Here is a 72089-nt window from a genome sequence, read left to right as displayed (position 1 = left end):
ACAATTTTTTCGAAATATGTTGGTAAAATTAGATCATCTTAAAACAGGAAATAATATCTCATAATCCCTTAGATTTCGAATTTTCAGTTATGATTATCACAATAAACAGCTGTTAACAGGAAGCTTCGAGATCATCAGATTACGACTCGAGACCATCAGTCTCGACTCGAGACCATAAGGTCTCGACTCGAAATCATCAGGTCCTTAAACCTTCACAACTCGAGACCAACAGATCTCGACTCGAGACCATAAGGTCTCGACTCGAAATCATAAGGGCTCAAAGGTCTACAACTCGAGACAAAGGTCTCGACTCGAGACCATAACGTCATAACTCGAGACCATAAGGTTGCGACTCGAGACCATAACGTCATAACTCGAGACCATAAGGTTGCGACTCGAGACCGTGGTTGCGACTCGAGACCTCATCATGACTCGAGATCTCATAAGATATAGTAGTCGAGACCATGGTTCCGACTCGTGACAACAAGGTTGCGACTCGAGACCTCATAACTGACTCGAGATCTCATAACTCAGTTCGATTTGCGCTAACGGGTAGTTTGCTATTAAATAATTGGTTTTGTAGTTATTTAGTTAATTAATCAGAATCAGATAATGTTTTGCAAAACCAAAATAGCTTAACTTGAATGAGCTTCTGATGTATCATTTCTGGCCAAAGCTGACTTGATACATCTACTTATCATTCAAGTATTACGAAAGCTATGTTAAGTGTGCATCATAATCATGAATGTTTTAATATCTGGCCAAATCTGATTTAATTCTTTCATAGATGGCATACTTTACAAGTGCATAACTAAAGTGATTGTTTCAATTTCTGCCCAAAGCTGATTTGTTACAACCACTTTGCACATATGCTTAAATTATTACACTTCTGGCCAAAGCTGTTTTGTCTTCGTTTAAGTAGAATTTTTAACTAAGTCTATTATTTTGATGTTAGTAATAGACAATATCACAACTTCATAATGTAAAATGGTCATTATTTATGCCTGCCTTAGTTTAACGTGCCCTTAGATCACATTAGGACTTCTTCCTTAGTATCATAACTTGCTCATCTTATTTCCACTATCAGCACCAAATCAGGGGATTCCATCTTTGACTGGTGATAACTTTGCTGCATGGAAGGATGCTCTCATGCTTACGCTTGGGCTGCTGGATTTTGATTATGCTCTAAGGGAGAATAAGCCAGCGGACCTTACCACTCAGAGTACTGCTGCTGAGCAGATACTTCATGAAAAATGGACTAGGTGTAACCGCATGTGTCTCATGTTTATGAAGCAGTCCATAAGCAATGCTATCAGGGGAGCTATTCCTGATTCTGAAGATGCTAAAACCTACTTGGCTTCTGTGGAGGCGCAGTTCAAGGGGACGTCTAAAGCACACGCTAGTACCCTTATTCTCAAGTTGGTGACAACTAAGTATGATGGGAGGAGCGGCATTCGCGAGCACATCATGATGATGAATGACATGGCCAATAAGCTGAAGGGGCTGGAAATGGAAATCTGTGATGGTTTCCTTGATCATTTCATCATTACTTCGCTTCCTTCGTCCTTTGAAGCATTCAAGATCAATTACAACACTCAGAAGGACAAATGGACAATGTGTGTACAGGAGGAAGAGCGTATGAGGATGGATCGCCATACTGATGTTGCAAACTTCACTACCTCCAATTCTAAGAAAAGGAAGAACAATTATCAGAGGAAGGATGCTTCAAAAGTCCAAAGGCCTAATCCTAATACAAGTGCACCTTCCAGCTCTAAGAACTCCTTAGGCAGTATCCGCTGCAAGTTCTGTAAAAAGACAGGACACATGCAGAAGGAATGCCCTGACTTTAAGGAGTGGCTGGCTAAGAAAGGTAACGATTATTTTATGATACTTGAGTCCTATAATTTAAGTGTTCCTGCTAATTCTTGGTGGTTTGATTCTGGTTCTATGGTTCATGTTACCAATTCTACTCAGGGATTCCTTTCAATCCGGAAGCTGGAAAGAAACCAAAGAACGCTTAAGGTTGGGGATGATCGAGAATTAGAAGTGAAGGCCATTGGAACATTACAATTAGTTATGAAAACTGGTTTATGTATTAAACTTTATGATACCTTATATGTTCCTGAGGTAACTCGGAACCTTGTATCAGGACCAAAGTTAGACATGGACGGTTTTATTGTTTCCCATGGTCATCGCAAACTCTCTATCCTCTATGATTCTGTTCTTTATGGTACTGGTGTTCTGGATGGTGGTCTCTATAGATTAGAACTAGATGATGGCTTTTCCAAATCTTTGTTGTCATATAACATTAATGAATCACTCACAAAGATGGAAGAGAAACGAGACTTAGAGACTTCATCCATGTTGTGGCATCAGCGTTTAGGCCACATTTCAAAAGAACGATTAAATCGTCTCGTAAAGGATGAAGTCTTACCTCCTCTCGATTTCTCTGATTTTGGAACATGTGTCAAATGTCTTAAAGGTAAAATGACATTAGCGAATAAGAAAGGTGCCACTAGGAGTTCTAATTTATTAGAACTCATTCACACTGACATTAGTGGTCCCTACCAAATCGCTGGCATAACAGGACATACTTCATTTATCACTTTCATTGACGATTATTCTCGTTACATGTACTTGTATCTTATTAAGGAGAAATCTGAATCTCTTACAACTTTTAAAGATTATAAGGCTGAAGTTGAAAAGCAATTAGATCGTCAGATTAAAGTTGTGAGATCAGATAGAGGCGGTGAGTATTATGGAAGACATACTGATGTGGGTCAAGCTCCTGGTCCATTTTATGAGTTTTATAAGGGCCAGGGGATTGTGAACCAATACACCATGCCTGGTACACCTCAGCAGAACGGTGTCGCTGAAAGAAGAAACCGTACCCTTATGAACATCGTGCGCAGTATGTTAGCCAACACTAATTTACCATTATTCCTCTGGACTGAAGCGTTAAAAGCAGCTGTTCATATACTCAATAGAGTTCCTTCTAAGTCTGTCCTTAAAACTCCTTATGAACTTTGGTCAGGAAGGAAACCGAGTCTAAAATATATGAAAGTATGGGGCTGCATTGCTGAAGCAAAACTTTACAATCCTTTCCTAAGGAAACTTGACCCTAAAACAGTTACCTGTTTCTTTATCGGGTATCCTGAGAACTCAAAGGGTTATCGTTTCTATTGTCCTTCCCATGTCACCCGCATTGTTGAAACCAAGCGTGCCGCGTTCCTGGAGGATTTCAAGGTCAGTGGGAGTAGTACCAACCCTTACGAAGAATTGCAAGAAGTACAAGACGCGGGGGGGGGGGGGGGATTCGTCGCTTACCATTACTCCGATTACTCCTCTTGTACCCAATGCAACTACTGCACCTGAAGCTACTGCACCAACTCCAAATTAACCTCTACAATCAGAACCCATTATACCTCATGACGAAGGCACATCAAACGCTCATAACCAAGACAATGCTTTACCCGATAATCCACTCAGGAGGTCATCTAGGCAAAAAAGGCCTACTAATTGGGATGATTATGTTACCTACCTGACTGAAATGGATCCCGGAAAGCTCAATGATCCTATCTCTTACAATGAAGCCATTAGCAGTGATCAGTCTTCTGAATGGAATAAAGCAATGATTGACGAGCTTGAATCCATGAAGAAAAATGACGTTTGGGATTTGGTAGAATTACCCAACGGAGTCAAACCCGTAGGATGCAAATGGGTGTTCAAAACAAAACTGGATCCGAATGGGAACGTTGAACGCTACAAAGCGAGATTGGTTGCAAAGGGCTACACTCAGAAAGAGGGAATTGATTATCAAGAGACGTTTTCACCTGTCTCTCGTAAAGATTCATTAAGGATCGTCATGGCCCTAGTAGCTCATTTCGATTTAGAGCTGCATCAGATGGACGTTAAAACCGCTTTCCTTAACGGAGATTTGGACGAAGATGTTTACATGAAACAACCTGAAGGCTTTAAACCTGAAGGTCAGGAGCATCTAGTCTGTAAGTTGAAGAAATCCATTTACGGGTTGAAACAAGCATCACGTCAGTGGTACCTCAAGTTTGATGAAGTCATGAAGAGGCAAGGTTTTATGAAGAATCAAGTGGATCAATGCACCTACCTCAAGATGAGTGGGAGCAACTTTACTATACTTGTCCTTTACGTAGATGATATTCTATTGGCAAGTAATAGCTTAGACATGTTGCATGAGTCGAAGCGGTTACTTTCGCATAACTTCGACATGAAGGATCTCGGAGATGTTTCTTACGTCATTGGCATCGAAATTCACCGAGATAGACACAAGGGGATCTTAGGATTGTCCCAAAAGGCTTACATAGATCGTGTCCTTACACGATATAACATGCAACAGTGCAAACCCTCCATCGCTCTAGTAGTTAAAGGAGATGTTTTCGGTTCATTCCAGTGTCCGACAACAGAGGTTGAGAAGGAGCAAATGAGCCAGATACCTTACACGTCAGTAGTCGGGAGCTTGATGTATGCTCAAGTTTGTACTCGTCCAGATATCGCTTGTATTGCTGGAATGCTAGGCCGTTATCAGACTAATCCTGGCCTAGATCACTGGAAAGCAGCTAAGAAGGTACTTCGATATCTGCAATGGACGAAAGACTATAAACTGACTTATAGAAGAAGTGATCATTTAGAAGTGGTGGGCTATTCTGATTCTGACTTTGCCAAATGCAAAGATGACAAGAAATCCACTTCAGGCTATATCTTTATGTTAGCAGGCGGCCCTATCTCATGGAAAAGTCATAAACAACAGTTGACCACAACTTCCACAATGATGGCAGAGTACATTGCTGTTTATAACGCAACCTGTCATGGAATGTTGCTTAGAAATCTGGTCACTGGACTCAAAATCGTTAATTCCATTTCTAGACCATTGAAGCTTTACTGTGATAATTCAGCTGCCGTTAGTTTCTCGAACAGTTCGACTGGAGCTGGTTTATATCTCGATACAAAATATCTATTTGTACGTGAAAGAGTTGAGGAAAATAATCTTTGTATCGAGTATATTAGTACTAAGGATATGCTTGCGGATCCAATGACTAAAGGTCTCCCTCCTAAGGTTTACGAAGAACATGTTCGGAATATGGGATTTAGTAAAGACCTTAGTTAAGCATATTGTACTAGCTTATGTTTATGATTAATGAAATTTCCTCAGTTTGATTTTGTATGTCTCTTAGAATATGTTCAACCGGTATAATGGCATATAGACAAATAAAGTTACAAGTCAAACAAAGGGCTTACGTGTATTTTGATCATGACGATTAGGTTTTAAATTAAGGCTATAGTATGATTAATGGGGGGTCCTGAGTCGCATAATGATTCAACGGCTGTAATTTTCTGCTATAGTACTTGTTTAAGGCTAAAATGAGTGTTAACTCCTGATCAGGCTTATCTAATACTCATAGTAAATGATTACTCGGCTAAGTGGGAGAATGTAAGATTAAATATATTATGTAATAATATTTAATCTATAGCCATTATAATCATTTACATGATAGAGATCAAAATATATTATAACCTATTAAATAATTAGTTGGTAATTGTTGATGGACCGTATTACCCTTATTAACTAATTAGGTTTCCTCCTGGGTGCTTATATAAGGAGAATTATATGGAGGTTAAAGGGTTACTCAGTTACACAATTACACACACCCCATTAGCCATAACATCATAATTTCGACCTCCTCTCCTAGCCGATATCCCTTTTCGGGTTTCCAAGTCCCCATCATTAGTCAGCACCCTAAGGAGGAACTAGATCACGATGACAAGCATGTCGAACTCCATTACTGATTCTCCAACGCACTGTCTGCTATAACAGGTATGTTTTAATGTTTTCCTTCATGTATAAACAGAACTGAACTAACATGCGATAGTCTAATACAAGAAAGTCGTCGTTCTAAAAAATAAATTTTAAACCTAACGAATTAAATTGATACCGACTGAAATCTTTCCTCGTAAGAGGAGGAATCCCACTAGTTGTGTATTGATTGAATTACATAGCCTTTTTAACAGGCCACAACATAAAAGAGGCCACATGGGTCCGCTCCATTGGAAAGGGGAGAAAAGAAATGATTCTCTCATTTTCTTTTCTCTTCCCTCTGTTTCTTTCCAAATTGGAAAGATTAAATTTAGACAAAAAACCTCTCATTTTCTCTTCTCTCCTTTAATGAAACTCTGGAACACAACTAAAAATTATTTTCTTCCAAATCTTTTCTTTTATCTCATTTAATGAAACTCGGGAACTCAGTGTTAGTGTTTTGATAATGGCCCATTATTCAATAATGAAAACCTTCCTCAAAATGTAAAAATGATAAAGTGATACAGGCGGGAAAACGGCGATGAAGCCCCAAATCTGAAAGAAAGACGAGTAAGTGAGCACTGTACAAGGCCACTAGTTGTTTAATCAATTGCTTAAACCCTAGACTAGAGGTACGTTATCCATATTCAGTTTTTTTTTCTTGCAGATGAATTTAATTGTACAACTTGTGTTGTGACTTCGTTTGCATGAATATTGCTATGTAAAGATCAATTCACTTCAAGAATTTGATAAATATATATGTTAATAATTTGATTAGAGTAAGTTATTATTATTATTATTATTATTATTGGAAGCCCCAATTTCCATCGTTTGCCCTAAATCTGATTGGGAGTGAAACATTTTTGAGCCATCAATTGTAAATCTTTAGGTCAAACTACTATAGAAATGCTTAGAGTTTGATTGATTTTGTGTTTGAATTTGCCTTGCAGCAACATTTTTATTATGGAGTATCAGACGACCCCAACAACAACTTATTGCCTAAATTCGGATTTCATCAGCACCCTTCCCCAAAACATTATTGAAGATATTCTAACTCGTATACCCCTCCAAGAAGCACTGAGAACGAGCGTTTTGTCAAAGAAATGGCGGTATACTTGGCGGGGTATGCCTAAACTTGTATTTACAGACAGAATGGTTACAGTGTCATCTAATCATCTTCACATACAGTTGAACAAGTATAAGCTTATCAGTGCTATCTTCCATGTTTTATTATTCCACAACGGTCCGACAATAGTAGAGTTTAGATGTTCGGTTGGCGAACTTCATATGGAGTCTGAGTTTGCCCAGATATTAAGTTATCTTGCAAGGGAAAATACAGTGAAACAACTGTTCTTTATTAATGATAATCGATCCTACAAGCTACCCGTTTCTTTCTTTTCATTTCAAGGATTAGAATTTATACATCTCCAAAATTGTACCTTTTAGTTCACTGACTGGCATTGTTTTGTGGAAAGTTGACGTTTCTGCTCAAATGCTTCAACAATTTCTTTCTAATTGCCCGCTCCTTGAGTTTATCAGTTTGGTAAGCTCTCCATATCACCAACTATTTATCAAGTTCCTCCATTTAATTAACGATGTTATTATAATGCAGAATGAACATCAAAAGGCCATTGACTCTGTAGCAGGAGGAAACACGTTTACATTTGTTAATCTTTTACCGTGTGTTCCTTTGATTCAGGTTTTGAATATCAGAGAGTACTATATGAAGGTAAAAATGAGGTTAAAGATTAATTACATTTAATGTAGGAATAAGTCTTAGCTAATTTTGACGTTCGTATTTGGTTAAAGTACTTGTGTATAGGTGGCATGCCGCATAAGCTTCCAACTTCACTTGCTCATCTCAAAGATCTGGTTTTGGATGTGTGCTTGGTGGAACAAAACGAGATTTCCTCTGCTCTTTGTCTCATTAGGAGCTCCCCTGTGTTGGAGAGAATAGTTTTTCAGGTAAATAGTTTTTAATATTATTTATGCAAGTGGTTCGTTATACTTTTAGACTTTTTAACATGTTTTATAATTAGATGTTTGATAATGACAAGTTGCCTGTTCGACAAACTCCGGCCAACTTTCTTGATCCAGAAGGCTACCCAGATTTGAAGTTGGATCATCTTGAGATGTTGGAGATGTATAACTATAGTAACTTGCCTCTTGAGATGGAATTTGTGAAACTCATCATGGCCAAGTCACCCGTGCTAAAGAAGGTACGGATTGAGCTTAATGATAATGTTTCTGTTGATGAAGAACTGAAGATGCTTAGAGATTTGGTACGACTCCCATTTCCGTGGGCATCTCATTCTGCAAACCTAATCTTTGTACGCCCATAAACCTGTTTATGAAGGCTGTTTTCTTGATGATTTTAGCTAATTTTCTTGACTAGGATTTAGGATTGTCACATAGTGCCTTTATGAACTACTTATGGACGTCTTGCACTTATCTACCGCCTACTTATTGCATCACCTTCTACAAAGTTAATCATTGTACGCCCAAATCTTAGTACGTATGTGTGTAAATGGTGGATGGTTGTGTGTATGTTCACATTCCATAGCCTGCATCTTGTACTGCTTCCATTTATGCGGGCATCACCTTCAGCAAAATTGTTCATTGGACATTTAATTAAGTCTCATCCTTTTCATAATAGTATTCTGTATCATACCAAGGTGCTCGTCGAGTATGCTTCTTAAACTTGTATAGTTATAATTGAAACTCATATTATCATAATCGACTTGTCATCACAAGTGACCTTTACGACCAAAGGTTATGGTTACTTTACAAGAATATGGCCTAGAAGTGTCAATAATGAAAGAGACACTCCATATATAGTACTTGTAAATTATGCCAACCATAATTATAACATGAGTTAAGGTAAGCCCACGCTTCCCGACAGGCAACGACTTCTCCGCGCGATGCGGCGGTGACTCGATCGGTATCTTTTCCGTTTGTTATTAATACTGTTTCGGTTCGTTACGGTATGTTAATAGTGTCGGCACTTGATCACACCTGGAGAATAACAAAGTTAAAAAGAATTGTAACAAAAAGTTAAAAAGAAAGAAGAAGAGTAAAAAAAGATGTGCGAAAAAAGTTACAAAAAAAAAACACTTGTCATCACTCATTGGTTATGTGCATTGTAAATGATATAAAGAGGGTTAAGGTTGTGTTTCCGAGTCTCGTTAAACCGGTTATTACTTTAAAATTTCAAACAGGTTATTACTTTAAAAGTAACTCACGGAAGAAAGGGCCATGCCTCGCTCATGGAACCACGACACGGTGTTCCACGAGCGTGACGTGGTGCTGATGTGGTATGTGGTTGACGGGCTCTCACACTGATCATTTACACGTGGCATAAGTGTTATGAATGTTCATTCATAAACAAGCTATTTACTAAATGAGGGTTAGGATATAATAGAAAGTTTATTTGGCTAAAAAGACTAAGAAGTAATCTTGACCATCCATTTAGTTAATCAAGGGCTAAGATTAAATGAGGGAAATTGAAGGGAAGAAAAGAGGCACATGAGTTTGTTTAGGTGCATCATAGTCAATCCAAAGCAATAGTTTCTCTCTCCTCCAATTCCCCCCATTTTTTAAACGTTAAAAACTCTTTCATACGACATTATTTTTTTTTATAAAAATTGCACAAGAAAAAACGAGCGTTTTTTTATCTTTAAAACGAGTATACTACTGCTATATTTTCGAATTTTTTTTAAAACCCAGTTGCGTAAAACGCAATGGAAAAAACCCAGTTGCGTAAAACGCAATGAAAAAATAAACCTAAAAATGACATTTTTCTAAAACGCAATGCACAAAAAACACAAAGAAATGTCTTATTTGTAAAACGCAATAGCCAGAAAACACAAAGAAATGTCTTATTTGTAAAACGCAATAGCCTAAAAATACAAAAGAAAGTGTACTTTCTAAAACGCAATGGACTGAAAACACATAAAAATGTGTTTTACCTAAAACACAATGCACCAAAAACACAAAGAAATGTCTTAAATCTAAAACGCAATGGCAAGAAAACACTTAAAATGTCTGTTTTCTAAAACGCAATGGACTGAAAACACATAAAAAATGTGTTTTACCTAAAACGCAATGCACCAAAAACACAAAGAAATGTCTTATTTATAAAACGCAATGGCCAGAAAACACTTAAAAATATCTCCTTTCTAAAACGCAATGGCCTAAAAAAATAAAAAGAAAGTGTTCTCTCAAAAACGCAATGGACTGAAAACATCTAAAAATGTGTTTTACCTAAAACATAATGACTAAAAACACTTCAAAAATGTGTTTTTCTAAAACGCAATGGCCAGAAAACACACAAAAATGTCTTAGGGGCTGTTTGGCAACATCTGAACCAATAAGTGCTGAATGAATAAGATGTCTGAATGGGTAAGAGACTCTGAACCAGCAAGTGCTGAACCAGTAAAGTGCTATTTGGTTGGACCTCTGAATGACTCTGTAAAATGACATATTTACCCCTCTAAAAGACTGTGTAAAATGACATAATACTGAACATATATACACACAACAGATCATCAAACCATTTTCATACAAATCTGTTCATAATACTGAACTATTTATAAAACTTTCATACAAATCTGAACATATATACACATAGCAGATCATCAAACCACTTTCATACAAATCTGAACATATGTACAATTTGAACATATATACAAACTGTTCATATATGCATACAGTAGTTCATGAGTTGTTACCTGTTGACGTGGAGGACTGCTGCGACGTGGATTACTGTTGTGACATGGAGGGCTGCAGAGGAGAACGGAGGAGAAAGATGGAGGGCTGCGGAGGAGAACGGAGGAGGAGATGTTGGCGGCAGAGTGGTGGAGGGCTGCGACGTGGAGGGCGGCGGAGTGGTGGAGGGCGGCGGAGAGGAGAGGGGAGGAGGAGATGTTGGCCGATGTGGAGGAGAAAGAGGCGTGATGTGTATTGAGGAGAAGGGCAGATTGTTTTGTTAGGGCAAGGGGTAGGAGTGTCAAATTTTCCATTCAGATTATAAAAGTTGCTGAACCATTCAGAGCTGAATAGTTCCATTCAGAGGTTAAATTTTTGTGAACCAAACAGCCCAACCTCTGACCGATTCGGAGGTAGGCTCTTAATGGGTCAATTCAGATGTAAACAAACATGCCCTTAGTTCTAAAACGCAATGCCTAAAAACACCAAAGAAAGTGTTCTCTCTAAAACGCATTGAACCAGGACAATAGTTTTGTCTGTGCTGTGAATTGTCTGAACCAATGCAGTTTACGAATGCAGTTTTCCAGAGCCAATTTACAGAAAAATAAATTTTCTGATGCATTTCCAGAACCAATTGTAACAATCCTAGCTAAACTGACACCCTCGATTGTTTCCCAACACTCTAATATATTTTATAACATCCCCATATGTCTTTAAATACACCCCGTATGTGAAAACCGAGCCCGAAATACAATATAGCATTAAAAATAAATTAAAAATCTGAAACTTAAGTTGAGGCGGGCCGCGTAGAACCTACCCCAACCTTCACGCGGGCCGCGAGAAGCCCAGAATGTGGCAAAGCCCGGTGCGCCATGCGGCCTAACACCCGGCAGACCTATGTGATGACCCAGCCAAGCTACACGTTGACCAAGTGTAACATCCTAGTTATTATTTTAAAGATTTTCGTATTTTTAACGAAAATAAACATGTAGTTAACGTTAAGTATCCTTAGAAAATACGAGTTAATTAACTTTCACAATTTCCAAGTACACCGCCTAATGTGACAAAATTCGTCGTTTAAAAATATCGATTTACAATGTGCGGAAGCGTGAATCTTTATAGTGTTCGGTTCTTCGATGATGCTTGATCGTCTTCCGGCATCCAAAATGTACCTACATTTCATAAACATGAAATGCTTTAGTCATAAAGGACTTAAAACGCGTCTAAACGAGTTCGAGAAACAATTGATAACAAAAACAAAGTTTTCAACCTGACCTCCACCGTAAATTACGGTGGCACCGTAATTTACGGTGGCCACTGGTAGTACAGGCCCCTACCGTAAACCAGGAGGGATCCACCGTAGCATTTTTCAACTCCACCGTAAATTACGGTGGACACCGTAATTTACGGTGGCCCCTGCATCAGCAGGTCTGCAGCTTAGTTCAGCTATGCCAGTTTTTACGGAAACGGCCATAACTTCTTCGTTATTGATCCGTTTTACCCGATTCCTTTTCCTACGCGTCCGTAATTTAATCCTCCATCTTATGAGGTTAAAATCCGACATTCGACTTAACAAATTTTAAGACTTCTAAGTCTTCAGCTTATTTCCCCTTTTTGCCAATTTTGACCCGTTTGTGATTTCACCATCAAACATGTTTATTTGGCCCTTATATCACATATACTTCTTCGACTTATTGTTGCCTATCATATTAGATTTTAATCGCCGGTTTAATTACTCAAATTAAATCCATTTTTACTCGGATGTTTATTTTGACCCGTTAAGGGTATTTAAGCATTTTCAGGCCTAAAAACGCTTTCGATTTCTTCTAGTATTCCATCACCACATTTCTTACCCTATAATACCCCACCTCGACTGCATTTAAGGTGAGTTTATTATGGTGATCTTATATAACCCAAATTTTACCTCTAAAACCAATATTTTACGGCAAAACTCAATAGTGCCGTTTGACTAAAAACAATACCCCCTTCAACTTCTATACTTATTCTAAGTATTTATCTTATCGCAAAACTCGTTTCCAAACAACCTTTAAAGGTTGTTTGTTCAATTTAGCCTACAAGGGCATTTTGGTCGATTTTGGTCCTTCTTTTACAATGAAGGGCTATCACCAATTATTCGACCAAATTAGTATTTTTACATACATCATAAATAAGCGTACCTGACTCGGGTCAACAAATAGACCCGATCTTAATACCTTGCTTTATATTCGCTAATTAAGAACGGTGTGAATATCCATTGGATATCTATTCCTGTAAGCATATGACTCGACAAAAGAATCATTAGTCTATATAGTCAAAAGGTGTTATCTACACCTTTTGACCCGTTTGGCCGAATTGACCATTTATCTTTGATTTTCTTGTTCCGTTCGATTACACGACGGAACATCATATTTCAATTGTTTAGACACCTCATTCATAATTTATATGATAAGAAAACATTCCACAATTTAAGACTAGTGTAAGTTATAGTTACCTTGCATCCGAATTATGCTTTTCCGCCATTCTTACTTCGTTTGACCCGCTTCCTTTCCAAGCCTCCACCTAGCTTGTCAAGCGTCAAACTATCATCATAATTCGTAAGACGGTTATATTAGTCATCATTAATTATGACTATTCCATCTTACATATTTTCTATCACAATTATCATTCGATCTTATTAATGGTCGGTTTGACTATTAAAAGTCAAATCACCAATTAACACATATGATTGCACTATCAAGTTCACAAGACTCAATTAGGCACATTATCAACGCTTAGTTCTCATTTAGGCATTTTAACAAACACCTAATGTGCATGATTTTACATATTTACTAACTAGTTCCTAACTAGTTATTTTTACCAAGATTAACATCCAAAATTCACCACTATCACTTATGATCAATTACTCAACTTGCAAGTTGTTCAAGTATCTTGCATCAACTATCAATTATGATGATTTCTTGCATAAACATATCATCATCTTCGCTACACAATCAAAACCCACTTAGCACATAAGAGGGTAATTATCAAATTCCTAGTTTTAGTACTAATTCTTCAAGTTTTCAACTAGGGTTTGTTTCTAAGCATGAATCTCATCCTAGTTTCACCCAAACACCAATCATTCAAGCTTCAATTTCGATCTTCACAAGTTCATCAAAAATCTCAACTTCATAAACATCAAAAATTTGACATACCTTACGATCCCCACGACTAGGTGATCGTTTCTACGTATTCATGCATCGATTTTGACCTTGAATCAGGCTTCAATTTGATGATTTGTTGAGTTCTAGGGTTTTGGCTCCCTTTTCCTTTCCCCTGGTCGCCCCACGCACACACACACACACTAAGTGTGTGTTGTGTTTTATTTATTTGATTTTATTAAACCTAGTTTGCTCACTTGACAACTTTGGCCCCTTGTGTTTTATCTTTCATAAAAAGGGTTATTACCCATGTTTTCTTCATTGTTTTAAGACACCTTTTTAACTAGGTTAATATTCCTAGCTATTTGGTGAATTCAGGAAAGTTATGATTAAGTTCATTTTAAGTCCCGTTAACTCGGGCCTCTCATAACTTTATTTCCTTAAAACATCTATTTACATTTTATTTAATATTAGATTTATTTATTTTAAATCCTAATATTTACCGGGTTACCGTTACTGCTAACAGTATTTTACCCGTGTATTAATAATAAGGGGTTTTGATTACCAAACCCGATTTCGGGGTGTTACAAGTCTACCCCCCTTAAAGAGGTTTCGTCCTCGAAACCTTTTATGATATAACTCATTGAGTTTAAACTCAATGTATTTTGAGTCGAGAAATCCTTTAAACATTACTTATACTCTTAGCCAATTATTAGTATTACCAGAAAAGTATGGTAACATCTTTTTGGCTATTAATTGTCTACGTACCTCTTACGACATAGTGCAATTCGAAATTACGTAATCTCGTTATTTCCACTAGTTTAGTTACTTAGCTCTATTCACCACTTCCATATATTATCGAATTCTTTATGGATCCGTTACCTTGACCCATTTAAAGGTCTTTAGTGAAATCATTCACTTTTAACAACAATTTCTTTTGTTTTCAAATTTATTTATTCGGTTTAGTTATACCGAATCCATCGCTTATAAACAACCAAAATTACTTTAATGACCTTAACCGTTCTCACTAACTAGACCTTGTAGTCCAGTTACTTTTACCGTTCGTTTAGTGATAATGTGATTCCACTTCACGTTGCATTTCTTGACTGTGATCGTGTCACGTCATGTTTAATTTTTATCAACCTTCCATTTTCGAAAATACCTCCTTTCGAATATACTGTCTTGCGCCTATCAGTGCCAAGACTTGTATCTTTCATGCTTACTATTTAAATTCCTATCAGAATTTATGTTTGTAAGAACATTATTTCTTACTAAAACCGAAGTTTTAGTTTTCGGATCTTTTCTTTATCTTGTGTCAATCATCCATACCGGGATATTGACAGTCCGTAATTCAATCCTTTACAGTCTTAGTTTTTATGCGGGGATTCTTAACTGATTTCCTTGCTTTATTCCGTCTAACCCGTAGGTTTATCACTTAGCCTTATGGGCTATTTATTATTATTATTATTTTTATTTTATTTATTATTATTTTTTTTATTAGACATTCACCTCTTTAAGGCGAAGTCCTTATAACTTCTTTCCAATCATGACCCGTGGGTCGTTTTGGCCCCGTAGACCTTTTGCTCTAATTAATACCTCGTAGGTTATGATGATCCCGTAGATCATCTTTTATTCGAGTCTTCCTTCAAATGTGTATACATTTATATACGCATACGGCGTTAAGGCACCATGTTTTTGCTTAACATCATTTATTATCGTTTTGATATTATCTTTGACCTTGACCGTAGTCTAAGGCTACATTCGTTTCTTTTCGGGCACATTTTCCGACTTTATGATTTCTCACGTCATTTATGCGTCGGTTTATCTTATGCTCACCATTATCCAGTTTACATACATTCGTGTTTGATTATGTCCCATTGCCGGGCTCATTATTCTCTTGCATTTAACACTACCTTTATCTGGCTAGTGCTCATTTGTGCCATTCGGCGTTATATTGTATTCAACATGTTTGACCTATTAATGTGAAATCCATCACTTATAAACAATCAACTTTATTCTTTATTTGACCCATTCGACTTCGAATAGTTGAACATATTTACTCACAATTTCTATATACGAGATTTTATAGTCATAACTCGTAATCCGCGTTACCTTGATCTTTCTACCCGCGTTCACGTCTCTTGGTTTACGCATGTGTTTAATTCTTACCCATCCACCGGGTGTTTTACCGAAATTGTTATTATTGCAACCCTCCCGGTATGCATTAAGACCTCGCTTCGGTTTTTATATTCTGACTTTATCTTTAAGTTCGACGTTTTACAAAAATGACCCGTTAAGGAACATATTTGCATTTTCCGGGTTCGAGTGTAAGTACACCCCCTCCCAATGCATATCTAACTCATCTTACATGCTTACATTCTCTGGGTTCGAGTGTAGGTATCACTCCCTCCCAATATTTGTCTAAATCGTTTTACATGCTTGATGTTTTCTGGATTCGAGTGTAAGTACACTCCCTCCCAATACTTGTTTAAATCATTTTACATGCTTGATGTTTTCTGGGTTCGAGTGTAAGTACACTCCCTCCCAATACTTGTCTAAATCATTTTACATGCTTGATGTTTTCTGGGTTCGAGTGTAAGTACACTCCCTCCCAATACTTGTTTAAATCATTTTACATGCTTGATGTTTTCTGGGTTCGAGTGTAAGTACACTCCCTCCCAATACTTGTCTAAATCATTTTACATGCTTGATGTTTTCTGGGTTCGAGTGTAAGTACACTCCCTCCCAATACTTGTCTAAATCATTTTACATGCTTGTTTGTCCCTTCACCCGGGCTCATTATCCTAATGTAATACGCTCCCGTCACTTGGTTGTGCGTTTACATTATTATCAAATATTTTGCTTATCTGATTCATTTGGGTACTTTTCATTTAGTCCCATTCACCCTGCCCTTACTACATCGGATGTAAACGTGTCCGCCATAAGAAGTTCATGGTATCATATGCCGTTACTTACTTGGCCAGAGTAAGCGATTAACACATGACACGCATGACCTTTTTACAGTTTTCACATCACGCCCTATGTAAGTAATACCTCTATCTGTTTTTCTTGGAAACAATATCCCGGATAGGTTTTCTATTTAGGTCTTTCCAAGTTTTCAATCTACATATGCAACTTTCAATCTCTACATATCTGTTGCATATTACTATTTATGCAATGATTTAAAACGTGCACCTGATAATGCTTGCCCCAACGGGCTTCTCTTGCCATTAGCCTTGTTCGCGGTCGTTACGCGATTTAGTCCTTGATGGGCATGTTCCTCTTGTCATGCCTCGGACTGTTCCTCTATCACATCTTGCATTTGTTTAACCTTTGCCATCTTTAAATGCAAGTGTCCTTTAATCAAGACATTCACAAAGTTAGTAATGTCAACTTTACTAAATGCCCGTATCATAGTACAAGGCTTTTGTACTATATGTGTCAACGCACGAAATGTTGTTAACCATATCTATCATTTAATTTGGGGTAACGTGTATTTCACGATAACTCTATGTGTTGTTTACAACACTTTAGCATGCTAAGCTATTAACACACTTGCACTTACCGGATTTGCGATCAAGCCTCGAACCGAACACACCTTACTCTTTAACCCTGAGCTCTGATTACCAACTTGTAACATCCTAGTTATTATTTTAAAGATTTTCGTATTTTTAACGAAAATAAACATGTAGTTAACATTAAGTATCCTTAGAAAATACGAGTTAATTAAAACTTTCACAATTTCCAAGTACACCGCCTAATGTGACAAAATTCGTCGTTTAAAAATATCGATTTACAATGTGCGGAAGCGTGAATCTTTATAGTGTTCGGTTCTTCGATGATGCTTGATCGTCTTCCGGCATCCAAAATGTACCTACATTTCATAAACATGAAATGCTTTAGTCATACAGGACTTAAAACGCGTCTAAACGAGTTCGAGAAACAATTGATAACAAAAACAAAGTTTTCAACCTGACCTCCACCGTAAATTACGGTGGCACCGTAATTTACGGTGGCCACTGGTAGTACAGGCCCCTACCGTAAACCAGGAGGGATCCACCGTAGCATTTTTCAACTCCACCGTAAATTACGGTGGACACCGTAATTTACGGTGGCCCCTGCATCAGCAGGTCTGCAGCTTAGTTCAGCTATGCCAGTTTTTACGGAAACGGCCATAACTTCTTCGTTATTGATCCGTTTTACCCGATTCCTTTTCCTACGCGTCCGTAATTTAATCCTCCATCTAATGAGGTTAAAATCCGACATTCGACTTAACAAATTTTAAGACTTCTAAGTCTTCGGCTTATTTCCCCTTTTTGCCAATTTTGACCCGTTTGTGATTTCACCATCAAACATGTTTATTTGGCCCTTATATCACATATACTTCTTCGACTTATTGTTGCCTATCATATTAGATTTTAATCGCCGGTTTAATTACTCAAATTAAATCCATTTTTACTCGGATGTTTATTTTGACCCGTTAAGGGTATTTAAGCATTTTCAGGCCTAAAAACGCTTTCGATTTCTTCTAGTATTCATCACCACATTTCTTACCCTATAATACCCCACCTTGACTGCATTTAAGGTGAGTTTATTATGGTGATCTTATATAACCCAAATTTTACCTCTAAAACCAATATTTTACGGTAAAACTCAATAGTGCCGTTTGACTAAAAACAATACCCCCTTCAACTTCTATACTTATTCTAAGTATTTATCTTATCGCAAAACTCGTTTCCAAACAACCTTTAAAGGTTGTTTGTTCAATTTAGCCTACAAGGGCATTTTGGTCGATTTTGGTCCTTCTTTTACAATGAAGGGCTATCACCAATTATTCGACCAAATTAGTATTTTTCAGTGTTGTAAAAATCGCGACTAGGCGACGATTAGTCGGCGATTAATCGCTAGTCGTCCAGCTACTGAGTAATTTTTCTTAAATCGGTCCATTAACCGACTAGGTCCGACTAGGCACGACTAGGTCCGACTAGGCCAGCCAAAAGTCGACGATTCCAGCAAAAAACCTGTATATTCCGGCCAAAACCTCTAAATTCCGGTCAGTTTCCAACCAAATCATTTGAATTCCAACAATTAATCATGTATACTTAAATAAATGAGCTGAGTAAGATTTAAAACCTAGCTACTTAAAATATTTACCTATAAAAATGTATATATTTATACATAAAACTGAAAATTACATATAAAAAACCCGATCCGATTAATCCCGATTAATCCCGAGTAATCCCGAGTAGTCGCTAGTCCCCACTTCACCGGCCGACTAGCGACTAGCGAGTTCTCCAACCTTGGTATTTTTACATACATCATAAATAAGCGTACCTGACTCGGGTCAACAAATAGACCCGATCTTAATACCTTGCTTTATATTCGCTAATTAAGAACGGTGTGAATATCCATTGGATATCTATTCCTGTAAGCATATGACTCGACAAAAGAATCATTAGTCTATATAGTCAAAAGGTGTTATCTACACCTTTTGACCCGTTTGGCCGAATTGACCATTTATCTTTGATTTTCTTGTTCCGTTCGATTACACGACGGAACATCATATTTCAATTGTTTAGACACCTCATTCATAATTTATATGATAAGAAAACATTCCACAATTTAAGACTAGTGTAAGTTATAGTTACCTTGCATCCGAATTATGCTTTTCCGCCATTCTTACTTCGTTTGACCCGCTTCCTTTCCAAGCCTCCACCTAGCTTGTCAAGCGTCAAACTATCATCATAATTCGTAAGACGGTTATATTAGTCATCATTAATTATGACTATTCCATCTTACATATTTTCTATCACAATTATCATTCGATCTTATTAATGGTCGGTTTGACTATTAAAAGTCAAATCACCAATTAACACATATGATTGCACTATCAAGTTCACAAGACTCAATTAGGCACATTATCAACGCTTAGTTCTCATTTAGGCATTTTAACAAACACCTAATGTGCATGATTTTACATATTTACTAACTAGTTCCTAACTAGTTATTTTTACCAAGATTAACATCCAAAATTCACCACTATCACTTATGATCAATTACTCAACTTGCAAGTTGTTCAAGTATCTTGCATCAACTATCAATTATGATGATTTCTTGCATAAACATATCATCATCTTCGCTACACAATCAAAACCCACTTAGCACATAAGAGGGTAATTATCAAATTCCTAGTTTTAGTACTAATTCTTCAAGTTTTCAACTAGGGTTTGTTTCTAAGCATGAATCTCATCCTAGTTTCACCCAAACACCAATCATTCAAGCTTCAATTTCGATCTTCACAAGTTCATCAAAAATCTCAACTTCATAAACATCAAAAATTTGACATACCTTACGATCCCCACGACTAGGTGATCGTTTCTACGTATTCATGCATCGATTTTGACCTTGAATCAGGCTTCAATTTGATGATTTGTTGAGTTCTAGGGTTTTGGCTCCCTTTTCCTTTCCCCTGGTCGCCCCACGCACACACACACACACTAAGTGTGTGTTGTGTTTTATTTATTTGATTTTATTAAACCTAGTTTGCTCACTTGACAACTTTGGCCCCTTGTGTTTTATCTTTCATAAAAAGGGTTATTACCCATGTTTTCTTCATTGTTTTAAGACACCTTTTTAACTAGGTTAATATTCCTAGCTATTTGGTGAATTCAGGAAAGTTATGATTAAGTTCATTTTAAGTCCCGTTAACTCGGGCCTCTCATAACTTTATTTCCTTAAAACATCTATTTACATTTTATTTAATATTAGATTTATTTATTTTAAATCCTAATATTTACCGGGTTACCGTTACTGCTAACAGTATTTTACCCGTGTATTAATAATAAGGGGTTTTGATTACCAAACCCGATTTCGGGGTGTTACACCAAGGTTTGACGCGGGCCGCGTAAGCCTATGTTAACCTTTACGCGGGCCGCGTAAAAGTCGAGATGAGACCCTATAAATAGATGGTATCGGGTTCAACCAGAAATCGTTCAAAATTCATTTCTCAATCTCAATTTCTGAATAGTGGGCATTATACCCGAGTCTAATACCCCCTAAATAGCGAAGTTCTGCTAAGATGTAAGTATCATAACCCCTGGAGACGTATTAGATACTCTGCCCGATTGATCTAGGGTTCCGTAACGGCTGTCGTGGTTCTGCCCGACGTAGTCGTTGGAATGCCGTCTCGGGGAGGGTATTACTAATGTTAAAATGGGTTATTATACTAACACACATGCATTTGTGTAATTTATAGATTATTTCCAGGAAATCCTTACTGATAATCCTAAGATAGCAATGTAAGTAATCCTCTTTTTGTTAAATGTTTTTACAAAACCTTAAATACTTTTCCATGCGAATAACAGTTATTGAGTATTTGTAAGAATACATTTATAGTGGGTATGTCGGGGTTTTGTATACAAAATTTGTTACCACCTGGTCAAGGAGTAACATTTCCACAAGTTGAGTATGACACTACCACTGATGTTAATTGTTATATCTTGGAAACAAATGTAATTGCGGATGCGCCCTCAATACTGTACACTGTGACTATTTACTTAAACTTGATTAAACTGGGATTCACTCACCAGTATTTCCCACTGACAAAATGTTTTTAAAACGCGTTTCAGGTAACAAAATGTGAAAGCCAAATAGAAGCCAGCTTGACAGCACTGAAGGCTTGGAAAAGTGGCAATAAAGTTACCTAAAAATAAATAGATGTTTTTATTAAATAAAATAGGGTGTATTCCTATGAAAGTGTGTATACTGAAAACTTGGGTTTTACCCATGTGTTTAATATATTGGAAATGTGGTATTTTACTCTGATAAAATATTTCATAACTATGGTCTTGATGTAAATTTCTGCTGCCAAATTAGACAATAACGTGATACCACCGAAATTGGCTCGCGGCCGCCCGTTCCCGGGGATTAAGGGATCGGGGGTTGCGACACCAATGCAGCTCAACCCCAGCCAGGGGCTGCCGCCCCTGTGACCTTACTACCAGGGGCGCTGCCCCCGGACACCCGCCAAGACCGTAAAACGCAATGACTAAATCAAAAACTCAGATAATAAAAATGAAATTAAAGAATTTTTTACATGGATCGAAGTCGGTTTCTTCAACGATTGACGAAATTTGAATGATTGAAACACTTATCAGAGATCATCGAATCGGACGGATTAAGTGATTATCTTCAAAATCACCAGAAGAAACGAGATTTTGTATGAAATTAAGCTGGGTTTTCTTTAAAAAAGCTGAAGAACACGTTGATCGGGTGTTTGAATCATTGATTGGTGACGAAAATCGCACTATAATGTACTGATTATTGAGATAGAAAGTGAAGAAATGGTTGAAGATGGTGGGTTTTGAAAATGGTGGGTTTTTATGTTAATGGGGAGAAGAAGTAAGAAGAAAAGGATAAGATTGACTAAAATACTCTTCCTCTTTATTTTAAATTTTATCACATGTCTTGTCCTATAGCTTTCTATATTTCCTAGCCAAAAAATGATTCATAAAAAGTTTATTCAAAGTTACGAATTTAATCACGACAAATTGTATATCAGTTTTATTAGTTATTTTTTTTAATCCAAACTGTATATTAATTTTATTAGTTATTTTTTTAACCAATAAATAATCATTTTGGGTCACAAAAAACCGACCCGGATACAAGGAGGTGAGTCATGACTCATGAGGGTAACTTTTTAGGAAACCCAACTGCAATAATAACAATAAGACGAAAGATATATATCACAATCGCATCCTCTTGATCATTTCCTCTGTTCTTCATCAAATCTGAACAACAACAACAATGGCGACAAGATACTGGATCGTCTCTCTCCCCGTCCAGTCCTCTGCCACCACTCTCTGGAGCCGATTACAAGAATCAATCTCCAAAAACTCCTTCGACACTCCTCTCTACAGGGTAATACAACCATCACGATCCATTAATAATTCGATCTCGCACTAATTCAATCGTTTTTGCAGTTCAACATCCCTAATCTCCGTGTCGGAACACTCGATTCGCTTTTAGCCCTCAGCGATGACCTACTCAAGGTAAAATTTAAATCAAATCGAATCAAATTGTTATTTGATTAATGTTTGTTAGGGTTTTGGATCGTTTAATCATTTGATTGTTTGATTTGATGTGTGCAGTCGAATTCCTTCATTGAAGGATGTTCGCATAAGATACGGCGTCAGATCGAGGATTTGGAGAAGGCGTCGGGGATTCTGGCGAGTTCGTTGACAGTTGATGGAGTTCCGGTGGATTCGTATCTTACGAAGTAATTGATTGGATTTGTTTTTGTGAGTTTGATGGATGATTGTTATTTGTTGTTGATCTGTTTGTGTTTGTGATTTTAGGTTTGTGTGGGATGAGGCTAAGTATCCTACAATGTCTCCTCTTAAGGAGATTGTGGATGGTATTCATGCGCAGGTGGCTAAGATAGATGATGATCTTAAGGTATTTAGTTGTTTTGTATCTTATAGTCTTCGGTTTTCGTGTAGGCAATGTGGTTGTAAATTTTGATTACTAAATCCTTGATTTAAACAGTTTTTGTGCTATTTACTAGGTTACTGATTTCGGTATTGAACATCGTGTTGTGGAGTGTAGGTGCAAGTTACAGTTGTTTGATCATATCGATTATATGTTTTGTCTTTTTTAATATGATCATTTGTAGATCCTGTTCTATCTGCCTGATTAAGATATATGTAGAGAAGAGTTTGTAGCGCAGATTTGTATTTTGAACAAAATATTGTTAAGGGATACTCTCCCAGGGAGGTTACAAACTGTTATCCAAGGTTCTTGTTGCAATACTATTATCCAATTTTCTAAAAGCTTCCTAGATGGAAAAAGGATGAAGCTAGAAAAGAGAAAAACAGTCGTCGGGGACTAAAATTTTGTTAACAATGCTAATGAACCAATCTTAAAAAGAAAAACAGTGGAATAGGTTATTAATGCAAGGGTGGAACCGTGGATGATATATGCTTAGAAGTTAATGCACTATACTGTAGATCAATACACATATAGCAAGTACATTGTGCAATAAACTTTAACCATTAAATAGATTCTGGTTAAGTTAGTTTGTATGATTAACCTGGCTAATATTCTGGACACTTTAAATCTTGAAGTCTCTATCAGGATAGCTTACTTCTTCTGTCCCAAGAATGTTACAGCATTTGACAGCTATGCAGTGAATTGCGTGCTATAGCGGTGCTATAGGGCTTAGCGGACATACAAACCCATAATGGTCCAAATAGCGGTCCCTTATAGTGTTCCGCTATTAGCAGTGCTAAATCCCGCTTCTGGACCGCTATTTTGAAACCCGTATAGCGGTCGTAGCATCGCTTTTAGCAGTTTTTATATTTCAGCCCAAAAGTAAGGTAAAGCCCACATTAATCAACTTTTTGTTTGAAATAAACCCAAAATTAAATCTAAATCGAGGCCAAATGTCTTCATTCGCTGGACGCTGGTTCTTCATCAGTTCATTGTTCAACAAAATTAAACCTAAATCTCAAAATCGCTGCGCTTCCTCAGTTCATGTTTTGGGTTTTGATATTACTACTAATATTTTGCATGATATTACATGAATTTTGATATTATTATGAATTTTTTCATATATATATATATATATATATATATATAGTCTTAGGATCCTGTAAAAAGGACATTTTTCGTTTATGTATGTATATATATTTATATAAATACATAAATTATGCATGGTATAAAAATTACCGTCATAGCACTGATATACCACCGCTATAACCTATATACCATATAGCACACCTTGACCGCCGCTATAACTGCATAGTTTGACAGGCACTTATATTTCATGTATGATGAAATTCGTTGACTGTTAGTCAAATGCCTTAATATCCTCCAATATAGACAAAATAAGGTGCAACCTTTTTGGACATAAATAAGCATAGGTTGTAATGATGAAGGCAGACAAATTCATATTTCTGTATTTGAAATCTCCCATAAGGGAAATATAGATCAATTTTCATTGGACATAATGGGATGGAGGGAATACAGTTTAATTCTTGTGACTTATTCTATTTAACACTTTGCCAAATTTATTGTTCAATGTTATGTGTTTGCTAAACCTTGAGATCTGTTTATTTACTAATCATAAATTCTCTAATGCTTTATAGCGGTTTCCTGTCTTGCATTATGACAGGTTCGTATTGCTGAATATAACAATGTTCGCAGTCAGCTCAATGCAATTAACAGAAAGCAGACTGGAAGGTAAACTATACACAGACTAATCATTCTGAGGTGGCAAATTTCACCCATGAGCTTATGAACAGGTCGCTTTGGGTTATGTTATACCTTTAACGGGTCTAATAGGTTAAAAAAAGTTATGTTAAAAGGAAACAGGTCAAATGTGATACAGAACATAAACACAACACATAAAGAACACACACTTTTAGAGAGTGAAGTGATAGTCTATTATCGAATACCTTCAACTTACTAGAATAATGGGCTATTCTTAATGGCGAATAGCGTCAAATAGCGATAAGGTACGTACCTATATGCTACATAGCGAATAGCGATAAATAGCGAGCACTATTTTATAAATAGCGATACACCAGAAAAAAAAAATTAATTTTTTATATGTATATTGTATCAAAATACCCTGGTATATACGCATTTTTAGATGTATGTTTAACAAAAACTTAAAATCCAGCTATTTTATAGCTATATTGAATTGCTATTTATATTAAAAAAACAAAAAAAAATGTGTTTCTATTCTTGCTATCCATCGCTACAACCCTAATAGCGACACTAGACCTATACGCTACGTAGCGCGTTATAGCGATCGCTACGATTGCTATTGATAACTATGAGCCCATTAGCAGGAATGTACCTAAATTACTAAAACAAAGGGATTTGGGCCCAAGAACCAGGCAAACCATGATGGGCCATTTACCACAAAGTTCGGTCCATTGCTAGCTTTCTGTGATATATAAGGCAGACTCATAACTTTTTACTATTTGAGAATTGTGCCTGTTTGAAGTTTGGCTTTACATCAGGCTTCCAGCCCGTTTTCTATTCTCTCATTACTCCATGAAGGGGCCCACCAACTCGTGGATCTGTTCCACATGAAAATGGGTCTTACTGGTTGAAAGTCACCCAAATTGTTTTATTATGACCAACTAAATTGCTTTATTCAAAAAATTAGTTTATTATTCAATAACATGCATTTTGTAAACAAATCCTTGTTCCAGCTTAGCTGTTCGTGATCTGTCAAATTTAGTAAAGCCAGAGGACATTGTCAGTTCAGAACACTTGGTTACGCTCATTGCAGTTGTTCCCAAGTACTCCCAGAAGGATTGGTTGTCATGTTATGAGACACTGACAACTTATGTGGTACGACTGCCTTTATGATTATAGTTATGAAATTCACTACTGCCTGAAAAAACGTTCATGATTCATTCGGTAATTGAACTAATTATTTTAGGTCCCCAGATCCTCCAAGAATCTACATGAGGACAATGAGTATGCTCTTTACACTGTAACATTGTTTAATCGTGATGCTGATAATTTTCGAATTAAGGCACGCGAAAGAGGATTCCAAGTGAGTTTATTTAATAATAATATTCATGCATTCTTCTTGTAACATGACAATTACAATCATACATTAAAGCATCTTATGCCTTTATAATTCAGGTTGTGTAAAACAAAGTTTTGATTAAAAAATTTCTGATTATGATTCAGATCCGTGATTTTGAGTATAACTCGGAAACTCAAGAGAGTAGGAAACAGGAGCTTGAAAAACTGATGCAAGATCAAGAATCTCTCAAAAGCTCTCTTTTGCAATGGTGTTATACCAGTTATGGAGAGGTAATTTATCATCTCTCTTAATTTATCTTTTTAATTTATTATTCTTAATCATGTTGTGAATGTATTATGTTTAAAAGATATATGGGGGAAACGACACCCCTGGTAAAATTATATAAATTTACAAAAAGAATTACAAGATGAAAAAAAAAAAAACGCTGGGCCCTGAACAAGTGAGCAACGTACCCGGCCCATCGAGTCCTATACAAGTATGCCTATACCTAAGTCCTAACCGAACGCTTCTTATGCATACACCACCAAATACCCTATGCCCCTATGGGCTTATTGTTGGCCAAATACAAGACACAATCATTGCACAAAACCTAACATCTATTAACAACACATGTAGAATTATAAGTCCAATAGCCATTAAAATTTCTTCGCCCCACTTTCACGTCTTCAAACCAACCTTTAATGGTTTTGAAACCGGCCGTTGCCACATACATCTTACTATTAGACCACGTAACTTAACTTGATGATTATTCCGGTTGATTACCAAAGCCCAACATGTTAACAATCCGAAAGCCCAAAACCACCTTCTAGCCCATATATCCATCTAACAATTCCAATTCCAATACTGATAATTTTGTCTAACTCCCTCAATCAATCAATCAATCAATCAAATAAACACCATGTAATATCGGTCCAACTCCAGGCCCACACAAATCTAATAATCCACTCATTGGGCCTTTTCTTGTACAAATTGTTTCTATGCTCACAATGGAGCTTCCAACCAGCCCAATGCCCTTCATACCAAAGCCCAGTAAGCTTTGATTAATCCATTCTTTCTACTACTAATTAATACCTGGCCCAAATTCGAAATTCCCAAATCCCAATCTTTTCCTTGTCTTGTCCCCAGCCCAAAACATTTGCGTCCATTGCATCCATTTATTTGTTTTTTTTTCCTTCTAAATTTATTGTGCTAATCGTTAAGCTTTTGTGCTCGTGAGCCTCATTAGCAAGGATGATTCCCTGTTATAATGGCAATTGGCAAATACTTGTTATTTTCAGATGTAATATTTTCAAAAGTTGTATTGTTCTAAATCTCCCAGTGTACCGAAAATGTAAGAAGTAATCTAGTCTGCATGATACTGATTACTAAACCAGGAAGAATGTATTAACCGACATAATAATGATAAATTATTATTATTATTATTATTATTATGTCGGTTAATAGAATGGTCCAAATTTGCTACGTACGAGTGTTTAGTATGACTGAAACCAGGAAAAAAATATGCACTATGAACATTTATATCATGGAGCACATGTCACAAATTTTTCATATTATTATGTTCTGTTCTTTTGTTTTTTTAGACGACAAATTGGACACCCAACATGTCACGAATTTTCCATACTATTATGTACTGTTCTTTTGGTTTTTCAGACGACAAATTGAACACCCATGACCCACCTACCCATGTGTCCTTGAAACCACCACCCTTAAGGGTATCACCACCACCCGTTAATCAGCTTCTGTACTGTTGTTCCAATAACACTCTTACATTGAAACCACGACCCCCTATATTGCATCGAATTACCATTTTTCCTTCAGTCGTTTAATATTTTCTGTAACAAAAGAATAGCAAAGTTATTCACTAGTTACTACACTAATTGATATTAAACTTAGATTGTTGGAACATTCACATTTTTTCTACAAGTTGAATTGAGGAATAGTCAGATGAAGATTTAAACTTCTTTATGGGTAAATGGGTCAATTTCGGTTATACTTATTTCTAAAAGACCAAATGGGTGAGGTTCTGTTTTTAGCTAATATGAAAATTAAACGGGTCAAAAGTTGCCCAAAATGTATATACAGATGCGTAATGCCTCTTAAAGGGATACATTTAAAAGAATTAGATTAAGATTGTAATATTATTTTATTTATAGTTGTATTTAACAGTTAACACAATTATATTTCCCTCTCTTCTTTAGTATTTCCCAACTTCAACTGTACCGCACTAATCTTGCAGGTTTTCACTTCCTGGATGCACTTTTGTGCTGTTCGCTTATTTGCAGAGAGTATTTTGAGATACGGGTTGCCCCCTTCCTTCTTGGTATTTACTTATACCTTTACAATTTACATTTTTTTAATATTAAACGGATGCTCAAATAGATGTATAATACTCTCTCCTGACTTGATTTCAGTCGGTTGTGTTATCACCATCTGTGAAAAGTGAGAAGAAGGTGCGTACAATCCTCGAAGGCTTATGTGGCAACTCTAACAAGTAATTTCTTACACCTCACTTTGATATTTTTTTCAGTTAATAAAATTACTCCTTTGATTGTTTGTTGAATTACCCTTTTGCCGACAAATAAAGCTACTATTTTGGACCCGCTCATCAATGCTAATGGGTAAATCGGTCATTTTATCTGTGAAATATCTCTGGAATAAAGTTGATGTTATAGTTAATTCTCCTTGTCTATAACTCAGTCATAAATCCATTAACTTAAAAAAGAAACTGTATTAAATATATGATATAATGGTCCAAAACATTTTAAGAGGTTTATAGATGCAAGGCACCCGTCGTATTCAGCCATTATCACTCCTGAATCGGGGTATTCAAAAAACTCGTGGCTTGCAGCTCGCTCGAAAAAAGCTCGAAGAAAGCTCGGCTCAAAATTGGCTCGGTTGTAAACGAGCCAGCTCGGCTCGGCTTGGGTTGTAAACGAGCCGAGCTCGAGCTTGGCTTGGCTCGGCTCGTGAGCTGGCTCGATAAGGTTTATATCCTTCATTTTTTTGTCCCACATCGCTTAGAAAACAAAAACTAAGGGAGTATCTCCCCTATAAAAGAAGGTTAACACAATGTACAAACTGAATTCACTATTTATACTTGCATATTTAGCCATATGGTTAAATTAAATGGCAATTATGGCCCTTAGTTTATGAAGAAATTCATTTTTAAGGGCTTTTGAAGTAGTAAATTTTCTGGTTGTTTGTTAGTTCGAGCTAGATCGAACCGAGCCGAGCCAGCTCGAGTTCTAACCGATTCGAGCTCGAGCCTCAAATCTCAGCTCGATTTGAAATTCGAGCTCGAACCGAGCCAGTTTGAGCCAAGCTTGAGCTGGGTCTAGCTCGGCTCGACTTGGCTCGTTTACAGCCCTACTCCTGAAATTACTCATCGATGGCTGCATGTCTAGGACCACGTGGTTAATTTGTTTCTGCCATATGTTGAAATTAATGTTGTTTTGGTCTTAGGACCACACTGTCAAATAATGTTGTTTTGGTAATTATCAACGCAGCACGTTCTGGAAAACCGAGGATGAAGGAAGCATGGCCGGCTTGGGTGGCGAAGCTGATACGCACCCATACGTCTCCTTCACCATTAATCTTATATGACCGAACAGACTCTAGTGGTGGTGCTGGAGGCGGTGTTGTTGATTCTTGTCTTCTTGATTAGAACGTAATAAGGTTATGCTTAAACTCTTGTGTATTATAGGGTTCTATTTATACCTAATTTTAGCCCGGGAGTCTTGGTGTATTATGTGTTTGCTTTTCGAAAACATGTTCTTTGATTTGATTTATTGTACTACATACAATCTGGAGATGCATTCTCTATTTGGAGTACCAATTTTATAAACCTCTTATTTATTTTTAGTATTTCATGCTGTTGTATTCGACTTTGTTTTAACGAAAGTATTCATAAATAGAGTTTAATAACTTTTGTAATACAAGATCTTCATAGGGACTTCTCGATTCCTACCGTTCTCTCCTCTTCCTTCATCCTCTATGTTACCTTCGACATCCGACCTCCGGCTGCTGACATTGTTGACCAACATGTGGCCGTCTTTGCTTGTGTTGGTATAATCTTGATGTTGCGGGTTTGTTTACGGGTCACGGGTCGTCACATATCGGATCATGGCTCAGCAGCTCAAACGGGTCAGTAGGTTGCGGGTCAAGTAGCTAAAATATCCAGGGGTAGATTGGTCATTTAATACCTTATGTTTACGTTGGAATTGGCTGCATGGGCTGGAAGAGATTGGTCAAGTTCTGCAAGTGGGTTTGGTGCATGTGAACGTTGGAGTGGAAATATGACCGTCGGGTTTCTGCATGTTGGTAGAAGAAGTCCTGGAAAGTGGGGTTTGCCAGTGGCGGATCCCCCCGGGGTTCCTGGGTTTCCCAGGAACCCTCTCGGTTTGGCAAAAAAAATGGAAAAGGTGAGTAGAAACGTTGAATGAATTTGAAAAAATTAGTGAGAATATACCAAAAGGAACCCCCTGGAAAAAAAAATCTTGTATCCGCCACTAGGGTTTGCTTGCTTGTTGGTTTACGTTGTGTTTGCATGGCTATATAAAGCCTTTTGTTTATTCAATAAAAGACAACCCACTTTCATTCTTTCCTTCTTTTCTAAACCTTCTGCATATTCAGAGAATTGTGAGAGTTTGAGTGTGAAGAGAGGGGCCTGAACCAACAGCGTGCTCATCTCCACTGCCGTGTGCAAGAATCAAATAAGACATCAAAAGCCAAAAAACCACACATCAATGATCAATAACAATCCAATTGACAGCATAAAAAACCTCCCTAGTAGAGCTTAGGAAGATGCAACTCCCAATCCAATTCCAAGCATAAAAAACACATTCTAGCAATTTTAGAACCACAAGTTGAAGCTCAAACAACTCAGAATACGAACTATTCAAAACAGTCACCAGGAGTAAAAAAAGATCACCATTCAAAAGATCGGAAATTTGCACATATAGATGTAGCAAATGGAGGAGGCTCACAAGCCTACTAATATCTATATAACTAACATTACAAACGTGTTAAAAACAGACCACAAGGAGTACAAAAGGAGTCTGTCTATAATTTAGAGATAAGGAACATGCATCATGAGAATTTACACATACAATATAGTCCATAAAAGCATTCCGCGATGACAATCTTACATCCTAATGAAGGAAATTAAATACTTCATCAAAATAACATCCTTTACAAAGTAGTTTATGGGCGATCAATGATCAATTCAGCACAAGGTGATGCCCGCAGAATTGGGAGCCGTAGCATATCTTTAAGCATCTTCATTTCTTCGTCAACGGAAACATTGTCATTTAGCTTAATTTTCACATTCTTTAGCAAAGGTGACTTGGCCATGATGAGTTTCACAAATTTCATCTCAAGAGGTAAGTTACTAAAGTTTGCTATCTCCAATGTCACAAGATAATCCAACTTCAAATCTGGATAGTCTTCTGGATCAAGGAAGTTGCTGGGAGTTTGTTGAACAGGCAACTTCTCATTATCAGACATCTGCTTATAAACATGTTATAAGTGTCAATATAAATATAAGAACCACTACCATAAATAAAAATAAAACTATTTACCAGAAACTTAATTTTCTGCAACACAGGGGAGCTCCTGATGATACAAAGGGCAGAAGAAATCTCGTTTTGTTCCACCAAGCACACATCCAAAAACAGATCTTTGAGATGAGCAAGTGAAGTTGGAAGCTTATGTGGCATGCCACCTGCACACAAGTACTTTTACCAAATACCAAAGTCAGATTTAGCAAGCGCCATATTCTTACATCAGATGTAATCTTTAAACCTGTAATCTTTAAACCTGAATACTACCTTCATATAATACTTTGAGATGTTCAAAGTCTGAATCAAAGGCACACACTGTAAAAGATCACCAAATGTAAACTTGTTTTCTCCTGCTACAAAGTCAATGCCTTTTTGACATCCAGCCTGCATAAAAGGCCTTTATAATAATATCGTTAATTGTAGTAACTTCAAAAAATGGTTATATGAACCTTACCAAACGGAGATTCACTAGCTGTGGGCACTTCGAGAGAAACTGTTGAAGCTTTTGAGCAGACACATCAACATCCCAAATACGAAAGATCGTCAGCGAACTAAATCCGTTAAACGTCAATGGGGGTTCCAAAATACAATCATAGAGATGTACACATTCTAATCCTTGCAACGAAAAGAAAGAAACGGGTAGCTTGTAGGATCTATCATCACTACCAAAGAAGAGTTTTTTCACTTTGGTTCTCCTTGCAAGATAACTTATTATTAAGGCAATGTCAGACTCCAGATGAAGTTTACCAACCGAACAGTCGAACACTAGTGTCTCCGGACCGTTGTGTAACATTAAAACATGGAAGATGGCATTGACAAGCTTATACTTCTTCAACTCTCTGCAAAGATGATTAGATGACATTGTAACCATATCGTCTGTAAATACAAGTTTGGGCATGCCCCGCCAAGTATACCGCCATGTCTTTGACAAAACGCTGGTTCTCAGTGCATCTCGGAGTGGCATACGAGTAAGAATGTATTCTATAATGTTTAGAGGAAGGGAGCTGATGATATCAGAATTTAGGGTTTGAGTTGTTGTTGGATTTTGATTCTCCATATTATAATGCTGCTGCTGCTGCTGCTGCAAGGTAGAATGCAATTCCCCAATCAGATTTAGGGCAAACGATGATGGCTCAAAAAATCTTTCTTTGCAGATTTAGGTCGGAAAATTGGGGGCCTGGAATAATAATAAGAAAAACTTAATCAAATGAAACTATTTCGAAGTGGATATACATATACAATTATACATTTATCAAATTCTTCAAGAAACACTATTCATGCCAACGAAGTCACGAGTTATAGAATTAAATTCATCTGCAAGAAAAAAAAAACTGAGTATGAATTAAATACCTCTTGTCGTCTAGGGTTTAAGCAAGCGATTTGACAACCTTTTGAGAGTTAGCGGCGTACTCACTGTTTTTCTCTCACACTACACTTGCCGCCACCACCAACACTCTCCGGATAAACTCTACGGCAGCCAGATGTTTCAGATCTGGCCGCCGGAGTTTATACACTAACGGTTTTCTCTAATCTAGGGTTTTGCTCAGATCTGATGAAGATGATGCTAATGGCGGTTGCGATTTAAAGAGAGAGAGATAGGCGGTGGTTTGATATTGGTGGCGGCTGCTGGTGGTTAGTGTTGGCGACGGCGGTAGTTGGTGGTTGGAGACGGTTGTGGTGGTTATCGATGGTTTTGATGACTGTTTAGAACTACGATGAGATTCTTGCACAATTGAAAGCCGCTAGGAGAGAAGCAGGTGGTGGTGGTGCACAGGCGGCTCCCTTTCCCTTTGGATTCAGGCAAGATGCAGGCAACCAGTTCACTGGTGGGTGTTGTTGAACTCTGTTTCAGTTGTACCCCAGATTGGGTCTACTTTTAGCCTCTATTTGTAACTAGTCGTTTAGCTGCGTGATACGGCGGGAAACATATCACTTAGGTGGGTGAGTTTAGGGCTATGTATGGGGCGGGTTTGGTTTTGTGTCATAACCAAAACCAAATTCGCGATGCAAAGGAAAACACAACACTTGTTAGTAATTCTAAGGGTATGCATGAGAATGTTCAGTTTAGTTTGGTCATAACTAAGATCTAAATCTTTGATTAAGATACTTCAAAACCTGTCATAGGGATTTAAAGAGTTTTAAAAGAATGTAAACAATCATGTTGCCTAGTTTTTTTTTAAACAATCATGCATTTTCTCTCATTTGTTTTTCAAGCTATACTATTTCCAATCTCATTTCCGCACCTTAACCTTAACATGTTGCCTAGTTCTTTGTTCATGACAATAATTTTAGTAACCAAAAGGAACCTAAAAAATATCACATGATAAAATCCAATACCAAACACACACAAACATGACTTGTAGTACAACGGCAAAATCAGGCAGGGGCGGACCTACACTTAGTGGTGGGTGGGAGGGCGCACCCCTTGACAAAAAAAAATTAGTGTATTTTTTGAGCAAAAATCCTGATCGCCCCCCTTAAAGGTTCGGTCAAATCCCCCGATTGCAGCCCTTGAAATTATGATGGATAAAAACTCGAAATGAATATGTTGGAGATGTGGCCGGATTTGTTTCTGGGAGTTGGTAATTGCAGCTGTGGGTAGTGTTCATATGTAGAAGATTATGTTTTTAGTGGAAAACTACAAATAAAACGAAGTGATATTATATAATAATATGAGCCACTTTATTGGGAATTACAAAAACTATTAAATAGACGTATAGAGAATGTAAAGATTTTTAACTTTATCAGTTTTTCAAATTTAATTTTAATATACTTTTTTATAACTTTACTTAATGTTTACTAATTTATATATAATTATTTTCTAGTTCTTTAAACGAAGTACATTAAGCTTTCATCATATTTTTTTAAATACCAATACTTCGATGTTTATAAATTTATATAATTCTTATCTAGTTTTTTTTAATTGACGAACATTAAGCGTTCATCATATTTTTTAAATACCAATGAAATGGATACTCGAATAGTCGAGAAGTTGTGGTTGAACTTTTTGGCAAAGCTTAATTAGTTGTTATCATATTGATTAATGGTTGTTTGACTTGTAAATCTTACGGTTAAAACAAAGTAATTTTTTTGAACGGTCAATAGAATCAATTCTGAGCATTCTCGGGGCACCTATCGAACCAAACGGAGGACTCCGACGGTAACCTGAGTCCACCACCAATTCCGGAGAAACCCGGTAACCCATCCACCATAGGAATGACGGTGAAATTACTGATAAAACCCGTTTAGCTTAAGGATTGGAAACAAAGTAATAATTTCGTATTTGCGTAAAAATTCCGCACCCATTGAAAAAAATTTCTGGGTCCGCCACTGAAACCAGGACTCGACCCCCTTTCATTTCCTTTCTTTCATTTGATTTGAAGTTGGGTCAACCAAACTATATCGACCCTTACCAAAGCCACATAACTTAAGGTCGGTCTGAAGGAGGGGCAGAGTAGGCGACCACCTAAGACCTGCTCTTCCCATGGTCCGAAATTTTTTTAACATAACAAATTTCTAAATATATATATATTTTTATTTTTCTATATTTTAAGCTTTTTAATATGTTTTTTTTTAAAACCATATTTTAGGGGCTCGTTTTTTCTACTCGCATCGACGCTCAAATTTTTGGGGATTATAGGAAGGTCCGTGACACAACTAACTATCGAAAGATGCCTACACAACTACCATTAAATGACTTTGAAGTACCTTTGGAATGTAATATAGAAACAGAAAGTGTATAGGATGGTCTTTTATGCAAAAAGCCATATAGGGGCAATTTAGTTAATTTATCAGCTCCACATCTGAAAGGAGTATGATCTTTCATACCCTAACTTTTAATGCCATGTTGAAAACAAACTTTATATATTCCTTAAAGTCCCATGCCTCATACAAACAACAATAATTTAAACCGTGTATTAATTTATTGTATCATAGAAGTTACTAATGCACATTGAAACAACATAATTGGCATTCAAAATGCAATTTTAATAACAATTAATAACTTTGAGTTACTCCAATCAGCCAAAAGCTAACAGACCTATAGATCGATTTCTCACATTTTCGTTGATGGCAACTAAAATACATTTTCTAAATTCTTCAGCATCTTAAATTAGAAAAAATGGATTGATAAGCCAACAGAAATCATGAATCCTCATTTCTCCATATGCATTAAAGTCGGTATTTTGATATATTTCTCACATTTTCAGGCTACTAAAATATATTTTCCTAATATCCCATCACACAGATTAACACCTTTAGGCTTTAGGGCCATGAGAAGCAATTTCAGGTGGAATAAGAGGTGATAGTGATCCTAACATTAAAACATCTCCAACCAGAACTGTGAACTGAATGATTTTTGGGAGCTTTAATCACTTGCAGGAAATAAGGATGCTTTCATTGGTCAGAGTATTCTTGACTTCTTGTCATTTAGGCTACTGGTCCTGGCAATGGTAAATTAAAAAAAAAAACACAAATTAGGTATTTGATCGATAAGGTCAACCCCAAGCAAGTAACACCACCCTCTTTCAACAATATAGTTTTTAAAACCACATTTTTGAACCATTTCGTTCACGGAAGTTCCCTTGTAATATAAGTTAACAATTAGGCTATTGTTTAATGGTATGTATTGTGTGTTGTAATAGAAGTTCCTTTGTAACCTAAGTGTACGTTTAATGTTTACAGGCTCAAATTCGGTTACTGTTTAATGGTATATATCGTGTGTTGTTATCGTTTTACTAAGTGGGTCGACACGACCCGTTCCGGTTCAAATCCTTGCTAAAAACATTAAACTGAGACATGTTTTGACACCTTAACCAACCTACCTATATTCCACCTCTAGTTTCCAAGGATACAGATTCAGGAGTATGAAAGCTTATTATTAAACCATTTCAAGATGCTCCTCCAATGCGACCTCTATGGTCACAGGTTTCTTATTTCCTGTCCTTAGGGATTATAGTTCCTACAAAAAACAAATTAAAGGCCAACAATCAATACCAGTGTCAAATTGTATTTGTGAATGCATGATTGATTTCTACTTTTATATGTAGTTATTGATCCTCCCATCTATTAGATATATCCATACAAATTTGAAAATGAGAGTACATCTTACCAAGGTGGTGCATAGTGGAGAATATCACTTGCATTCTCAGAAGTTGAGATACATTTGTTTGTTGCAGGTTATAAAGCTAAAGCAAGAGGATTCTTCTGTACACAAAGGTAATCATGGACGCCATTGGTGTGAGCAGCATCTGGTTTATTTCGAATCACCGGAGCTCCGTAACGACAACCAAGCCTCAAACATCATAATATAACAGTTATGGATTTACTCGAGTAAGAACCTTAACCGCCGCTATTCACCACTGTTTTGACATCTCGAACCACCATTGCCGCCGCCTTGGGTGGCGGAGCCCTAAATCGCCAGGTCAGAACCACCGAAAGCTTCACCTACAGTAGAAATAACATTTTATCAAAGAAGCAATTGCAAGACACCGACACTGTGAGTCCACTAAATTGTCTGCAAGCTTTTGTTTCACATTGTCTTCTGTGCTGATGCATCCAATTTAACCTCGATGTGTACATTGTTCAAAACCCTTGAGAAAAACTTCAAACAATATCAAAAAACAAATTGCAAAACACAAATTCGAGAACGAACCATTACCTTCAACCCCTATTTATTGACGCAGTTATATCCACTCAGATTGTTGTATATGCTCTGCCTGCAACCGTTCAAACCTGTTCTCTGTCATAGTACATCTCCATTAATTGGGTTTAAAAAAAAAACCCCTAGTTCTAAACATTAATGAACAACTACAACACATCATGACATCAAAATTCAAGAACGTAATATACAATACACAAAACACCAGAATGCAAACACATAAATACAAAATTATACAGCAATCCAACTTGTATAACAAAAACTATAACCTAACTATGATGAAACCCTAGAATTACATTGTTATTTATAAACATGATCAAATAATAAAATTCAACACTTACAAGGCCTTTCAAATCTATCGAGTGGTCCAAACATTGAACTGCAATTCTCAACAAAATAACTAAAAACTCAGAGTCGCTTCATCAAACCACAAAAACTGCATCACAACTGGAAATATTAGCTGAATTCATGAAGAGACAATCGTAACTGGACAGTTTATCTTAAAATCATACCTTTAAGTTTGCAATAAAGATAGAACAACAACGGGCAATGACCTGAAAGAAAAATAAAATCGACCCAGGTATTAAACTCGCTCATGTAATCAAACATGTATTAAATCGCAATATGATAAATCAAACCACTAACCTGTAATCGTAGTTAAATCTTAAATTGGTGATAATAATAGGACCCAGGAATTTTTCTATGGGGGTGCGGAACATTTTTAAAAGTTTTAGGCCCCTAGGTATATAAGTAAAAAAATCGGTTCGTATCGGGTCGGGTCGGGTCGGGTCATGTAAAACAAACGAACATCAAACTAAATTTATATAATAATAAAAAAACGTCGACGCCCTGCGGGTTTTCATTTTTTGAAATCTATTCAAAACATCATCTAAACCTAATTTCTTAAGCAATTTTTTCTCTATTTAATTTTCAACTGTTGAAGCCCTAGAAATCATAACGTAAGTTGTAATCACCCTAAAAATATATAAGCAACATAATCACCCTAAAAATCATCTAAACAACCATAAACAACGTCAAAACACACAAAATTTCAAACCTATTTAACAACTTTATTACTTTTTTTTCTCCTATAATATCAACCAAAATCATCAAAATAACAAAGAAACTTACCCGTGTTCGGATTCTGGTTAGATTTGGTGTCGAACGACGGTGGTATGGTGACTGATTACGGTGGTCGCCGGCTGCTGGACTGTTGTCGCTAGGTGATGTTATTCGTTGGCAGTGCAGGGACGAAAGAGAGAGAGAGAGCGGGAGAGTATTTCTAAAGCTTTTGGGCTTTAATTATTTTATTATAGTTTGAAATATTGTTAGGTTTGGTTAACGCGCTAAGATTTAGTGGGCTAGTTAGTTATGAATTATAAGTTGATAAAGGTATGAGTATTTGAGTTTAGTTAGTTAGGTATTAAAAGTTATATAATTTAGGTAGTATTATTTTTTTTAAATAAGAGTTTACTAAAAAAATTAAAATATAAATTGATAACACTTTTTACCTAAGGGGTGCGGACGAAAAATTTCAAGGGGTGCGGTCGAAAAATTCCAAGGGGTGCGGTCGAAAAATTCAAGGGGTGCGGACGAAAATTCCAAGGGGTGCGGACGGGTAGCACTAAATATTTTTTTCCCCGGGGGTGCGCCCGCCCACCCTGGGCTAACCTTGGGTCCGCCCCTGATAATAACGGCTAAGGATCTTAGATGTGAGATCTTCATTGGTCTCTTTTGGTTATGGATCTGCAAGGCGATGGATTGGGGAGGAAGTAGACTGAAAATGAAAATAAGATGAGGTGTGGTTTTGGTGATGGAAGGAATCTTGTCTCAGTTTCCAGTTGGGGAATAAAACTTGTTTTAAAACTCAAACAAATTGTGGTCGAGCCAAAAGTGGTTGGCAGAGATCACGTGGGGGGCTAAAACTTGATTCAAAATCCAAAACCAACTGAGATGGAGCCAAAAGTGGCAGGTTCTTTATCCCGCCTACGTGTTTTGAAAAAGTGTTAAAAAGACTTTCAACACATTTGTGCTAAAATGCTTGTACAATGTGTTTGGTATGCTTGTACAATGTCAAATGACCAAAACTACCCTTCCTACATGCTTATTAAAGTAGTATAGATGATACTAGTGTGGCAATGCTCAGCCGTGACGGTGGCTATGGTGGTCATATCTGGTAGAGAGAAGTAGCGAGAGTTGTAGAGAGGATAGGTTTTATTAGGGATGAGCAAATACCGATCCCGTTCCGATACCGATAATCCCGATCCCGAAATTTCATGAATACTGATACGTTGTTGAAAACCAGTGTTTGTTATTGCAAAACTTGATGTTTTTACGTAAGTTTTAGTTTCGGATAGCCTACTTTTAATCAAAAATGTGTTTTGCAGGTTTGATAAAGTTTACGGAGCTTTTCGGAAGCTTTACGAGTCACCGGGTCGAAAACCGAAGCACCGGGACGCGTCACGGATCAACCGGGAGTACAAGGAGCAAGAATCGGAGAAATGAAGCTAGAGAGGCCGTCGCCGACGGGTCTAGGGCCGTCCCGAACGGGCTCTAGATATCCCCGTCGGCCAAAAACTCTGTATACAGCCACTTTGAGCGTCGGCAGAAAATCCACACTAGGGAACCCGTCGCCGACGAGTTGTGGATTCTTGAAACACGAATTTTAGTACTTTTGGGTTTATGAATGACTCTCATTGGCCCGGGGAGCATTGAAGTCGTAAGTTACACTTAGTTGGGAGTTCAAACTTGGATCTTGGAGCCATTATTCTGTCACACCCCTATTTTCCACGTGTCACCGGTGGGCCCGGTGGGAAGTATCGTGACGTAATTGATATCATCATAGTCAAACAACACAACATATGAATGCACAGTGGAAGCAAAAGATATAGATTTATTTCAACTGAATAAATTGTAATATTTAAGTATCACAAAACAGTCGAAACAGATCCACAGGCGGATCAAATAAAAAGGAAACTTGTTCAACAGATTTTGACATCTAAAGCTTGCGAGACTTGAGTAATGATGCCTGGAGTAGCCAGCCTATTACGTATAGTACCTGCACTTAGCCTTTTTGGAAAATACGTCAGTTTGCACTGGTAAATACAACTTAACTGACTCATTTTGAAAATGTTTAGAAAATTGATTTGAAAGCACTTAGGCAAAAATATTTTATAACTTGGGACAATTATTCAAAATAATCTTGTATACAGTTTTACTCATTTGTCGTCCATTAGGGCCGGTTGCAAGGCCGGACTTAAGTTAACTGACACGCCACAGGTATAATGCCCACAAGGTTGATTCCTTACAGTGGGATACCAGTTTTTTTTACATAATGCGACTGTCAGGTGTACGCCTACACCCTGTGCTTAGGTCGTGGCCATTTCTATGAATGATGCCAAGGATATCCGGGACATGGTCATTTAACCCCCAAGGGCCATACACCAAATAATACATATCAAACAGGTTATGTAAATACATCAATCACAATACGATTTAAATGACTACATACACCCGACCAAGCGGTACTTTTATATTACCGTATCCCAAGCCCGTATAGGGAAAATAAGTTAAGAGTATTTACCTGAGCAATGTATAAATCAAATACAACAAGTGCACGTATCTTTTACTGGGCTCCTAATCTGGAACGAAGGTTTTTAATAACCTATTAGAATCCTAACGGGTCTTTAATTAAGCTTAGACTTAGACCGGTTAGTTTTCAAAAGGAAGACACGGTCCATAACGCATGATAAAGCGAAGACCGATTTAGAATGTGGTTTTGACCCGACAAGCTTGCATACTTGTTTAATATGGGTAACTTAAAACACATTCTGGATTTTGAGACAAAAGTGATATGGTTTGACCCGTTTCGGCTAATATATGCAAACTAGTTACATAAACCGATCCGAACGCGAAAAGTGCGCAACGAGTAACCACAAGAGTCATATACAAGTTTCCTAAGTTAACATGCCTTAAATATGTTGTGACATCAGTAAGATATCTTCTATTATGCCCCTTATGAATTTAAACTCAAATTATGCCCCGAAAGGGCATTTTGGTCATTTAAAAGGTTATAAAAGAGTTTAAATATAATTCTGAGTTTCGGGTCTGATGTAATTAGTAAGAATACTTAATTTACTAAGTTATATCAGTAGGGTATAACCTATATGCTAAATTTATCATTTCTAACCATACTATGCTCCGAAGGGTATTTTGGTAATTTCACTTAAGGTTCAAAGGTCAAATCTGGAAATCTGACTTCAAAACTTCTACTTACTGCAAAAGTATGGAAATTTACTTAAAAAATCAGTAGGTATCAAGTTTTATATGTCTATTATGGTTTTAATACATACTATGCGTTTAAACGCTTAAAAACGCTTAAAATGGCGATTTTGAGCTATTTCCCGGTTCTTAAAGGAAAACTGATATTTTTACTATTCTAAAAGGCTTAAATACTCTATCCATCATATTAGATCAGTAGAAAAAGGTTTGGTTCCAAAAGGTTTGGTAAAACTCATTTTATGGCTTAAAAGGGCAAAACCGACAACTACCGATTTAAGCTTAGAACTCTAGGTTATGATCAGCCTAAAAATAAATAAAAATCTCCAAAAATCCCAAAATATTAGTTTATATCAGTAGGTATAAGGTTTGGCATCAAACATTGGGTTTAGATAGGCTATATGCTAATTACGCCATTTAATTACTAAAAACTTTCTAATTACGCTATTGAGCATAACTCTTAATCTAGACCTCAAACTGATGTCAAATTTTAGGTACAAGTTTATAAATCAGTACCTAAGGTTTCTACTCTTTTACATTTTCAAAATCCATGCTTTAAGGTCATAAGCGCGTAATAGTCAACATTTAGGCGATTAACGGAAACATGCATATAAGTGGGATAACTAATGAACCAAGTTGTATAATCACAGAGGGTTATACTTATAGGTAACTTGGTCCTAATAAGGCTCTAAGGCATTCGTAAATCATGCACAAACGGGTCAGAACTGAAAGTCAAAGCATAAGTCAAACTATGCGACTTCCGGTCCCGAACCGAGCCTAAACTGAAAATTGTCGAGTTGAACATGTTTAGACATGTTCTTACATTGATTACCAAGTTATATTAATGTCAAAACAGGTTGCATAGCTTCTACATTGCTAATTATGCATTTATTTGAAAATTAGCATTCTGTTGACTTTTTATAATCAGGTTTGACTCGACAATTGACCTAATTAGAGTGGGAATCAGAGGGTGACCTTTTAGGGGTTTAATGCCCACATAATTACCAACTCATAGGTACTTTCATAATGAAATTTGACTGGAGTAATTAAGATTAATGACGAAGTCAAATCTTAATTACGACGGTTTGACTTTACGCTAATAAACTAAGCAAAACTGAATTAAAGGAGGTTAATTACACTTACAATAGTCCTAAGCACTACTAAAGATCACTAGGAAGGATGCTTAAGCTCCAGGAACCTCCAAGAAGAGAGTTGTGAAGTTTACAAGTGAAAGAGCAATTGAAAATCACAACCTCATGGCCTTATATAGGTTTCTTGGATCAATTTGATCATGCCAAACAGGTCTAGGGAGGTTATGGGATCATTCCAAGTGTCCCTACACCCTTTAAAACCATCAAACAAGCTCCAGGTATGAAAAACCACGTTTCTAAGTCGGTTAAACCGGCTGTACAGACACCTGTGATGTTTTTCTGCATCTGGCATGCTGAGGCGGCCCGCCTAAGGATCCATAAGGATCTTACGCGGGCCGCGTGGCCCCTCTGATCCGGTTACAAAGTTTCAATTATGGCAATCTTGGTCCCTGGTCCTTCCAAACTTGATTTTAAGGTGGTTTCTTGCACTATAAACCCCCAAACTTGACTTTTAAGGACTCCAAGTCATAAACCAACTTTGTTTAGCCCCGGGTTATTCATACGCTCACCGAAAAGTCCTAAATTTCGATATTGACGCTTTTAATCCCTCATATACGAATATTGTCATAACTTTCTCATACTTTATCGAAACCTTGTGAAATTTTTATCACTCATTCTAGTGAGTATAATTTATCATTACAAAGCTTCGGGTCTGCTAAAAGATCACTCAGAGGTATACTTTAAACATGTTGACACATTTAGCCCCTGTAGTTTGTAATTCCTCACTTTCTTTCACAATTAGCTTCGTATGATCCATGATTTATTCGTTTAAGGATATAAACATCATATAGGGTTATTGAAAGATATATTTATCCGTTGTTGACATTTTGAACCCTTATATTCACATACTTTCCTTGTTTGTCAACTTTAGTCCTTCATACGAAATCTTGCACACGTTCAGAGCTTATGACACGTGTCAATACATTACTGGACATGAATTTTCGAGGTGTTACATATTCATTCACCATTCATTCCGAATCCATCTATCATCAACAACATCACCATCATAGGAAATAAAAAAGAATCACCATCATCATCTCACCAATCAATCATCCACAAACCCTAATCCTTCCATTATCATCATCATTCACCAAAACCCTACTCATCCACCATTCTTCCATCCTTCAAGCTTCAAGATGATCTTCATCAAGTTCCAATCATCCGGTGACCAAGCTTTTTCAACCATGAGTGGCTAATCATCTCGGTTTCACCCTGGCGTAGGTAGTTGTTTAATTTAGGGTTTCGAATTGTTTCTTGCTTCAACTTTGTGACAATTTGTGTTTGATTTTTAAAACCATTGATAATAGTTTTACATTTGTTGCGAATTCGTAAATTGTCAAACGATGTTAAAAGCTAAGACTTTTACGAAATGGTTATATGTAATTGTGCGTTATCGTGGTTAGGTTTTACTTGTGTTGATTAGAAAGTGCATTCTTGTCCGTTCTTCGGGACGTTGATAGTTAGTGGCACCTAAGTCACGGTACACTAAATCCGCTAATCGTATGCAATTGAGTTGAATCTAAAAACGTGTAGAAAACTTAGGTTGGCAATTACCGAAACCGGGTGTGAATCCTTTTTCTTATTATTGTTTAGTAATCGATCGTTATTGCAATTGTTATTAGTAGTTGCTATTCAATTAAACCAATTCACTTAGTTTAAATTCATATCTTCCAACAAAACAAAAATACAAAAATATCTGGCAAGCTTCATAAATTGTGACACTTCTCTATAATTCAATCGAATCCACTCGCAAACCACATACTTTTCGTGGTTCGACCCCCTACTACCACTAACTATTTGTTAAGGGTAATTAGGGTATATAAATCTTATCTTTGAACGGAGCGCGACATTCCGATCAAATACTTGATACCGATACCGATACCGAAACATGTCGGTTTGGTACCGTATCGGTACGGTATCAATATTTTGAGGGTAAAAGTCGGTATTTTACCGATGTCGTACGGTACCGATACCGAAAAAACCAAAATGTGGATACCGTTTCCGATACCGAAACATGTCGGGATCGGGATTATCGGTATCGGGATCGGGATGGGATCGCGATGGGATCGGTATTTTATACCATTTGCTCATGCCTAGGTTTTATACATTTAATTTCGTTTAGAGTAAATTACGTTTTTAACCCCTGTGGTTAAATCACTTTTACTATATAAACCCAAATAAGAATTTTTAACATATCTGCCCCTATAGTCTCTATAACTAACCATTTTGGCCCCTAAGTCTAGAGATCATGGGGGCCAAAATGGTTAGTTATAGAGACTATAGGGGCTAAAATGGTTAGACTTAGGGGCCAAAATGGTTAGTTATAGAGAATATGGGGGCAAATGTGCTAAAAATTCTTATTTTGGACTAATATAGTAAAAGTGATATAACCATAGGGGCCAAAAACATAATTTAATCTTTAGTTTCATATCAATAAATAAAAAGATAAAACATATTTAAGGAATTCCTGAAATACCCCTACCTTTAATTGTTTGATTTAACTGAGTTGAGATCATGGAGCAAAATGAGAAAAACATAGTAAACTATTGAAGGAGAATAACTATTTTTAAATGATTGTGTAACACCCCGAAAATGGGTTTGATAATCAAACCACGTTAATACTAAAAGACGAATAAATTACCGTTAGTGGTAAAGTTTACCCGGTGAATATTAGGATTTTTGAATAAATAAACCTAATATTTAATAAAAAGTTAAATAAAGGCGTATGGATAAATAAAATTTATAAAAGGCCCGAGTTAACGGGACTTAAAATAAATTTAGTCATAAATATCCCCGAACCCGCTAAGTTAATTAGGAATGTTTAACCTAGTTAATAAGAGGGAATGTGGGTTTAAAATAAGTAGGTAGTAACCTACTTAATAATTAACCAAACATAAGGGACCAAGTTAGATAACTGGGGAAAAGTTAATAAATAAAACACACACACACATGTGTGTGTGCGTAGGATCGACCAGGAGAAAGCTCCATGGGAGCCTAACCCTAAAATCAACAAAATCTTCAAATTGGAGGATCAATCGAAGGCCAAATCAGGATTTGAATATATATAAACGATCACCAAGTCAATGGGATCTTAAGGTATGTCGAAATTTTAACATTCATGAAGTTGTAAAAATTAGTTAACTTTGAATGGTGCGATCTATGCATGAATCGTAGAGGCTATGGCCGAATTAATGAAGTATGATTGCTTAGAAACAAACCCTAAGTAGAAATTTGAAGTGAAATTGCTATTATTTGAATAAATTGATGATTTACCACACTTAGACAAGTGGGTTTTGACTATGTAGTGAAGATGATGATATACACATGTTTAAGATCATCATATTTGATAATAGAAACAAGGCACCCGAACGAATCACGCAAATTGGGTGCTTGTTCATACATTGTTGAAATGGGTTTTTTTAAACGTTATGATGAAATTTGGTAGCTATGTTCATGAAACTAGGTGTATGAGATCATGTTATCTACTAATTGATAGATAAAACTTGATTTCATTAAGTGTTCGGATGAATGCTAGTGATAAGAGGAAACGGGTTTCACTCGTATATGAGAAACCCTTAGTTCTTGCGAAAATACATGAATAAATCAGTCTTGATAATCGCTTGAACTAGTTGAAGTATAGGAAGCGTAACGAACTTGGGTAGAAAATATTTTAAAAGGGTAGCATCATTATAATTGTAACAGCCCGCACGTTCGTGCGTTGTTACTAATCGTTATACTCGTTACGCCTAGCACCAGAGATTCGGATCATAATGTAGCTAAATCGCATACATCTCTATTTCGCAGTATTTTCACATATTACGCATACTTTATCGATATAACACATCTCATCGCACATACTAACACTCACGATGACGTTGAGTGAGGACCTATTCTACCCTCCTCGATAGCCGTGATGTGTCGTAACGCAACGCATATTCGAAACGCGCAACTCGATTATCGCATTGCAGACTTTGAAATATGGATATCTATACGACCCTTTTGTGTCTAATTATAATAAATATATGAAAATGTGGATGAAAATGTGTACCCAAACTATCGCAACGCTTAACGATCGAAACGGAACGCCAGAACTCAGCTCGCCGGAGGCGTTTGATCGAATGGCACTTCGATCGAATGGCCATCCGATCGGAATGCCACCCGATCGGACAGCCATCTCCTCTCCTCTCTTGCCTATAAATACCCCCACTCTCACATCAATTGCCTTGATGTGACAACTCCCACTCGACCAGCACGCTCTTGGGCTATTTTCTCTCGATTTCTAGCGATTCTTGTAGGTTTACAACTCAAATATTGTACTTCTATGATCTACACACACTTCTTCATCATTTTCTCTTTTGAATCTTAATTTTTAACCGTGAAATCAATGGATTTGAGGAGTTCTAGGGTGATGTCATCATGAAGTTCTTATGAACTTCAAGTGTTGGCCTGATTCCACCAAGAACAACTCAGATCCGAAGGATTTCCACAAGAATAAACAACATTTTCACACAGATCTACACATAATCATGAATAAAAGGATCGAAAGATGGTTTTTCAATTTTCTTTCAACTCTTTTACACCCAATGCACTCGAGACCGATAGAATCGGAGCTTGTACCGACCTTCCACTCATTCTTAGTGTCGTGTTTGTTCAATATCTGGTTTCTAACAAAGAGACGACCGATTTCGGGCTAACCAAGAACGACCATCATGAATCAGTAAACCGGTCAGATTTGGGTGATTCCTGTCCGATCGGGTCCCTTGGATCGAGATGGGGTTTCTCTTGTTTAGCACGTCACAACACCGTCTCGATCAAAACCGCCAAAAACCTTCAAAGTTAGTCAAGTGCCAAGGACGACTAGATCGTTTGGACGGATTGCCGCCCGATCGGACAGTCATCCGATCGGACAGGCAGTCATCCGATCGGATTTCACCTTGGGTCCCAAACTTGACTTTAATTTCAACAATTTGGAGTTCAAACATTGAACGGACTACCCCTCGACTATGAAATGTTCAGAATTCAATACTTAAACAATTTTCAACATGTTCAATAACCACGGATTGCCACCTTATTAGACTACCATCCGATCGAGTGACAAACTGCTGTGAACTTGTTCTTACTAAAGTGTCCACCAATCGGGCTATCGCCCGATCGAACAGCTGTTCGATCGACCGACCTGAAGGGTAGAGATACTTCTCTGTTTTCCAAATGCTACAACGAAAAATTCAAAAGGCAAACCAACATACACAAACACATCTTTCATCCAATCGACCGACCACTCGATCGGATTGCCATCCGATCGGAATACTGTCCGATCCATTGACACCTTGCTCCGTTTAAACGCACAATTCAATGCTCACGCTATCGATTTATAATTAGGGTAATCTCAGACGGGCTCCCTTCAATCCAACCAAGTTGTGGTTGCTTGCCGAAAACCGACTGTGTGTATATTGGAACCCCTTTTTATCGCATTTTGGGTGTAAGATACGTTCCTATTAAATCAAATTTATCAAAATGAATTATTTATCACTTGCGAATAACTGTTATGCATATTTACACGTGATGCTAGTTACATATGTGTTAGGACTTATACTAACGAGGTCCCGCCTTAACTAGTATAGTACTATAGCACCCGACGGGGTCTAGTTAGGATGAATAGCAATCGCACCGCAGCTCGAGTGACTTAGCTGGTAGTATCAGTCTTGTATGCATATATGTTGAGGTATCTCGTTTATGTATTTGGTAATTCGCAGCACTTTTACCCCTTTTTACGCTACTCTATCAAAACGTGTATACTCGCCAATACTTTTGTATTGACGTCGTTTTAACGTATGTTGCAGGTTTAGTCGCGGTCTGCATCAAATCAAGCTAGGAAGTCAAGAAACTTACCTAAAATCTATGTTGTCGGATTTGTATTGTTCGAGAGAACAAGAAATCTGTGATAACTTATGTGAATGTATTGTTTGTTAGTATGGGATAATGAACGCATTAAATACTGTCGCAATTTAGTTGTTATGGATTCTCTTGAGCAATCTGATTCGCCTAGTGTCGCGCCCCGATGATTCTGCCATCGGTTGGGGTGTGACAAGAATGTCTACCGGATAGTTGATAAGATCGCCTAAATAAGTTACTAAACGCAAATATGGAATTCATACGATTAAGGGTAATTGACTTTTAAAAGTCAAATTTATTAAAGATGAAGTTGAATAGTAGTTTCGACATAGAATTCGTAAGATGGAATAGTCATATGTGATAATGACTAAACTAACCATCTTACGAATTACGATGATAGATGACGCTCGACAAGCTATGTGGAAGCTTGGGAAAGAAGCGGGTCAAATGGAGAGAGTACGCGAAAAAAGAGCATAACCGGATGCAAGGTAAGTGAAACTTACACCTTTTTGTAGAATACGTATCTATTCTATAAGTTGTAAGTACAATAGAAATAATATTCGAAATATGGTTACCAACGCGAAATGATACGGGTCGGAACTAAAAACAAGTGTTAAAAACCATAGTAATGGTAAAACGGGGTGGAACGGTAAATTAGTCACGAAAAGACTAAGATAAAATGAGTTTTCGAACGGCTACTTATTAAGTAAGCCTAAACTAATAAAAAGATTAGAACATATCAAATGGTAATATTGATACCATTTGACAATTAGCAACTAATAAGTGTATGTCGAGTCTCATGCTCGCAGGATGAACAGCTCGTGAATTAGCGATGCTATGAAATAGCAAATAAGTGAAGACAAGGTATTAAAACGGGTCAATATGTTGATCCGAGTCAGGTACGCATGATTATGTTGTAGTTAAAAGTGTTATATTGGTCAAATAATTGATGAGAGTCTTTCGTCGTAAAATAAGAGACTAGAATTGACCAAAAAGCCCTTAATGGGTAAATCGGGCAAACAACCTTAGAGGCCGTTTAGAAACTTGTATGATAATTATGTAACCTTTAGATACATGTAAGAGTTGTAGGCATAAACTTTGTAGGTTAAATGCCTAAGAACGGGTCAATCATGTAAAATGACTAAACGAAGGGTAAAAGTTTAGGATTATGGGGTCCTTATGTAAATCCACCACAAAAATAGTTGTGGTGAAATGTAAATAGCTATTTAAATATGGGAACGCGACTTGTGAAAAGAGAAGAGCGGATTTGATGCTTTAATGCACAAAAATCCCCTAAATGGGTCAAAATGAATTACGCGCGTAACTTGGGTGTTTGCCGCGTAATTCACAAAAGTTATGAATCCAAGATAGAGATGTTGAGTTAAATACTTTGGTATATGATTTATAATTAACTAGAAACAAGTTTGGAGGTCTTAAATACAAACGGGTCAAAATGTGGATTTTGAATAATAAGCCGAATGCTTAAAAATTTAAAATTTTATTAGTTTGAACGTCGGATTTTAACTCCATGCGATGGGGAATTAAATTACGAACGCGTAGGAAAAAGAATCACTAAAAACGGACTTGTAGTTATAAAGTTATGCCCCTTGGAAGTTTGCACTTTGGTCAAAACTAGAGTTGGGCAGAAAATGCAGGTCCAGATACGGAACTGCTGAAAAATGGTTTCCCCCACGACACGCGAAAGGGAGACAGGATCCGGGCGCGACACGCGAGCTTCGTCGTAGCCCGCGAAAGATTTAAAGAAGTCTCTCGCGTGGCGCGAGAGACGTAAAACTGGAAAACTATATTTATTGTGTTTGTTTGACTATGGAACTTGTTTTAACATGTTTTTAGATATGCAAAACTAACTTTTATGTTGGTTTTGACATTAGGTGGTAATAGCAAGCTTCCGGATGGCGATCAAGCAATGAAGTGAACCGAACACATGTCTTTTAAGGCTTCCACAAAGATCTCATTTTGTTTTAGTTATAAACAATCTATGTAAACAATTGTTATTGTATTTCGAATACTTAAATCATGTATGAACGTTAACTTGTCAAAGTTTTTAAAAAGGTTGCATTTTCGCATAAAATGCGTATTTATTATTAAAAAAATGCTGATTAATTGAGACGGGTGTTACAGATTACGACAAAACCGTAAAAAAGATTAAACCACATGGAGCAAAATGGAAGTTTACTCTTAAACAAACTTCTTCTGCATTCAATTATCTATTTGTTTAGAGGTATTGATTAACATATCTAATGTATTTATCTAGTGGAACTAAGGCTAGACGGTATGGTAGAGGCTCATCCTTGGAGGATGACCCGCCACATAAATGCCACGTCATAGTCCTTGGAGGATGTCCCTCCAAGGATGAAACCATGGAAATGAAGGATGAGTCTACCCCACCTTTAATTCCCCAAATTTATTTACATTAAAAAAACTCATTCCAACTGAGTGTTACCATCTAACCCATATAAATCTCAAACAAGCCCTAACCTTTGATTCCCCAAATTGAACAGAAACATGCAAGTTTAATCGGAATTGTGTTAGGGCTTTTGTTCGATGGATGTAAACGAATAAAATCGTGTAAAGAACTTACCTAAGTGAGCTCGGTATGAACGATGAACGACTTGGCCAAAGTTTAAGTTTTCTGGCGAGAGAGAGAGAAAGAGAATGGGTACTTGGCCGGAGATGCCTGATTTTCCGGCGAGAGAGGATGTTGGTGGTGATGGGCATATGGCTGGATGTTGGTGAAAGCCCTAACCTTTTTATCCTTTTGTGAGCGTCTCCATCGTCCCACACACGACGTTCTCGACGACGACAGGCCTGGCGAAATGGTGTTGACAGCGGTGCCAGGCCAAGATGGGGCGGGCAGTGGCGAAGCTTGAAAATTTTCACCGGGGGGTTGGAAGTCACCGAACCTAAAAATTCTATATAAGTAATTTTTCTATAAAACTGGGAGGTCGAAAACGTATATACCAACTAATTATTTAATGGATTGTTATATATATTTTGATCCATATAATGTAAATGATTATAATGGCCAGGATAAGGATCATGTGAGAAGTGATAGGCTAGTTGAGAAACTTGAGAAGCATTCTGGACCACACATTTTTCTAAGCCTTTCGTAATATACACATATGTATAGTTTAAAGTTGACTATATACATATGTGTATAACTCAATATACATATATGTATATAGTCAATTTTAAACTATACATATGTGTATATTACGAAAGGCTTAGAAAAATGTGTGGTCCAGAATGCTTCTCGAGTTTCTCATATAGGGTGGACTTCTCTTAGGATCCCTACCCATAATGGCCATATATAAATAAATATATTATTTATTTATTCTTACATTCTCCCACTTGGCCGAGTAATCATTTACTATGAGTATTAGATAAGCCTGATCAGGAGTTAACACTCATTTTAGCCTTAAACAAGTACTATAGCAGAGAAATAAAGCCGTTGAATCATTATGCGACTCAGGACCCCCATTAATCATACTATAGCATTAATTTAAAACCTAATTGTTATGATCAAAATACGCATAAGCCCTTTATTTGATTTGTAACTTTATTTGTCTATATGCCATTATGTCGACTTGACATATTCTTAGAGACATACAAAATCAAACTGATGAGGAAAATTAACTAATACTTAGTCATTCATAGTACGATATGCGGTTGCGCACGGCCATTAATTAATACCCGTCTATGAGCTCTCTTAATAAGACTTATGGGTAATAGCCCTTCAGTTATAGGATCCTTAAGCATATCATGAATGTATTCGATACAAACTTAGTTTCCTCAATTCGTTCATAAACGAATAATTAATTGTGTATCGAAATTTAATGCAGCACCTCTCGAACTGTTACTGTTCAAGTAGTCATGGTAGCTGACTTTATCACATTAAGTCTTCAAAACATTATATGGAGTTAATAAACTTATGAGTCCACTGATAAATTTCTAACAACATTTAGTGACTATATTATGTCGTTATAACTTAGGTTGTTGATATCAGTGTATTATGACTCCTCCATGAGATATGTTTTGTCTGCTGACATAAAATATACCCGAAACAACATTTTGTCATCTTTGAACATTAAAAGTTGGAGTAATAAACCGGTTTTTAATTCTCACTTTTTCTTCAAATTGTAGTCTCTCGTTTCTTTTAAAGATATTGTAATACTCCATTAGATGCTTTACATTAATCTAGACATATCTAGTGTGTTGCAATGTGAGTAATATCTAAACGAGTATTGACCTAAACTTACATAAGGCTTCCAATTAATGAAGCATAAGGAAATAATCTCATTTATCCTATTATCCTCTAAAGGAGAGCAATATTGTTTGTTACATATGTAAGGACCCATTTGATGTTAAACTTATAGAACGAAACTAATGTCCCATTGGGTCTATCTCGGTATGTTATGATATCTATCACTTAAGAGATATCTCTAAGATCTATTATATCAAAGTTTGTGTTAACAATGCTTTGACTTATGTAACATATACTTTGTCAAAAGAATATCATATATATTGGCAAGTTTATCTTAGTTGCTCCCACTCATTTTGAGGTAGGTACATTAATCCACTTGGTTGTTGATGAAAATAATTACATTAATATTTCTTCATATTATGATGTTTGCATTAACCCATACATGAATTTTATTGGCTTATAAATAAAGTGTTCTTTAACCTTCAGTTTGGAACTTTCAGGTTGTTTTATGAACATGTAAATATGTCAGCCATTTGTTAAGGAAAAATGTTTTTAATGTTCATCTAATGTAGCTTTAAACTGTTATAAGCTACTTAGAACAGTGACGATCCTCAAAGAAATCTTTGATAATTTATATCTTCCTAAGTACAACCTTTGACAATCAATCATGCTTCTTAGTGTCTTAACGCTTATTTCAGGATTTGGTTTAGTTATGAACACTCTTAGGTAATTCAATCAAATCCCTAACGTTATATGAACACATAAAATCAGTTTTACTAGAAAACTGTTTTATTCCATTTAGAAGATTGACTGACACTAATGGCTTAATTAGAAGAGATAGGATCAGTAAACATTTCTAAAATCCATTTCAACTTCAGTTAGGGAGGTTACGTAATCAATAAAGTTAGTAGGTTCTTAAACTTAGATGACCTCCTGAGTTGATTATTGGGTTTTAAAAGTTTCAGCTTTATGGATTAGCTCTTGGTTAGGTTGCTATCATTTTCATTCTAAGTTTTGTAAGAGTTGGTGCAGTATGGTGTACAAGAGGTGTAATCGGAGTTAAATTCGGAGTGAAATTTAATGACACTCTCCCCCCGCCTCTTGTATTCCTTGCAAATCATGATAAGGACTTTGACTGCTCTCACTGACCTTAGAAATCTTTAGGAACTCGGCATGCTTAGGGTCAATATTTAACGACCAACCAATTCTAATAGAGAAACAAGTTAATGACGTTAGTCGTTGTGATTTCTCTTGTTGAGGATTATGTTAGTTTAGGTAAGAAATCTAAGTGTGCCCACAAGTAAGCAACAATGAAACTTTTGTAAGAGTAGCATTAGATTTTAAGGAGACAAGTTATGATAGAACAGTGTCAAGATGGAGCAGTGTCTTGTACAAGAGGTGTAAATTTAGGTAATGTAAAATTTTCACTCCCCCACCTCTTGCAACTATTGCAAGTTATTATTAAGACACTTAATGCTCCCACTGATCTTTAATATCTCTAGAATGCTACAAGAGAAATTTCAATGAGCTACCTGACATGGGAACCTATCATATATACGTTAGACTTTATTTGATTTCTTTATTGTCCATATATCATAAGAGACTTTAGGGACATTTTTAATAGAAATCTTATTAAGTATATATATGAATAGATTTCTTCTAAGAAAGTGAGCCATATGCGACAAAATTTAGATACAAGTTGATAGTCTTTTAAATGATAAATGAATTATGTCTGAATATTCCATTTGGAATAAGTTCCACGAATGTCAATGAATGACTTATGATGGACCCATACTTATTCCTTAAGCCAAGTCATATATTAGGGCTGTAACATCATGATTTAGAATCACTTAAAATGAGATTAGATGAATAATCATCCTCATTAACCATGTCATGGTTTCTCATGAATTTTGGTTATAATGGATGAAATTTGTAAGTCTCATTTTCCTTTTGTCAAATTCTCATTTACATGATGACAAAAGTTGTGAAAGTGTAAGGTATCATCTAGTTTTATCTTAGGTATTGTTTCAATCCAGATATTTAGTACAAATAAGATGAGAGTGTAAGGTAAGTGTGACTTTATGTTGACTATGCAAACCTCACAACCTTCATAACATTGCTTAATTATGATACTATATTCTGATTAATCTTCAGAATATATATGGCATCGAAAGGCGTTGTTAGAAGACTGCTTATTATGGTCCTTATAGTCTTAACATTTAATTTTGTCACTAACTCTCACGTTAGTTATTGTTGACTTCTGGTAAGAAAACGCTTAAAACTAGAATCAGCTAATCATGTGTTAATTGAAATATTAAAATTATCAGACTTAAATATCATTATTAAGTGACCATCTAATTAATTTAGCCAACTGTTCTTTAGAATAATGGATAGTCTCATTGCTTATGTCTAGTCTAATGGCATAATTATGCAGTGAGATTTCCCCTTGAAGAAACTTTAAAGTTGGAATTAGCACTTGTAATTTGTCTATGGATCTTAGAACAATCCTCTCTTAAGGTTTTAGTAGTTGTAAGGTGAATAACATCTTATTTTCCAGTTTCAAACATTTATGTCTTTGTACATATGTTGCTTATCAACACACTCGTTATACTTTGGTATTTTTGAGTGTTATAATTGATTTATAAGGCATCAAATTGTACAAGTGAAAATCTTAGTATGTAATGTACTGGAAAAATGTACTTATTTCCATGCGTAAGCCCTTAACTTTATGGGTCATGGTATTGTACATTATTTGTATTCACATATACCACTTAGCTTATAGTTTAGAACTTTAAATGAAGGCATGCATTTTAGGAATTCTTGTGATTATTCCACAATTATAGATTAGTCTTAGGAAAGACTTAATCTGGAATAACTTTAGTGATATCAATTATGTTAGAGAGTTCTTGATTATCGTAAGAGACATCATGTTCGATTTACCCTAATCATCATGCTCTACTTTTCTTCTGTAGTGACTTATCAGAAGAGAGCAATAAGATTATCGTGTCTTAAGAGATAATCAAGGATTTAATTTAAGAGCTAATTCTTATAGAAACTTTAAGCAAAACATATTAGATTTAGGAATTAGAGTGGATGAGATATAGATTTATTCAAGAAAATTATTGTGAGTAAAAAAATTATGGGTACTAAGAATAAGGCAGACGAAATGATCATAAAAATTAATTAAGGATCATTAATATAAGGATCATTGTGTGAAGAGGTTGTGATATGTCTATTACTAACATCAAAATAATAGACTTAGTTAAAATTCTACTTAAACGAAGACAAATCAGCTTTGGCCAGAAGTGTAATCATTTAAGCATGTGTGCAAAGTAATCGTGACAAATCAGCTTTGGCCAGAAATGAGACAATCACTTTAGTTATGCACTTGTCAAGCATGCTAAAAATAAATGAATTAAATCAGCTTTGGCCAGAATTAAGACATTTCACGTTTGTAATGCATACTCAACATAGCTTTTATAATACTTGAACAATAAATAGATGCATCAAATCAGCTTTGGCCAGAATTGATACATTAGAAGCTCATTTAAGTTAAGCCATTTTGGTTTTGAAAAACATTATTTGATCCTTATTAATTAACTAAGTGATTACAAAACCAATTATTTAATAGCAAACTACCTGTTAGCGCTGGGGTTGCAGGGGGCAGCGTGCCCCCTCAGGGGGTTCGGGGCGGAGCCCCGAGCTAAATCTTAGTTCACATTAAACAACTTAAAATAATGAAGTTTCGAGTCAGATCTCGACTTAGTTATGAGGTCTCGAGTGAGATCTCGAGTCAAGTCTCGACTCAGCTTATAACATTATGAGGTCTCGACTCATTAATGGTCTCGAGTCGCAACCTCAGTGTCTCGAGTCGTAATCATGGTCTCGACTGCTGTGAATTATGAGATCTCGACTCCTTATGAGGTCTCGAGTCGCAACCATGGTCTCGAGTTGTGACCTTTATGGTCTCGAGTCGAGACCTTTGTCTCGAGTTGTACAGATTTAAGCCCTTAGTCGAAACCTCAGTGGTCTCGAGTCGAGACCTTACGATCTCGAACCGAAATCGTTGTCTCGAGTTATAAACATTTGAGAACACTTATGATTTCGAGTCGAGTTCTTGTGGTCTCGAATCGAGATCTTGGTCTCGGGTCGTTAAAGGGATCTCGAAACTTCCTGTTACAGTTGTTAGTGATAATAACTGAAAATTCGAATTCTAAGTTTTTTGAGATATGGTTTCCTGTTTTAATGATGATCTAATTTTATCAAAATATTTCGAAAATTTTATCTGATTATCAGTTAACAGTTTTCGAATAAACTTAGATGATAAAATTGGATCAAAACAGGAAAAAACACTCAATAATCCTAATTACATTCCAAAACATAAAGGAACTTCGAATTTTCCTAAGAACATGATGAACCCTAAAAATTTAAACATAAATTCTGGAACCCGAAATCTGTTATTTTAATGATTTCGGAAAGGTGAATTAATAGGTTATACTTTCGGAATATTTATAAGACATCAAAACATAAGATCCGAAATTGTTTATGAAGAAAAACTCGAAACAGGGTTTCGAATTTATGTTTTTCCCGAAACAGTGATTTCGAGATACTTGGTCTCGAAACAGACTTTTAAATTTTATTAAGTTTTCAAAACTCTGTTTTCCAGATTTCAATCCCAGAATAATGGATACGAAAACAAAACTGACTAATCAACATATGCTCTGATACCACATGTTGATCAGTTCTGTTTTAGGCATAATGGAAAACATGAAAACATACCTGATTGCAGCAGTACAGGCCAACAGAGAATCCAGATGGAGACGCAGCAACAGTGTTTGACATGATTGTCAACTTGGTCTGGTTCCTCCTTAGGGTGCAATCTAATGATGGTGATAAGAGAAACCGAATAAGGGAGTTCGGTTATGGAGATGGAGGTCGATTGATGTTATGAGAGTAATTAGGTTATGTGTCTAACCCTAGAACCTCAACATAAGTCTCCTTATATATGCACCCAGGAGGAAACCCTAATTAGTTAATAATGGTAATAAGGCCCATCAACAATTACCAACTAATTATTTAATGGATTGTTATATATATTTTGATCCATATAATGTAAATGATTATAATGGCCATATATAAATAAATATATTATTTATTTATTCTTACAAAATCTACTTATATAGTTAATTCTTACCGGATGTTTGATCAAGCTTCGAACCAAACACACTTTGTCAATAACCTTGAGCTCCAATTACCAACTTTTAAGACCCGTACTAATTTGACATTCTTTATCATTTAAAGAAAACATTTTATGACAAAATGCCACTTACAAAAACTTTTAGATCAGAATATTCACACATGTTTAACACATTCAAAAACATAGTTATAAGTGTCTACATAGTTCACACTATCAAAACATAACAGATCAACGCGGAAGCTTCGTTTAAGATGTGTTCGGTTCTTGTTCAACGCTTGATCCTCATCCAAGAGCCTTACTTCATTCACATATAGTCAAAACCAACATAAACATTAGTTATGAAGGCTTTGAAACATATCTAAACAAGTTCCTTTAACAAAACAATCAAAATATAAGGTTTTTGCCAGCTGATACAACCCTCGCGTGCCGCGACGGAGGCGGGCTAATGCCCTTGCGGGGCGCGACCATCGTCGCGTGACGCGACAGTGACGTGTCTCGGTTGTCGCGTGATGCCAAGGCCCGTATTCGACATAATGTTTCTTAATTTGTGTTGTAACTTGCCCAACTATGCATTCATACCAAGTCTTAACTTGTAACTAGCATAACTTTCAATTTACTTATCCGTTTTTCACGATTCTCGTTTCTATACGACCGTAATACATACGTTTATAGTTTATATGACTAAAATTCAGGTTTGCAACAAATCCCGATTTATAAACTAACGTCTTATGAATCACTTAAACAATTATTCGACCCGTTTGACTTTAGCACCATATGACATATTTTATGACAAGGATTAATTCTTGCCATTTTTACCCATTCCGGCTTGTTAGAAACTAGCGTTTTCGCTTCCATTACATGGTGGTGGACAAGCGGCTCCCTCTGGATTCAGGCAAGACGCAGGCGGTTTACTGGTGGGTGTTGTTGAACTCTGTTGCAATTGTATCCCAGATTGGGTCTACTTTTAGCGTGTATTTGTAATGATAGTAGTGTGGCAGTGCTCAGCCGATAATGGTGGTTGGTAGAGAGAGAGAGAGAGAGAGTTGTAGAGAGAGATAGGTTTTATACATTTAATTTAATTTAATATCAATAAATAAAAAGATAAAACATATTTAAGGAATTCTCGAAATACCCTACCTTTAATTGTATGATTGAACTGAGTTGAGACCATGGAGCAAAATAGGAAAAACATAGTAAACTATCGAAGGAAAATAACTATTTTTAAAGAATTGGAGCAAAACCGTTAAAACGATTAAACCACATGGAGAAAAAGTGAAGTTTACTCTTAAACAAACTTTTTCTACATTCAATTATCTATTTGTTTAGAGGTATTGTTTAACATATCTAATGTATTTATCTAGTCGAACTAATGTTTATAAGTTTAGGCAACCTTTTAATTAAGCTCGAAAAACACTTTAAGTTATTTAAAACCTTACACAACATAATTTTTTTTTTTACAAGTTTGTTCTAATCAATCCGTTTACCTTTCATCCTCCTCGATTTCTAATTGAAGAAAAAACAAGGAACTTTACAACTTGACTTTAAAGCCTTGAAGATAAACTAAAAAGATGTGCAAACAAGGAACTATGATCTCGAGGAATGGGGATGTGATTTCTTAAATCCTAGGCTGAAGGATTATGTCTTTTTTTCTTTGAACAGATAACAGGTAAGAACGAGTCGTTTTAGAAATGGTTATTTGAACGGGTTTTGACAAAAAATGGGTACTGGTTAACACAAGCCGTTCAAAAAAATAATCAATTTTGTTCGGTTAGAACGTGTTTCAAAGTATTGTCACCGTATCGTACAAAGAATTCTCATATCATACTCAAATTGAATTTGAAAGATTTTATAAAATAACTTACATCATCCGACTCTTCTTTCTCTTAGACATTTTTCTTCTTTCTTTGAAGGGAATTTGACATGTAATAATTCCACCTAGACCTTATTGGCCATTAATAATCCCACCTCAGAATATCCCCCCTCCCCCAGTCTCATCTTTCACATATTTTTCCTACAATGGTCCCGCGTTCAAAAAAAAAAAAAAAAACTTAACGGAGTTAAGCTTTTTTCCCAATTACAAACAAATTTTTTAGGGCTTTTGATTAGAACGACGATACGAGTCCACTAATGTAAAACGTGCCTCGAAACGGTGCTCCAAACGATGAAAACGACGCTTCAATTCGGGTGTTTAAATTTCCAATTAACCAAAATCAAGTCATTTGGAGCACCATTTCGAAGCAATGTTTACATCAATGGACTCGTACCGTCGTTCTAATCAAAAGCCCTAAAAAATCTGTTTGTAATTTGGAAAAAGCTTAACTCCGTTAAGTTTTTTTAATGGGGGACCATTGTAGGAAAAATAGGTGAAAGGTAGGACTGGTGGGGGGAATATTCTAAGATGGGATTATTAATGGCCAATAAGGTCTAGGTGGGATTATTACAGGATAAATTACCCTTCTTTGAAAATAGACAAGATGAGCATTGGTCGATTAAGATGCGTATATAACTCAACTGCACATCATATCACAACGCCTTGTTGAATGCAAATTGATAGGATCAAAAACCTTTCCAGCAGAGCTTAGGAGGTTGTATCGCTGTAAGGAGGGCTGCTAGCATGTCTGAATTTGACTTGAAAGCACCGACATTTTACAAGCACCAAACTAGATTTGTAAAGTTTAACTACAACAAATATGGGTATAAATTGCAAGATCTTATGAGATCTGGAATCAGCTTTTCAAGGGCCAATGGTATTCTACAACAATCAATGGGCAAATGCAACTTCAAACCCATATACAAGTATCAAAAGACACGATCTAGCAAGCTTAGAATAACATTGAAGCTCAAACAACTCAAATTTTGAACCATCCACTGAGAAAACAAGTCAAAATATTTTTAATAAGGGAATTTGGCCTGTAATAATCCCACCTAAGACCTTATTGCCATTAATAATCCCACCTCAGAATATTCCCTCCACCAGTCCCACCTTTCACCTATTTTTCCTACAATGGTCCCCTGTTAAAAAAACTTAACGGAGTTAAGCTTTTTTTCAAATTACAAACAGTTTTTTATGGCTTTTGATTAGAACGACGATACGAGTCCATTGATGTAAAACTTGCCTCGAAACGGTGCTCCAAACGATGAAAACGTCGCTTCAATTCGGGTGTTTAAATTTCCAATTAACCAAAATCAAGCCACTTGGAGTACCATTCCGAAGTAAGTTTTACATCAATGGACTCGTATCATCGTTCTAATCAAAAGCCCTAAAAAATCTGTTTGTAATTTGGAAAAAAGCTTAACTCCATTAAGTTTTTTTAATGAGGGACCATTGTAGGAAAAAATAGGTGAAAGGTGGGACTGGTGGGGGGAATATTCTGAGGTGGAATTATTAATGGCCAATAAGGTCTAGGTGGGATTATTACAGGCCAATTCCCCTTTTAATAAACTGCATATGTTAACCTTTTTAAAATCCATTTAAATATTTATTTTAAATTTTGATCTAATTTTTTTTAATATGTTAGTTTGATATTTTTAATAAACTGCGTATGTTAACTTTTTTAAAATCTAACTGTGCAATATGTTTATTTTTTTATCCAACATTACAATATAAATTTTATTGAAAATTGGGCCACATTCTAAAGCCCTCGAGTGGACCCATTATGTGATGTGGGCCCTGTTAATAAAATAATGCAATTTAATGCACACAAGTGAATTATGGGGTAGTGACTAGTGAGGTACTCTAGTACATCATATAAACCGAACGTTTGTTAATCATTATGCTCGAAGTTTGTTCAGTTTTCTTAATGTTTTGAATACTGGTCGGTTATACCAGTCGTATCGGATACCGGGCACGACCCGGGTACGTTTAAGACCGGTAAAACGAGAAGACAACATATAAGGGCTAGACTGCCTGTAAATCCGGTTATATATCGGTTTAAACCGTTAAACTGGTTTACAAAATCTTCATAATAGGTAAAAAAATTCTAAAAGTTATATAGTTTGGTACACTTTAATAACATAAACCTATTTTACACTTATATTAAAAAAAATTGAAAAATTGAGTACTTTTGGATTAATTTTTATATTATGGATTAACTTTTGGATTATTTTTATCATGGAATCATGTATTTTTGGATTACTTTTATTATGGAATCATGTATTTCTAGATTATTTTTTGAGTCGAAATTGCATTTTATGGAATTACAGGCTTAACTAGTCAACCCGGTTCAATCATTTCTAAGCCCAATTCGATAAGGCTTAAAAACCGGTTTCTAAAACATTGGTTTTGTTCATGAACATATGTTCATTTATGTTTGAAAGTCTACGTTCATTTGTGATGTTTGTGTTCATGGCGGTTTGTGGCATTACTTATGTTGGATAAAGGTAATATTTCTAGCTAAATGACAAAATGCACGAGAATCATAAACCTAACGGCAATAACAATACTAGGTAAACAGATGGGACGAGTCAATACAAGATGATTTAGCATAAAGTAACAACTTAGAATATCTTCAATAATGTTTAGAGGAAGGGTGCTGATCATATCAGAATTTAGGCTTTGACTTCTTGTTGGGTTTTGATTACAACTAGTATTACGCACCCCGCGTTGCGGCGGGGGCGAACACTAATGCCACACTACTGCCAGCAACCACCAACACTGAAGTTGTGGCGTGTTAATGCGAAGAAATTAAACCGAAACGTAAAACATAGAATAAAATAACTAAGTTGATATAGGACTTGCGCGTTACGATAAACCCGCGTCTATTTTTTTCGTTTGACAAGTTCATCGTAATCTATATATAATATATATCATTACAACTATACAAACCATAATGCATACATTACAACAACTATTGCATCAATATGTTGCAAATTATATTTATACAAGCTTTTGGCTAGATTTAATTAGATTATTATAAATAATAATAATTTACAAATAAAACAACACAACTTTAAATTGATCAAACCGATTGAATTTGGTAAGATAATGAAACCATTATTTGATTATGGTACAACCACTTAAGCACAATTTACAACATACATGCATACAAAACATATTGAATTTGGTAAGATAATAAAACCATTATTTGATTAAGGTACAACAACTTAAGCTCAATTTACAACCATAAATTGCATACAAATGTTAAAAATAATAGTATATAAATAAGGTACAACAACTTAAGCTAAATTTACAACTACAAATGCATACAAATGTTACAAAATAATAGTATATAAATTATATTTATCTATACTAGCCTCATCAAACCAATAAAAAATTTAACACCAATTTTTAAACTAAAACTCTAAGTCGTGAAGCGACAATATTTGACATTTTTCCTTTATCAATCGTCAGTCGTCAATCGTCTCTCGCTCTCACCATACGCCACAATGCAACAATTGTTCATTGTTGTATATTCATCGCCTCACCTACCTCAACCAGAACTTCATCCTCGGACAATCCGACCTCAATCTTATTGTCATCCTTAGACAGTTGGACCTTAGTCGTGACCCTATAGCGGAGACATCGAAGGAAACATGCTAAGTCTATGGTTGTCCAAATTTCTCGTTGCTCGCTTCTCGCTCGGAAAATTACGCGCTCGAATATGCTTGTTCGGATTTCGCTCGGTTGTAAACGAGCCAAGCACGAGCAAAGGTCCGCCCGGTTCGGATCGGCTCGTTACCTTTGTTTTTAATCAATTTTTTTACCTTTCATCCTCCTCGACTTCTAATTGAAGAAAAACTAAATAGATGTGCAAACAAGGAACTATGATCTCGAGGAATGGGGATGTGATTTCTTAAAACCTAGGCCGAAGGATTATGTTTTTTTTTTCCTTTGAACAGATGACAGGTAAGAACGAGTCGTTTTAGAAAATGGTTATTTGAACGGGTTTTGACAAAAAAAAATGGGTACAGGTTGAAACATGCCGTTTAAAAAATAATCAGTTTTGTTGGTTTCGAACGTGTGTCAAATTGTCACCGTGTAGTAGTAAGAGAATTCTCCTATCAGACTCAAACGGAACTTGAATGATTCTATAAAAGAACTTGCATCATCCGACTCTCTTTCTCTTCGACCTTTTCTTCTTTATTTGAAAACAGACCAGATGAGCATTGGTCGATTAAGATGCGTATATATCTCAACCGCACATAGTATCACAACGCCTTGTTGAATGCAAATTGATAGCATCAAAAACCTTTCCAGCAGAGCTTAGGAGGCTGTATCGCTGTAAGGAGACTCCTAGCATGTCTGAATTTGACTCGAAAGCACTGACATTTTACAAGAACAAAACTAGATTTGTAAAGTTTAACAACAACAAATATGGGTATAAATTGTAAGATCTTACGAGATCTGGAATCAGCCTTTCAAGGGCCAATGGTATTCTACAACAATCAAAGGGCAAATGCAACTTCAAACCCATATACAAGTATCAAAAGACACGTTCTAGCAAGCTTAGAATAACATTGAAGCTCAAACAACTCAAATATTGAACCATCCACTCAGAAAACAAGTAAATAAAGCAACATTTAATTACAAAATAGTCCTTAAAAGCATTCAAAATATAAAAAATAACTGGCATCGTCATCAAAAGAACTAAGGAAATTAACTAGCGTCATTGAAATAACCGCCTTCATTAAGAAGTTTCTGGGCGTACAATGGTTAACTTTGCAGAAGGTGATGCCCGCGGAATTGGGTTTAAAACCATCTCTCTTAGCATCTTCAGTTCTTCATCAACGGAAACATTGTCATCAAGCTCAATTAGAACTTTCTTTAGCACAGGTGATTTGGCCATAATGAGTTTCACAAATTCAGTCTCAAGACGTAAGTTACTGAAGTCATATATCTCCAACGTCTCAAGATGATCCATCTTCATATCTGGGTAGCCTTCCAGATCAAGAAAGTTGGTGGCAGTTTGTTGAACAGGCAGTTTTTCATTATCATACATCTAATTAGGAAACATGTTAAAAATGTAAATGTAAGTATAACGACCACTACCGTTAAAATAATAAAACTATTTACCAGAAATCTCATAGTCTCCAACACAGGGGAGCTCCTGATGATACAAAGGGCAGAAGAAATCCCGTTTTGTTCCGCCAAACACACACACAAAACCAGTTCTTTGAGATGGACAAGTGAAGTGGGAAGCTTATGTGGCATGCCACCTGCACACAAGTACTTTAACCAAATACCAAAGTCAGATTTAGCAAACACCAGATGTAATCTTTTAACCTGAATAGTATACTACCTTCATATAACACTTTGAGATGTCCAAAGTCTGAATCAAAGGCACACACTGTAAAAGATCACCAAATGTAAACTTGTTTTCTCCTGTTACAAAGTTAAGGGCTTTTTGACATCCAACCTGCATAAAAAGGCCTTTATAATAATATCCTTAACTGTAGTAACTTCAAAAAATGGTTATATGAACCTTACCAAACGGAGATTCACAAGCCGCAGGCACTTGGAGAGGAACTGTTGAAGCATTTGAATAGAAACATCAACATTCCAAATACGAACGCTCGTCAGCGAACTAAATCCGTTAAACGTCAATGGTGGTTCGAAAGTACAATTATAGAGACGTACACTTTCTAATCCTTGCAATGAAAAGAAAGAAACGGGTAGCTTGTAGGATCTATCATCACTAAAAAAGAAGAGTTTTTTTCACTTTATAGAGACGTACACTTTCTAATCATTACGAGTGTTCGATGAATTGGTTTTCATTGTATTATGATTACACACACAAAACAGAGTGGAATATGGGAATGAAAGGAGAAACAGTTTTGGACAATTCAAAAGGAAATGAAATTGTCTTAGTGCCCGACAATGATTGCCGGCAAGTTTATTATATACATTATGAGAGACGGTTATGTGGCGGTTACATTCGGCGGGAAACGGTGTAACACCAACCATCATACCTCTTCATAAATATTGACCCATATACATATAATCCTAAGTTTAATAATACATAACATATAAATAACGAAATTAAGTTTAATATTCCAACAGATTTGATGCGAAAGCTTCTCAAAAACCTCTTGATAAGCGGCCACGGTAGTCGTCTATTGTAGTCGGGATAACGCTTCAGACGGGTCTTCATAGTCGGTTGGTCCAAATTGACCTAAAAGAGCTCGAGTAAATTCATTCCATGTCAAGGGCCCTCGGAATTTCGAGATCCAATGATGCCATTGAAGGGCAATCCCATCAAGATGAAAGGATGCCAAGTTGACCTGATCACTGACGTCCACCTTTTGAAAAGCGAAATATTGTTCGGCTTGGTAGATCCAACCTTGCAGATCATCTCCTCCGAAACGTGGGAAGTGAAGCTTCAAGTACGGTTTTTGGTTGTTGGTGTTGATGATCAAGTCTACTCCATTAACGACCCGATTATTTGGTGAAACTTCAAGGTTTTGAAACTTTGCGAGTACGGTATTTACCGAATTCAGTGAGACTTCGAAGGATTGAACCTTGGTAAGCAAGGTTTGCAAAGTAGCATGGATTTGATCGAAATTGGATTCATGACGAGCCACAACTTCGGTCATCTCTTGGCGGAATTCAGCATTGGATTTGTTGTGAGTATCCATGGATCAAGGCTGCTCTGATACCAATTGATATGTATCAAAGATAGATAAGCAAGAAATGAGATGGAAATTAGTAACAGAAGAAAAATGAAGGAGGTTTCGAACTAATTTTCTCACATAACATTAAACCAAATCATCACATGCCTTTTATAGGCTAACAAAAGAAACTGAAAGACATAAGTAAACCCACTAACATTAAATAACATAAATTAAAATAAAGAGTGCATGAAATTATAAAAAACAGAGACGTGGGTGGTGCATGGGTTACGTGGGGAGGCACATATCAATTTGGTTTCGTTTCGGTTGAGTTTTGATTTTTAGTTTCGTTTTAATCGGTTTTTTTGTTTCTGTTTCGTTTTGGTTTTTTAGTTTCGTTTCTGTATTTGACACATTTTTCATAGAGAAAGCAAGTTGCAGTGATGAATTAATGCCTTAATGGATTATAAGTCAACTCTTATGTCATTAGCTTTATTCAAGAAAGGTTCTCGTGATGCAGACCGTATACATAGAGACTTTCATGTATATGTTCACACCCACCAACTGTTTGATATAATTCCTCAATGAGTTGTTTTCACAGTCTCATTACTGATTCATACAAAAGCATAACAACACATATATTCTCTCATTGTCTTTCCTTTGTACAAGTGTACAACCTGTAATTTGAATCACAAGTGTTGATACATGGTTTGTGGACGCGACTCGACGCGAAGCGACTTGCCTAAATACGTGACTTTCCTCAGTCATGTGTATCAAGATCATGAGCAGGCCAAGCCATCAAATATTCTATGGGCTAACAAGATCGGCTGAATGAAGAAATGACCTGGGCTTATGAAGAAATGAATTGGGCTTATCATGCTTGGCGAAACACTTTGGGCCCAAGCCCAATACCCGACGAAACTGAAGTAATGTCGACGAAACAGCTTTGTTTCGTCGACTATGTTTATGTTTCGCCAACTGTTCCTTGTTTCGCCAAGATATTGTGATTCGCCAAGCCTGATTCGCCAAGCCTGATTCGTTGTGTGTCTGTGCTATCTATACACTGTTTGTGGATAAGAAAAAGTAGAGAGAACACACAGGCAAACACACACACACGAGAGTTTGAGAGAGTTTATAGAATACATCTGTAAACATTGAGCTTGTAACCGAACCTTTCATATGTATTAATACAGTGGTGCTAATCGGTGAATATTGTGTGTCGTGTATTTGCGTGTTCTATCTCGGTTTGCCTTTCCGGTTGGATTCCGCACAACCGGGTTGGTTCGTACACAAGGATTAGGCAACTAGATCCTCCTAGCCGGACCTACAACAAGTAAAAAGATTCAAACGGGTTCTTGTTTCAGTGTTAGGTTGAAAATAGAAAGTTCTTGTCATGAAGGTGAGTGCATACTAATCGTTTCAGTTTGGTTTCGTCTTTTGTTTCGTTTCAGTTCGGTTTTTTTTTGTCTCGTTTTGGTCGGTTTTGATTTTTTATTTCGTTTCGATCCAATTTCTTGGTTTCGTTTCGGATTGCTTTCAATTTTGTCAGTATTTTTATTTCATTTCGGTTCGGTTTCCATCTTTTCAGTTTTTTTTTGTGTTTCGTTTCGGTTCTGTTTTTTTGTTTATGTTTGGTCGTTTATTCTGTTTCATTTCGGTTCGGTTTTGATTTTTTGTTTCGTGTTGATGGTTTTTTCGGTTTCGGATCGGTTTCAATCCTTTCAGTTTTTTTGTTTCGTTTCGGTTTTTTTTTTTTAAGTATAATCTCTCTTATATAGGGTTGGGCTATATAGAAAACCCTATATATATAAAAAACCCTAGAAAACCCAAGCTCCCGACTTTTTTTTTTTTTGAAAAAAATAACACATGTAATATACATGTTTTTAAGACTTTTGGGCCAAAAAAATCAAAAAAGCGCCGAAGGGATAATTTAAAAAAAAAAAAAAAGTTTCAGCAAATTTCAGCAAAATTATGTCTTTTTTGCCTAACACATGTTAGGCACTGAAATTTGTTTATTTTTTTAAAAAAATCCCTTCGGCGCTTTTTTGTTTTTTTGGCCCAAAACACTCTAAAACATGTATATTACATATGTAATATATTCAAAAAAAAATGTCGGGAGGTTGGGTAAAAATGGGTTTCCATTTGGGTTTCCAGAGTTTTCTAAGAATTTTAGAGTTTTTTGTCTAGCATTACCCTCTCTCTTTTTTTTAAAGAAAGCAATTTTTAACCAACCCGACCCGAAACCCGTTCTGACCCGGACCCGTTTCAACCCGAACCCGTTCCGACCCGAACCCGTTTCGACACGAACCAAAACAACCATTTTTTGTAATTGACCCGTTTTGACCCGAACCCTTTTTGACCCATGACCCAACCCGACCTGAACCGACCCGTTTGCCAGGTCTAATAAAAGCATTTCGCGATGACAATCTTACATCCAAATGAAGGAAATTAAATACTTCATCAAAATAACAGCCCTTATAAAGTGGTTTATGGGCGATCTATGTTTTAAAAACGATAGCCGCACGAAAGCGACGAGCTTTAAAAATGAGGCGCAAAGCGCAAAAGCGGTGGGCTTTTTGTACCCGAGGCGCAAGAAGATTATATAAATTTTTGTATATATATCCCATAGGTTTTTAGCATCCCTTATCCAAAATACAGTTATAAATAAGGTTTATATATCATATTACCTACATGTACAAGCCAAAAAACCTATTGTTCAACACTTTCATGCATAAAAACAACATAAAAATACCCAAAATAAATAAAGGCGAGTGCCTCAGAACTCAAAAACCCCAAAAAAGCGATTTTTCTTGCGCTTTGTGAAAAGAGCGCCTCAAATGCCCTGAGGCGCTGAAGCCTGCGCCTGGCGCCTAGACGCGCCTCAGGCGCCATTTTTTAAAACCCAGTGGACGATCAATGACCAGTTCAGCACAAGGTGATGCCCGCAGAAATGGGAGCCGTAGCATATCTTTAAGCATCTTCATTTCTTCATCAACGGAAATATTGTCATTTAGCTCAATTTTCACTTTCTTTAGCAAAGGTGACTTGGCCATGATGAGTTTCACAAATTTCATCTCAAGAGGCAACTTACTAAAGTTTTCTATCTCCAATTTCACAAGATAATCCAACTTCAAATCTGGATAGTCTTCTGGATCAAGGAAGTTGGTGGGAGTTTGTTGAACAGGCAACTTCTCATTATCAGACATCTACTTATAAACATGTTATAAATGTCAATATAAATATAATGAACCACTATAAATAACAATAAAACTATTTACCAGAAAATTAATTCTCTCTAACACAGGGGAGCTCCTGATGATACAAAGGGCAGAAGAAATCTCGTTTTGTTCCACCAAACACACATTCAAAAACAGATTTTTGAGATGGACAAGTGAAGTGGGAAGCTTATGTGGCATGCCACCTGCACACAAGTACTTTAACCAAATACCAAAGTCAGATTTAGCAAACACCAGATATGTAATCTTTTAACCTGAATACTTACTACCTTCATATAATATTTTGAGATGTCCAAAGTCTGAATCAAAGGCACACACTGTAAAAGATCACCAAATGTAAACTTGTTTTCTCCTGCTACAAAGTCAAGAACTTTTTGACATCCAACCTGCATAAAAAGGCCTTTATAATAATATCGTTAATTGTAGTAATTTAAAAAAATGGTTATATGAACCTTACCAAACGGAGATTCACAAGCTGCGGACACTTGGAGAGGAACTGTTGAAGCATTTGAGCAGAAACATCAACATTCCAAATACGAATGCTCGTGAGCGAACTAAATCCGTTAAACGTCAATGGTGGTTCGAAAGTACAATTATAGAGATATACAAATTCTAATCCTTGCAACGAAAAGAAAGAAACGGGTAGCTTGTAGGATCTATCATCACTAGAAAAGAAGAGTTTTTTCACTTTGGTTCTCCTTGCAAGATAACTTATTATTAGGGCAATGTCAGACTCCATATGAAGATGAAAAACTGAACACTTGAATACTAGTGTCTCCGGACCGTTGTGTAATAATAAAACATGGAAGATGGCATGGACAAGCTTACACTTCCTCAACATGTAATAAATATCAGATGACATTGCAATCATATCGTCTTTAAATGTAAGTTTAGGCATGCCCCGCCAAGTATACCGCCATCTCTTTGACAAAACGCTGGTTCTCAGTGCATCTCGGATAGGCATACGAGTAAGAATATCTTCAATAATGTTTAGAGGAAGGGTGCTGATGATGTCAGAATTTAGGCTTTGACTTCTTCTTGGGTTTTGATTCTTCATGTTATAATGCTGCAAGGTAGAACACAATTCCCCAATCAGATTTAGGGCAAACGATGATGGCTCAAAAAATCTTTTTTTCAGATTTAGGTCGGAAAATTGGGGGCCTGGAATAATAATAAGAAAAACTTAATCAAATGAAACTATTTCGAAGTGGATATACATATACAATTATACATTTATCAAATTCTTCAAGTGAATTGATCTTTAAAACACTATTCATGCCAACGAAGTCACAAGTTGTACATTTAAATTCATCAGCAAGAAATAAACTGAGTATGAATTAAATACCTCTTGTTGTCTAGGGTTTAAGCAAGCGATTTTTTGAATTAGCGGTGGCCTTGTACTGTACTCACTCAATCGTCTTTTAAGATTAGGGTTTTCATCGCCGTTTCGTTTTCCCGCCTGTATGTATCTATCTATGTATCCATCAACCCAACTGAACCCACTACCATTTTATATTTCAGAAATGGGCCACCATCTCTAAACCCTCGAGCGGACCCAATTTGTGATGTGGGTCCTGTTAATAAAATAATACAATTTAATGCACCAAGCGGATCCACTATACTCAAATATACAATTATATTTATCCATTCGGCTGATCAAACTAATAAAAAATTTAAAACCAAATTTTAAACTAAAACTCTAAGTCGTGAAGCGACAATATTTGACATTTTTCTCTTATACATCGTCAGTTGTCAATCGTCTCTCGCTCTCACCATACACCACAATGCGACAATTGTTCATTGTTGTATATTCATCGCCTCACCTGCCTCAACCAGAGCCTCATCCTCGGACGATCCGACCTCAATCTTGTTGTCATCCTCAGACAGTTGGACCTTAGTCATGACCGATAGCGGAGACATCGAAGGAATCGTGCTAAATCTATGGTTGTACAAATTACTCGTCGCTCGCTTCTAGCTTGGAAAATTACGCGCTCGAATATGCTTGTTCGGATTTCGCTCGGTTGTAAACAAGCAAAGCACGAGCAAAGGTCCGCTCGGTTCGGATCGGCTCGTTACATTTGTTTTTAATCAATTTGTATAC

General features: G+C 36.5%; 5 protein-coding genes and 1 long non-coding RNA gene across 9 annotated transcripts; 2 read left to right on the top strand and 4 right to left on the bottom strand.

The window, feature by feature from the left end:
- The first annotated feature begins 6299 nt into the window (after positions 1-6299).
- LOC110914966 lies at positions 6300-8317 on the top strand. Of its 2 annotated transcripts, none has more exons than XM_022159576.2 (5): positions 6300-6459; positions 6778-7370; positions 7440-7556; positions 7637-7792; positions 7885-8317. In XM_022159576.2, the coding sequence occupies exons 2-5, from the start codon at positions 7320-7322 to the stop codon at positions 8167-8169; spliced, it is 609 nt and encodes a 202-aa protein (XP_022015268.1). In that variant the 5' UTR covers positions 6300-6459; positions 6778-7319; the 3' UTR covers positions 8170-8317. The 2 variants fall into 2 exon arrangements, with proteins under 2 accessions (XP_022015268.1, XP_022015267.1); XM_022159575.2 differs by having other exon boundaries at positions 6304-6459; positions 7867-8317.
- Positions 8318-22328: 14011 nt separating this feature from the next.
- LOC110914964 (V-type proton ATPase subunit C) lies at positions 22329-30106 on the top strand. Its single transcript, XM_022159572.2, has 11 exons — positions 22329-22590; positions 22653-22721; positions 22821-22948; positions 23028-23127; positions 24845-24912; positions 25896-26037; positions 26129-26245; positions 26386-26511; positions 28479-28562; positions 28654-28733; positions 29749-30106. Exons 1-11 carry the CDS (start codon positions 22477-22479, stop codon positions 29843-29845), a joined length of 1125 nt encoding a protein of 374 aa, XP_022015264.1. The 5' UTR covers positions 22329-22476; the 3' UTR covers positions 29846-30106.
- A 1068-nt stretch (positions 30107-31174) lies between these two features.
- On the bottom strand, positions 31175-33687 carry LOC110914962 (F-box/FBD/LRR-repeat protein At1g13570). 2 transcript variants are annotated; one of them, XM_035985025.1, is made up of 5 exons: positions 33154-33687; positions 32258-32884; positions 32071-32187; positions 31822-31977; positions 31175-31747 (listed from the first exon to the last, which is right to left on the bottom strand). In XM_035985025.1, the coding sequence occupies exons 2-5, from the start codon at positions 32858-32860 to the stop codon at positions 31445-31447; spliced, it is 1179 nt and encodes a 392-aa protein (XP_035840918.1). In that variant the 5' UTR covers positions 32861-32884; positions 33154-33687; the 3' UTR covers positions 31175-31444. The 2 variants fall into 2 exon arrangements, with proteins under 2 accessions (XP_035840918.1, XP_022015263.1); XM_022159571.2 differs by having other exon boundaries at positions 32258-32980; positions 33154-33686.
- Positions 33688-35906: 2219 nt separating this feature from the next.
- Positions 35907-38093, bottom strand: LOC110917466. The gene is made up of 6 exons (XR_004883292.1): positions 37975-38093; positions 37804-37898; positions 37463-37543; positions 36914-37248; positions 36627-36763; positions 35907-36245 (listed from the first exon to the last, which is right to left on the bottom strand). It is a non-coding gene; the product is annotated as an uncharacterized LOC110917466 (long non-coding RNA).
- A 26669-nt stretch (positions 38094-64762) lies between these two features.
- Positions 64763-65272, bottom strand: LOC110917462. Its single transcript, XM_022162012.2, has 2 exons — positions 65218-65272; positions 64763-65143 (listed from the first exon to the last, which is right to left on the bottom strand). The coding sequence occupies exons 1-2, from the start codon at positions 65227-65229 to the stop codon at positions 64832-64834; spliced, it is 324 nt and encodes a 107-aa protein (XP_022017704.2). The 5' UTR covers positions 65230-65272; the 3' UTR covers positions 64763-64831.
- Positions 65273-69395: 4123 nt separating this feature from the next.
- Positions 69396-71491, bottom strand: LOC110914960 (F-box/FBD/LRR-repeat protein At1g13570). 2 transcript variants are annotated; one of them, XM_022159565.2, is made up of 5 exons: positions 71334-71491; positions 70446-71149; positions 70258-70374; positions 70031-70186; positions 69396-69958 (listed from the first exon to the last, which is right to left on the bottom strand). In XM_022159565.2, exons 2-5 carry the CDS (start codon positions 71043-71045, stop codon positions 69623-69625), a joined length of 1209 nt encoding a protein of 402 aa, XP_022015257.1. In that variant the 5' UTR covers positions 71046-71149; positions 71334-71491; the 3' UTR covers positions 69396-69622. The 2 variants fall into 2 exon arrangements, with proteins under 2 accessions (XP_022015257.1, XP_022015256.1); XM_022159564.2 differs by having other exon boundaries at positions 70446-71054.
- Between the last annotated feature and the right edge of the window lie 598 nt (positions 71492-72089).

This window comes from Helianthus annuus, chromosome 16, assembly GCF_002127325.2.
Source record: "Helianthus annuus cultivar XRQ/B chromosome 16, HanXRQr2.0-SUNRISE, whole genome shotgun sequence".
NCBI lineage: Eukaryota > Viridiplantae > Streptophyta > Magnoliopsida > Asterales > Asteraceae > Helianthus > Helianthus annuus.
This window is presented reverse-complemented; position numbering and strand designations above follow the sequence as displayed.

Coding starts and splice junctions, on each gene's coding strand:
- LOC110914964 (XM_022159572.2), top strand. CDS start 22,477: ATGGCGACAAGATACTGGATCGTCTCTCTCCCCGTCCAGTCCTCTGCC. Junction 23,128..24,844: donor AGATAGATGATGATCTTAAG/GTATTTAGTTGT, acceptor GCATTATGACAG/GTTCGTATTGCTGAATATAA. Junction 24,913..25,895: donor AACAGAAAGCAGACTGGAAG/GTAAACTATACA, acceptor TCCTTGTTCCAG/CTTAGCTGTTCGTGATCTGT.
- LOC110914966 (XM_022159575.2), top strand. CDS start 7,320: ATGCTTCAACAATTTCTTTCTAATTGCCCGCTCCTTGAGTTTATCAGT. Junction 7,557..7,636: donor TCAGAGAGTACTATATGAAG/GTAAAAATGAGG, acceptor ATTTGGTTAAAG/TACTTGTGTATAGGTGGCAT. Junction 7,793..7,866: donor TGGAGAGAATAGTTTTTCAG/GTAAATAGTTTT, acceptor TTTTATAATTAG/ATGTTTGATAATGACAAGTT.
- LOC110914960 (XM_022159565.2), bottom strand. CDS start 71,045: ATGAAGAATCAAAACCCAAGAAGAAGTCAAAGCCTAAATTCTGACATC. Junction 70,187..70,257: donor TCTCAAAATATTATATGAAG/GTAGTAAGTATT, acceptor ATTTGGTTAAAG/TACTTGTGTGCAGGTGGCAT. Junction 69,959..70,030: donor TAGAGAGAATTAATTTTCTG/GTAAATAGTTTT, acceptor GTTTATAAGTAG/ATGTCTGATAATGAGAAGTT.
- LOC110914962 (XM_035985025.1), bottom strand. CDS start 32,860: ATGGAGAATCAAAATCCAACAACAACTCAAACCCTAAATTCTGATATC. Junction 31,978..32,070: donor TCTCAAAGTATTATATGAAG/GTAGTATTCAGG, acceptor ATTTGGTAAAAG/TACTTGTGTGCAGGTGGCAT. Junction 31,748..31,821: donor TGCAGAAAATTAAGTTTCTG/GTAAATAGTTTT, acceptor GTTTATAAGCAG/ATGTCTGATAATGAGAAGTT.